We start from the raw sequence: 53,693 nt of genomic DNA on the forward strand, positions 1-53,693 counted from the left end.
GTCAAGTCTATAGAGTTGGTATTTGAAAAAAAAGAGTCAAATCTACAGAGTTTGCTTTACCCACATGGTGTGTGAGGATTTTTCACATGTCGTAAAAAATAGCCAAGTTCTGTTCTATGGCCGATACCGAGCCGAACTGCCCGATTTTTGATCAGATCACCGATTGGTATGTAAGGAATGTACTTGATTATGAATTGTGATTGGTATGAATGAATTTGAAGTGATGGTGATTGTGACATAGATGATACATCTATTCGTGATAGATATGAATGAATTTGAAGTGATAGGTGATGTGACATAAATGATACATTCATAAATGGAAACAGATTTATATACAACTACTTTCATTCGACATCCAATAATACAAATAATAAATCAGTAAAAATAAGAATAAAACAAATAATGATCAATAGGATTTTGATGATTAATTCCCCCTTCCCCCTCTCTCTCTCTCATTTTCATTTTGCATGCGATTTTGGTTTTTCATTGTTCAATTTCAATATTCTACATGTTGATTCCTATGTCCTTAACTGCATTTGTTTATATTCTACATGCTGATTTCTCTGTCCTTAACTGTATTTCCATGGTCCCCCTTCTGATATCAGTGAAGCGTAGAGGAACAACGGTCCAGGGAAAATTTCCAGAGAACTTATGGGCCTTTCCTACTCTCTCTTGTGACAAACTAAAGGACCCAAATCTTGGACCTCCTTCTATGTCCCTTGGTGTCAGGTAGGTGATTTCAACATCAATAGATGGAGCCACATGAAGAATAGCCACGATCGGATTATAGCAAGCATGTTATGCTTTTCAAAATTTGTATACCGTATAATCTAATCGAACTGCCCATTATGAGGCCTTTTTTACTTGGTCGAATAATGTGATATCTCCCATCCTATCTAAGATAGACATATTCCTCACTTCCACGAATTAAAAAAAATTGTTCCCTGGGGTTCATTCTAGAACCCTGCCTAAAGGAATACCGGATCATATGCCAATGCTGCTAGACGCTATCCCCATCCAAGTGGTAGTAGTACCTTTAGATTTGAGAGAAGATGGTGGGAAGAGTACCAACTTGTATGGGATGTTACCTTGTGGTCATCCTTTCAAGTCTATGGATAGGCTTACTTCAAATTGCACAAATATGACATCTTGAGTTTCATTCTTACCACAGGTAGATAGCTTTTTTTTTGCTAAACTGTCCAAAAAAAAGTTGCACAAAAAGTTATAAATGCTTAGCGCCAAATTGAAAGAATGGAGAACTGATCCTTGTGATCAACTCTCAAGACCTCTAGGAGGAAATTAGTGACATAACAGAAGCTGAAAAAGCTAGGAGATAAAGAATCAAAAGGGTAGTTCCATGAAATCCTCATGCAAAAAGATATTAAGGTCACAAGTTAAGTGGCTTAAATATTATGATAACAGTACTACTAACTTCTTGTACAAAATAGCAAATAGTAGAGAAAGGGTAAAGAAAAAAGTAATCAGATTTTTATGGAACCTGCCCAAGTGGAAGCACTCATGCCAATCATTTTAGTAGTAAGATTCAAGATCTACATAGTATTACAATGGTTAACACCTTAACCAATCAAGTCCAAGCCTGACTTCAATTAGCATGTAACTTTTATTTTTGATAAAAGTTAGAGAAGCTAACAAAAGTGGAACAAAAGTAAGAAAGAAACTAAAAATGCTAGAGAGTGTGATCTCTCTTAGGATATTTTGAATGAAAACAAGACAAATCAAGCATGACAGTTCAACAACGGTAAACACTCGGACACAACGGTCAATTTATTTAAACCAACGTACATGCCTGATATTGGAATGCTACACAAGCAGCATTCCAATGGTTAAGATTTCTCAAGGCCATATCTAACGTGCAAAAATTAATCTCATATTCTATATTTTGTTTATCTTTTTATTTGAATAAGATATTTATCTAAATTTTTTATGAAGGTGTGCTATTATAAATAGAACTAAATAAAAATGATTCAAAAATATTTTAAACATAATATAGCTGAAGTAACCCCAAAATTTATTTTGACTAATACTTCTTATTCAAAATATTTGTTATTATTTTTATACAATTCTACTTATAAAAATGAAGCACCCAAATTTCGTATTGATATCTGTTTTAATAAAAAATTAAAAATAGAAAACGAAATTCAATTGGATGAGGCTAGTTCAATCTAAACCATTACGAGGTACGTGTGTACTTTTTAGGCGTCCATCGCAGGTGGACACAATGCCAACCTTTTAAAGTCTATAGTAACACATAAATTAGAATGACAAACAATGTGTCGCTTTTTCAAAAATTAAAATAAATGAGGAATATAAACCTTTAACTGTGTTGTTTTTATTTTTCCTTTTTCAAAAAAACAAAGTTCTAAAAAAAATTTTATGGGCTTCATGATTCACCTTAAGTTATTTAATTTGAAATTTAATGAATGAGAATAATTGTGACCTCCTTGTATAAAAAGTAAACAGTGTCTTTGTAGATAATCCCTTGTCAAAATGTTACCATGGATATATACTTTTAGCTCATTATGTTTTGATACATTTCTTTTAGCTCATTATTTTTTTGATACATTTTTTATGAGTAAGATGACTCACATATATATATATATATATATATACAGATTCTCTTCATGCATAGACATGATTCAAGTGTTCATAGTTATGCTCAATCAACACTACTTTTGAATATTTATATTCTATAAATAAAGATGAAAATAAAATTTCAAAGCATCACAAAAATTTCTCATATTGAATAATATATTTTATGTTAACTTCATCAAAAATATATATTTCGATAATATTTGAAGGTGCACTTTACTTTTAGGGCCTCAGCCTTATACATCCACTCCAAAAAATAAATGGTATCTTTGTAGAGAATCCCATATATTATACTCTAAACAGTGATCGCTGCGCAGCTGGTCCGGTCTCCAGGCTGTTGTTCTTTATCCTTCAAGCGATGAAGGCTTGGTTTTTTAACAAGATTTATTAGGGTTTTTAGTGATCTCACTAGAGAGAGTTGTATCTCTGTCATATTGTCTGAGGCAATTGGGTTAGAGAGAGAGGCCTAGCTGTGTTATAAGGCTGTGCGGTGATTGGGGTTGTGAGAAGTAGGGCTTTGCATTAATGGCGGAAAACGAGTCAAACAAGGACGAACTTGCAGAGTCTGTGAACGAGCTCTTTGTGAATGTCTCCACCATGATAAAAGGCGAGCTTCAGGTTCATTTCTCTCTACACATGCAATTCTTTGCAATTACGACTTTTGGATCTTAGCATTTTTATGTTTAGTTTTAGGGTTTTGATCTGGTGTGCAATTCTTCCGTTTTGAAAATTCCTTGCTTTATGTGTCTTCTTTGAATTGTATCTTTAATTTATCGATAGAAGATGATATGTGTTTATCAAACAGAACAAGGTTGTGACGTTAGAGTTGGGATTCGGCTTTCATGGTTTCCGCTTGATTTCTTCTCATGTAATTCAAAGTTTGCTCTTGTTTTCCTTGTCTTTTTCGGTTTGATCCCCTCTTCTTGTTGCTTCAGTATCAGCGACAAAAGTTCTTAGAAATGGCAGGAAAAAAAGTGGCCAATTCAATTTCTTATCCGGATAAAACAAATAAAACAAATAAAAAAAGAGAGAGAAAAGGTGGAAAGCACAACAAGTGGCTACTGTCAAGGAGAAGAGATAGAGTCAGGCTTTTCCCTAAGCCGCACACTTCAAAATTTAGTGAGATATGCATTCTACCTCAAATGCCACTATCTGTAAGGGCGATATCAACCTTGTTCTGTTCAATGGATCCATTCTTAGGCCAATTACATTCCATTTAAAGAGCTTGATTTAGATGGAGAGAATGATATAATGTTTGTAGCACAACATTGTAATGCATAAAAGCTGTGATGTATAAAAGCATATTCTTATTGGTAAATAAATTTAGGGAAGAGTTTTTGGATAAAAGTTCAAATAGAGGAGAAATAAAAGCTAAAAAAACATTTTACTCAGTTTTTTTATAGAAGAAAACAAGAATGCGGGAGATTGCAAATAAGGTACTTGTTAAAAAAATTTAATCACCATAAAGTAATAAATAGAGAGCATTTTAGTAAAAAAGAAATGATGGAAAGTTATCAAAGTTGGAAAAGTTTGCTTAGTGTCTGTTGTTGATGGAAGTTAATTGTACCAAGATTATATTACTCAGTCTACAACGAGCATATTCTGTATAATACTATTTTATTAGTTGTTTGGCAGGTATCACTATATACACAAGCCTATCTGCATATTGTGCTATATGTTGTTTGGATGAGTCAACTTGACACCAAATTGGCATCAATTCTTATTCCTGTAATTAGATATGTAGACTCCTAAGATTTCGTCTTCACACCCCTCCCCCCCTCCCTCCCTCCTTCCCTCCTCTTAAACCTTCAAAAATTGATATGAATGGATCATTTGGTCCCATAAACACCAACAACAAAATCACAGAAACCAAAATTCTTGAATTCCCTCAGAAAACTCTGTATAATTTGTGAAATTCCCCTTATCGTTCTGGTTCTAAATGGCATGGGTTATAGAATCATCTCGATATATGAAAACATCATCAATGTTTATTCCATTGTGTCCTGATTCTTCACCTCTAGATGAAATCCTCAGCTCGTAATACATCCATACCAAAACGAACTTCAAATTACAGAGAAACACCACAATATAGATGACTTAGTTAGAGAAACAGAGAGCACTGCAACTCAAAATCCATTGTCACATGATTCTGTCTTTTATGAAACCGGCAATATAGGCATATAGATGCTGTTTCTTCTGGGATTAGCATACCCAACTACATCACAACTACATCAAATTAGACTAAAGCCAGTTAAACAAGTGAACAAATACAGGTTTTTCATCGACTTAGAGACAATCACATACTTAAGCAGAGATCCATATTTAAGCCAAAATGCTGGTTAGGTGCAACATATGGAAATAGACCACCTTGATATCAGCTGCCTAACAAGAAGATAAAAGAATGATCACAAAGTAAATATGCAAATACCAAAAGAGAACAAAGTGAGAAAGAATGAGAAGGAGCTCTATGGCCATCCCCCCCCCACAAAAAAAAAGAAAACCATCCTCCTTCTCTTAAAAAAAGTTACACCCAAAGGAAGCAATCCTTTGGTGCCAAGTTTCCTGTTATCCAGATGTTACATGCTGGCCAAATAGAGAAGGCAAATGAAATTGCATTATGAGGCGAAATGTGTCATAACAAGTATATAAAAAACGGATGCAGGAATCAGTTTCCAAAAAAAAAAAAGGACAAAAAAAGGGAGATGGATTGTCAAAATTTCATCTACATCTAGTGTTTCAGAACCCTGTAAAACCATTCATTACATAGGGCACAGGCATTGTCAAAATTGATATTTTTCCTATGAGAAATTCTACCGCTTTTAGTCCCTTCCCTTATCTGAGAGCTTAATTAAGCCATTAATGGAGGAGAGCTCAATTAAGCTATTAATGGCGACTTAGGTGAAGTTGCAGGCATTTGTAATAGTGGATATTAGGTTGTAATGGTGGTTTCCAGGGTTTCCATGGGTGGCGAGAGCTTGGATCATTAGGGAGGATAGTTCTAAGAGAGAAGGAGGAGGGGGGGTGGGGGGGGAACAGAGAGAGAGATCTTCTCTGCCTTAGCATACACTATAATCCCAGATCTATAGACAGATAAAGAACTCACTCTGCCCTGATACATGAGAGAGAGAGAGAGAGCACGTGAGAGGTTTTTTCAGTTGAATGAAAGAGGACCTTTTCTTTTCACTCCACTTGAAAAATTAGTGTGTCATTATTTAGTCTGAAGATCAAATGCATTTTTCAATGATATAGCCTTATATGACAAATGGTGCAGAAGCCTATGTCAAATATCTTCACGGACAAACCACTGAACAACATATAAGTGATTGGAAAAACTTAATCAAAGCTTAGTAGGATTATCTTGTGCATACAAACATGCCCTTATATGAGTTCCAATGTGAAAATGGCGATGATTTTAATGCAAATTGGTGGAGTTATTGTCAAAACTCTAAATACTCTGCTTTTGATATTCCCTTCAACCAGTATGACAATTTGATGTCAAGCAAAGCTTCAATCTTAGAAATCACTGGCTATTATGTTTGATACTTGAAAATGAATCTTAGTCATATTTTTCTGCTGTACTAGCTGGCGTTTGTATGAGAACCCCAATTGTTGTATTAATTTATATGAAAGTTTACAATGGGTTAGTTAGTCCTTGTGCATATAATTTTTACAATGGGCTATGTACATAAATACATTGCTATATTGTTCTTATTTCATTCAAGACCTATTGCAAATATTTATTTCCCATCTTTCATAAATGACTTTTTCAGTTTCATTCCTTGGTGAAATGTTTTTTGCTTTGGGTATTTCAATCTTTCCTTGACATCCTTCTTTGTGTCTTTTGAATTTGTTTTGATGATCTTCCGTTGCTATCGGTTTTTATCTTGTGACTCAAATTAGAGTGGTGAGAGAAGCACTATATGTCTTGTCTAGGATCTTGTTGTTGAACTTCTTTTGAAACCAAATTGTAAGGGGGATTTTGATGTTTGAGCACACTATGGCTCCAACCTGGAATCTATACATGATTTCTCTCAAATTGTCACCCACGATGGAACACGTAACGAAGGCATTATCGTGGTTTTCAATTTCAGCTTTATATAGAGGCATCTATTGCACTAATGATAAGCTCATTTCTGCATTCTATAGGCGGTTGATAGCCTCTTTTGATAAGCTACCATTGTGAACCATGAGGCTCTCTAGTGGCTTTTCTCATATAGTCTCAAGTGTTTTGTGCTTTTGTTTTTATCCAAATGCTCTCTAACAAATCCATAGGTGGTTTTTGAGGTTATTTCTCCATGTTTGTTAGGAACCATATGAGTTGATCTTTATCCCCACTTTTCTGATTGGAGGCCTTTTCTGGTCTTTACTTCCAAGCTTGCAGTCTCCTCCCACTTATAGGAAGGAGAAGTCACCTTGTAATTCCCTCCCAAAATTTGGAGATGTTACGGATCTTCCAAGGTTTAATCCCCTTACAATTTTTCCCCCATGCATCTCTCACAAGGACCCTTCATTGGTCATGGATCAACCAAAATTTTAGTTTTATACAATATATGAGTTCTTTTTAGACTTTTACCAGCCTAGGGGAATAGGCATCCAAACAAGTTCAAATGTACCCTGGCTAGATCTTCCAAGGTTGAATGACCTTATGATTTCTTCCTCATGCATCTCACATAAGGACACCCTTCATTGGTCATGGACCAAACAAAATTTTAGTTGTATCCAGTATATGAGTTCTTTTTAGATTTTTAGGAGCCTAGGGGAATAGGTAATCGAAACAAGTTTGAATGTACAAAGGTGGTTATATGGGATCCTATCCAAAATTGTCTTGAGGGTGGGAAAAAAAAGAGGAGGGAATATTTATGGACAAAGGTGGTTATATGGGATCCTATCCAAAATTGGTAAGATAAGTTCATCTAGGAGATTTGGATTGACTTCTATTTTGGAAAGGATAGCCACTTGGAGACCGAATCACGGAAGTGGGGACAACTATATAAAGATGTTATAAAGAGAGAAAAGCATAAAGATTTTCTTGGTGAGAAGATATTGCTACGTACCATTTAGAAAGGAACACAATAAAGATCTGAGCCTTGCTCTCTACTTACTCTCTCGGTAGAAACCTTGCAAAAGTAGAAACCCTTTTCTGAGGAAGTGAGGATTCTCATGCTATCTTCCAAGAGATAGACCTAAGGTTTTTGGGCATTGAACTCTCAATTGTCAAGGGAGCACCTTCGCACAAAAGAAAGGAGACCCACATTAAATGCAATCAAATCTACAAAAAGTGTGTAACCTTCTTCAGATCTTTTTATGTATTTTTGTTTTTCCTTCTGAGCTGGGACTCTTCCACGGGTTCCAACATTGGTAACATAGACCTTAATGGAGGTTCACCTCCTGGGTCTGGTTACTGTGTGGATTGCCCTCTTGATTGTTTCTCTTGCTTCGGTGGTTAGCTCCTTGCCACATTTGCTTCCAAGAATTAATGAGGATTGCATCAAGCATCCATGTTGACCACTCCTTGCCGCACGTCATGTGTTTTAGTGGCCATAGCGAGGAGTTGGGAGAATCTTGATCCCTGGATCTCGGAAATATCTTGGAAAGTCACATGAAAGTAGGTCACACCTAGATGACCAGGTGCAAGGGTTGTGCTGTCGTGGCATGTGGGGCTCATGTGAGTGCTGGGCAAACACACGAGCATTTTGGACAAGCTCTAGGCTTCTCTACTACGTGTGCATAAGTATGTTGGTCGTGCAGTGGATTCATAGTGCACCACACAACACATAGACCACCCGCCAATCCTGCATATGCACGTTGTATAGGCATAGTGGGCACGCGTGGTGGTCCTACCGATGCACTAGCGTGGTAGACACTTGCTCGCACACTGCACTCGCTCATGCGATGCTTAGCCCTTTCGGGATTATCGCATATGCATCATTGGAACCCATGGGAGTGCTCCAATGTCGTGAAAAAAGCAAGAAGTCGTACAAAGGCACAAATATCAGATGAAGGATTTAATTTTTATAGATCTTATTGTATTTAGTATGAATCTCCCTTCTCTGGCTTAGGTGACGGTTGAGGATTTGATACTTGCTTCCTTTTAAGTCTCCTTACTTTGATTATTAGAAACATGGTTGGCCCAAGAGTTTTTGCTTCACTGGAAGAGGGTTTTACTTTTCTAAGGTTTCTAGGGACAGAGAGCTAAAGGAGAGAGGGGCTTAGGTCCCTATTGGGTTCTTTAGAGAGAGAGAGAGAGAGAGAGAGAGAGAGAGAGAGAGAGAGAGAGTGCTGTGCATCATTTTCGGATGGTACATTTCTTTCTCTTTTTACCGACGAAAAATCAAATTTCTTCTTTCTCTATAACCCCTTATACAGAGGGACCCTACTTCATTGATTCTCTCTCTAACTGGTTATTCATTTCAGAATAACAGTCGATTCAAATAGCCCATATGGACTTATCTTCCAAATTTTAGATAGGATCCCAATAACAACCTTTATCCATAAAGATCCCCTACTCTTTCTTCCCACCCTAAACAAAATAGAGGTCCATGAACCTAAAAGCGGCTCACTGTATTTCCTTATAGGATTCATGTTGATGGTCACGTTTACATCTTGCTTGTCCAATTCGTACTGGAACTTGCAATGCCACGCTTGTAATTCTTGCCATCCACGTTCTTCCCTTGGAGAAGGTTAGCAATCACATTCTTTTGACATCATTGCAGCTTTGCCGATGAAACTAAGAAAACACTATCTTAAATTACATGGAAATATAGTTTGTTCATACATGGTTGGACACTCAAACTCTTTTAAGTCTTCAAGGGTCAAGACCAGGGTTCAAAAAAATGCCGATCTGATCCGGATTCGCCCGATCCAGATAGGGTATCGGTGGAACCGTCCCGGATTTGGATAAAAAGTGAGATTTGACAATTCTACACAGTGAATCGCCCTTGCTGACATCACGAATCACTGATTCTACATATAGATCACCGAGTTTCCCCACATGAATAGTGAAAGGTTAAAAAATCACGGGTTTCAACTTTTTTGATGAATTATTGAGCATTTTACAGGATTTATTAGTGCATTATTGAGCGTTTGCAGGCTTTTATTGCATTGTAAACAATTGTATGCAATGTTTTTATTTCACGAAATCGATTTTCAAGCAAGGTGTTTTGAAAAACAGTTGACGGCAAAAAAATTTTTGCCCTTGTGAATTTAGGTGATATTGGCAAAAACTTTATTGATATAAGAGGGCTTTTGTTCAAAAAAAATTCATAAAAAAAGGAAAAGCTCAAGAACACAATTTCGAACAAAACCCTACTTATATTAATAACTTTTTTATGCTAATATCGCCTGAATCATAAGAAGGGCAGAAATTTTTTTGCAGCCCTGTTTTTCAAAAAACCTTGCCTGAAAATCGACTCCTTACAATGCAAGAAAAGCCTGCAAATGCTCAATAATGTACTGATAAAGCCCGCAAAATGCTTATCAAAAAAGTTGAAACTTGTGATTTCTTAACGTTTCACTGTCCATTTGGGAGACTCGGTGATTCACTGTGTATAATCGATGATTTGTGATGTCAGCAGGGGCGATTCATTGTGTAGAATCGTCGAATTCTATTCTTAATGCAAATCCATGATAGTTCCACCGATACCTGATATGGATTGGGCGAATTCGGATCACATCTGCATTTTTTTGAACCTTGCTTTAAACAATAGATATAGCCTTAAGTTAGCACATCCTTAAAAAAAAAGTATATATAGTCTTGGGCTATATATTCTTTTAAATGGGGATTGAGATAAGCAAAAGGCTGGGATCGAGATCTCGAACTTTAAATCCCTAAGATATGCATTGTACATATGGTGCTTCCTGCCATAGGGATCTTCTGGGACAATGGCCCTATGCCTATCTTGCTCCCGATCTCAGCACCTATGCTTTGTATAGCCACATGTGCACAACCTTGAGGCTGTATAGGTGAGGCTACATAGTTACTAAAGCTGCACTTAAACATGTTTTTGTGCGGCCTCTCGAGCTTTCCCTAGCAGCCGCACTAAGCGGCCTTGGGCACATTTGGTGCCATACATGTGTGCACATAGCCATGGTCATACTCATACACGGTATCATGCAGCTTTGGGCTTGCTCACTCGCATGTGAAATGCATAAAATGCTACCAAATGTCTCCATGACGGTGAATTTGAGAAAAGGAATGGTCGAACATGCACACGATGTGGACTCTTGAAGGGTCCACAACCACCCTTCAACGGTTTAGATTGAACAGGTTCATATCCAACAACCAAAAATATTTTCTCTTTTATTTTTATTTAAAAATTATTTTTTAGACAAAATTTGGGGCATAGATTCATTTTTATATGGCACACCAAATAAAAATAATAAAAAATTATTGTGAATAAAAATTATTGACCATAGTACTAACAATTTGGGTTACCTTGGTCAATGTTTTCTGCTTAAAATAACTTTTATTATTTTTATTTGGTGCGCTTTATAAAAACATTCTAATTTTTAAGTAAAAATGGTTTTTAAATAAAAATTAAAGATAAAAAATAAAATTATTTTTGGTCGTTGGATATGACCTGGTTCAATCTGAACCATTGGAAGTGTTCTTATGCACCCATCTATTGCCGGACAAGAGACTTTCCCTTGAGAAAAGTGTCACAGACGATTTGTGACTTGCATAGAGCTGGTGATGTGTTAATTGCACCGAGTCGAAGCAGGTTCAAACCATTGATTCTATAGGGAGGTGCTAGTTGCTCATCTTTCTAATTGGATTGTGGATTCAGGAGCAATAAAACCAATAGCGAGCGATGCATAAGGGCTTTTGAAGCTTCACTAAGTTCTATTGGTAGGCGTGAAGATCGTCATGGGAAACAATGCCACTAAGGACGTGGTGGGCGCGGGAACTGACCATTTATGGTTTCAATCTGATCGGGACATGTTACTTATTGATGTACTTTTTGCTTTTAGGTTGAGGTGGAGCCCACTATCAGTCCCTATACTCTCTCAAGAAGGACATTTGACTTATTTTTATGTGATAGTGTGTAAATAAAACTTCAGAATGATCATATTTTTGGTAGACTTCTTGTTGATGGACTTTTTACTTTGATATCGAAGATGGTGTTTTTGTTCCATTTCCTCTCCTTTTATTGATAATGTTGCCCTTTTTCTATCTTCTTTTTCTTTCTCTATGTTATGGCATGCCAGACTGGGTCACACTAGTAAAGATAGGATGACTAGATTAGTTAAAGAAATTGGGAACTTGGGATCATCAACCAAATAGACCTTCACATGTGTAGATCCTGTGTAATGCATACATTCACTAGAAAACCATTTCATAAGGTTAAAAGACTAAATGAAGAAATCATTTACTTAAGACATTTGTGGTCCCTTTAATGCGAGGGCCCCTGACAAATCCAAATAGCAATACTTGAATGGTTTCATTGATGATTACTTGCACTATGGGTGTGTGTAGTTAATTTCACATAAGTTAGATGCAATGGATTGCTTTAAGAGATTTAACTTCGAGTTTGAGAACTAGGGAGGAGAATTAAGGTCCTCAAAACTGACAGGGGGCATGGGTAGACCTCTTAACTATTTAGGAAGTTCTGTTAGGATCATAGTTCTTCTGCAGGAAATGATGTCTTATTACTCCTCAACGCAATGATGTTGCAAAGAGAAGGAACCATACCCTAATGGACATGGTGATGGCCATGATGACATAAGCAAATCTCTCTGTGAGATTCTAGAAGATGCTCGGTTGACTGCTTTGTAAGTCTTGAATAGGATGCCTCCAAAATCCTTGCCTAGAACCCCTTGTGAGTTGTGGACTAGTAAGAAACTTGATTCAAACCCATTTGCATCCTGGGGAGTCAGTCGGTTTTGTCCATATCCCATGAACAGTAAACTAGTTAAGAGGTTCATAGAGTGCATATTGATTGGATATTTGAGAACTCTAAAGTGTATGTGGCTGTGTGCTTAGCCATGAGTCTGAGGAGGGTGGAGTGGTGGACTGAATCGGAATCGAAATCTCCATCTAGGATGAATCTAGACTACTATGAGATGTTTGAACCTCAAACACAAAGTGGTGAAGAGATTTCTCCACTAAAAAGGCAATGGTAGGAGTGCTCCCATGGTTGTCAAAGACATCTAAGAGTTAACCACCATCCATTACCGAACCTCATAGGGGTGCACATGGCGGAGTCCCCTCAGAGACATTTTGAAAGTGAAGGGGAAGGTCTGATGTGCATATCCATTGATGAGGATGAGCATGATTTGTATCAAGAAACATTGAGATCATCTGATGAAGGCAAATGAATTGCTACAAAGGATGAAGAGATTAGTTCCATGGGGGAACTTAGTTTGGCAACTCGTGGATCTTTCCTTGGAAAGAAAGGCTATTAGGAACAAGTCGGTCCTAAGAATTGAGAGGAAGGCTTATGGAACTATAGATAAGTTGAAAATCCGTTTAGTGTTGAAAGGGTTCATCCAAGTTGAGAGTGTGGATAATGTGGAGGCTTTCTCCCGGGTTGGAAGAATGACACCAATTTGTCTTATAGCATGCTGGAATTTGGAGCTTTTCCAAATTGATATTAAGATGACATTCCTTAATAAAAAACTTGGGGAGAAAATATACATAGAACTAGTGGTTTAAAAAACGGATTGGTGACCCAGATCGGGCATCTCAAAAACCCATCCAGATCGGTGAATCGGCTATTCGGATCGGGAATAGGCCGAATCGATCGGATTAAGCCTTAAAAAAAATCCAAAAAAATTATTAAAATTCATTATAAATGTTGTTTTTTAGGAATCCAATAAGAAATGGGGGTACTCCGTTAAGAATTTTCATGTTTTTGCATGAATATGCAAATATTGATATGTTCTTTCCCTACATGAACTACTATTTACCATTTAATTTACATCACACAAAAAGAGAAGCATATAATTATTATGGATTGAGTATATCATCATACATGGACTACAATAAAGCATACAATTCGTAGCATACGACTTAAAAATAAATGACTGACGGCGTCGTTCTTCATCTTGGTCACGCTGGTGCTATTGATTGAATTTGCGTGACAATTCATTGACTCGAACTAAAAACGAATTATCCAAATTATACCCAAATCCCTGAGTGTCAATGTTTTGTTGTGCTCTTAATCTAAAATCCCCGAAGCTTGTCCATCCTTCATACTCACCTACACTGTCGTGCTCGTTCCTACCCTCTTGCTATTGGGACTCGATATGTGAATAATTTGGCTGGGATTGGGTGGCCTCAGAATCATCATCTCTCCCATTTTCTTTTAAACTCTCGTCCCACTCTCCCTCATTAAGTGCAATATCATCGACATCTTCGACGAATTGTGGATATGTTGGCGGGCTGCTTCCTCTTTCATGCTGCTCATCACCTTCTTCAAGATCTTCCTCACTGATAGCCTTAAGAAACGCTCTCTTGTGTAACACTGGCCCCTCTTCCTCTACTACCCATTGTTCTGTTGTGTCTGTGACAAATATTGTGTCCAAGTCTATCAGCCCGTAGTCTTCAAGCTTCCTTCTTATTTGTCGCTCTCGGAGGTTTAAGTTGTAATGAACGTAGAGTAGTTTATGAAGCCTCTCTAAAACAAGTCGATTCCTCCTAATAGTGTGCAACTATTGGAACGTACTCCAGTTTTGCTCACACCCAGTAGCAGAACATGTCTGGGAGAGCACCTTGATTGTTATCCTCTTTAGGTGAGGTGCATCACTACCATATATCTCCCACCATTCAGCTGGATTAAAATACAAAAAGCATTGTACGGGCAAGAACAATTCATAAGATTAAATATATGAATGAACAAAATATTAGTTAGGGTTTAACCTGGATCCATCTTAGTTCAAGAATTCCTGGCAAGTCTACAAAATTTAACAACTCAATGAAGTTCTTACCCAAATATTAAATATTACCTCTTGTATTGCTGCTATTTGGTTTCGATAGCTTTTCTCCAGCCTGGCAATAATGTATATGACCCATTCCATAATCTTGTGGGGATGTTTAAGTGTCAAATAGAAAAATTTTGGGTTGAAGTAGTAATCCAGAAAATACATAGATAGAGAAAGGTCATTTAAAATGTCATAAAAAAATAATTTAGAATTAAACATTCTAATGATAGAAATATATATGTACCTGCATAATGAATTGGATGGCCAAATTTGGTGTTCAACCTTCTTTCTATAATCTCGATCACTTTACTATCAAAACTACACTTCTCCCCAATAGCTGATTGTCCCTGTCGATACCTTTGTAAAAGATGCCCAAGGTAGCTTTCTTGTCAGCATCCATCATTTTTAACACCGTGACCAAAGGAGCAGTGGCCTCTACGACAATGGAACATTGAGACTAGAACCTCCTATTTGAGACTATGCCGTCCACTTTTAGCCGGGTACTGGATTTCGAGAGACGGTCATTTAACCACTCTTCACTGGTAAACAATCTCATTAATGCACCTTCAGATTTCCGAATGGAGTCCACAACCAAGTAATCTGTTGCAAAGCCGGTTATGGCAGGCCTGATTATCTCTGTTTTTTTAGAATGTTCTCTGAACAAAATAAGATTTTAGAGTGGTTATATATAAATTTTGACACCAACCTCGCTTCCTTTAGAGTATCCTTCACAATTTTGATCTCGCCGATCTCCTCTAACATAAGATCGATGTTGTGTGCAGCACACGGGATCTATACTAGATGCTTCCTCTTATCCATCAACTTGCTACCCGCAGAAACACATGCGCGCGCATTGTCCGTAATAAACTGGACTACATGCTTATCTCCCACCTCATCCACTATCTGATCATATAGTTGTACGAAGAAGTTTGCATCTTTCTTTATCCCTGATACGCCTTTGCTAGACAAAAAGGTTGTACTTTTTGGGGAATAGGCTAAAAAGTTAAGAAACTCATTTTTGCTAACTTTATTCAATCAATCATCACTCATGAGAGTAATGTCTGTTCTTGACCAACTCTGTTTATATTCTTTAATCCACTTTCTAACTTCTTCCACCTCTGCAGTCAAGATCGGCCCGCTGAGCTCATATGCAGTCGGGGCTTTACCCCGGGCCTGGCTCTCTGGATTGCGTTGACCATAGGTGGGAAATATGGGCTATTGACTACATCAAAGGGGATCCCTTTATTGTAGAACCATTTATCACCATATCTGCCCAACATGTTCTACGTACTTTTCACCATGCCTTTGAGGGTCATCTACTGTGATTTAGGCTTTGAGAGAAATAGGTCTATACGACAATGACCTGCAATACTGGTATTCCTAGATAAGCCAGGAACAATTTCTTCTAAGTCCGGTTCCTCTTGATAAATATCGCCACCAACCCCTCAATACATATTCGAGTTGGGCTTGCCATACATGCTCGAGCTGGGCCCGTCATGCATGCTTAAGTTGAGCTAGGCCCACCATGCATGCGCATGTCATAACCACCAGGCATTCTAAACCCGCTTTCCCTCTGGTACGTTTCTTGTAAACGCATTCTTGTGGCCATCTCCAAGTCATTATTATATTGCTCTTCTGGATCATTCCCACTCGATGGCGTATTAAATCAGTTATCTCCTCATCCATCCTTTGCTTTGCAATTTTTTTACCTTTGGTAGCCTTGAGAAAGGCCGCCATCTACTTTATTACATTACTAGGGACACTATTGCACTTAGAAACATCTTCGTTAACCCTTGCCAAGTGTTGTTTGAACCTATGTACCCCACTACTTATCACTTTTGGACAGTAATTACCAATAATTCTGTCTTTTTTGTTAGGATCATATCTGACCCCATGTTGCCATGCAGGGTCTTCCCTAGATCTTGCCATTGTTCAACTGTTTTAATATGTAAATGGTTAAAAATTAACTCGACAATTCAACATGAAAAATAATCACCATATGTAGTAATAATATGTAGGGGCAGTTCATGAAGTTATCTTCGTTGTTAATGCAAAATACTTCTACAGGCAAAAATATTTTAGTTCCTACTGGCAAAAATAATTTATTTATGCAACATTATAGATAAAAATAGTTTATATCAGCTACTACATATAGAACAAAAAATTTACAATGATATAGTATCAATAAAAAATACATTTACAATGGTATAGTAATTCACAATGCCAGTACATATGGACTCGTCGCAAATCTTCATTTTGACAAGCATGAATTAGTTCCTACTGGGAAAAAAAAATAGAATCAACATTATAGATAAAAGAGTCTGTATAAGTCACACTTAGAATCAAGAAAAAAAATTACAATAATATAGTCATCCATAATGTCACTACATGTACATTTGGCACAAAAAATATTTACAATGATATAGTCATTCACAATGCCACAAATAATATTTACAATGATATAGTGGGCACAATCCCAACTCAATTAAAATGATCATAAATAGTCCTACATCTCAATTACAAAAATGCTAGATAATATAATAAAAAATGCAAGCTCCAAACGTGCCTACAACTCAATTATCAAGAATATATATACAATTTATGTATCAACATACATATTTTTGCATTAAAAATTTAATAATAAAATTGAAAAATGCAAGATAATATAATTATCATACATGCCACAATTATTTTACGATGATATTCATACAGTTAATACCAAGAATATACATACATGCCACAAATAATATTTACAATGATATAGTCATTCAAGATAATATAATGATAAAATATTTATCAATCATGTACATACATTTTATGCATTAAAATTAAAAAATGCAGTTTTGCATTAAAAATTTAACATGTATTTTTTTGCATCAATAATCTATCAACATGCAATTTTTTGCACTACAAATTTAACAATAAAAATTTAAAATACAATTTAATTCCTCATGATAATCAAAACCTGTTCATGAGTTTCACAATTTTTTAGAAAGTCAAGATTTTTCAAAAAAATCGATCATCAAAAAAAAAAAGTAAAAAAAAAACGCAGCCACAACTCCTCTTCATCCGAAATCGAGCAATAAAAATTGCTTAATCCGATAAATTACACCCAAATTTAATTGAATTACAGTACTACCTTAAAACACCCTCTAAAATAATTCATAATAGTACTTTAATTCGCATCATATTTGTAGTTTGGCGGAAAAAAAAAAAAATTAATTTGCCTCTTATTTTATACACAATAGTGATCTATTTCATCTGTAATTCGAAGAATGGTGGAAAAAAAAACCTGACATCAATCATTTGAACTCGAAAATCCACATCAAATCGAACAAATTATATCTAATTGAATACATTTTATGATAAATAACACTATAAGGAATCAAAACCCTATAATATTAACCAATTATTTGCAAAAACTTAAATACAATCGATTGAATGGCAGAAACCGAAGTTCTTACCTGTTTTTCTGCAACCGTGGCTTCAAACCCAAATCTGACTGTTAATCGTCCAAAATAATAGCAAATTCTGAATAAATTCTTCTCAATAACACTCTTAAGAGTAATAGCCCTCTGATTTTATCAAAAATAATACCCTATTTTGTTTGAAATCAAAGAAAAGGCGGAAACCTGAAAAAAACCCTTGTTCTTCACAAATCCGATGATTTGTGATCTAAATTGAAGCTGAAAGCTCCAATATATCGAACAATAAAACCTGCAAAAGCTGTAATATTCAAATCAAACCTGCAAAAGCAAAAAAAATGATAAAAAAACTCCAAAATTTGATGATTCAAATGCTTTTACTGTGTCACCGCGCCTGCTACAGTAACTCGGGCGATTCACTGTTCGGAATCGCCCAGTTCTGTCTAGACACGGGCGATTCCCTGTGTATTGCCGGAACCGGCACGGGTTGCCGGTTCCCGAGTCGAACCAGGCGAGTCCGGTTCTACTCGCCGAGTTTTGAAACACTGCATAGAACATTTGGAGGGCTATGAAGTCCATGGGCAAGAACAAAACGCCCGTAAGGTTGCCAAGTCTCTCTATGGACTTAGCTAATTATCCAAACCTTAGTTACTGGGATCTTCTAAGAAGGGGGTCGCTCCACCTCCAGAAGCTCGATCCCGCACTCCAAGACACAAAATCTTGATTTTGAGCGTTTCCATTATTTAGGAATCTCGATCCTGGAAATTGAGGAACTAGATCCCAAGTCAATGGAATCCATATCCCTATACCCAAATCATGGTTCCATGAGTAACTGGAACCGCGATTCTACCAACTTGGAATCGAGTATCTTCTACTTTGGGAGTTTCACCAACACATCTTTAGGTTAATATACAATGCCTCGTGGATCTTCAATTTTTCATGATCTACAAGCCTTCTAAAGGCCCGCCCTGATTGCCTAAATATTTTACAACTTTACGCACCTTGTGAATCATGACTTGCGACAAGTTTCAAAGAAAGGCAACAAGAGAGAGCAGGGAGAGAAGGAAGGAGATAGAAAATATACTTGAGTTGCGTTTCTAATTGAGGAATGAGGTTACGATCAATGGGCTTAATTTCCTCGAGTGTTGGTCACATGAATTGAGCCACTCATACGGTTGCCTTAGGGGGTGATGGAATAACATATATGCTTGGAAATGTGAGGGCGCTCTAGTTAACAATCCTTGAGCCCCTAGTAATGTTTGATGAAAGAGAACTATTGAGAATTATATACGGAATGTCTTTCCTTCCCCCCTCCCCCTGAGCAAAGATTATCTATCGCAGCATTTCTTTTTTGAAAACAATCTATTGCAACATTCTTAAATACAATCATCAATCAATAGTTGAGGGGAATTGTCCGATCCAAGTATCCAACTGATTGATGCCAAAAATGAGGTCATGTGCGTGTGAAGGCAGACAAGTGTAAGTAGGATTTTTGTAATGGCCCCAATGAGTAATTTTTTGTAGTGAAACTTGCTTAATTGTTCAACGGAATTCACTCCCAAATTAGAATACTGTGGATAAGTGATCTTTGGGAGCCTCAATCCTAAGCTCGATGGATCGCGATCCCATTCAGTTTAGCATTTGCTCTCGAGCGGTTATGGAACGCTCTTCCTTAATGTTAGGAATCTGGATTCCCTTATCTCACATCGTATGGAACTTGTTCCCTCAACTACAGATCTTTGAGCCTCCCTTGCTTCATGCTCCAGCTTCCGATCTCGGAACTCCTCTCGCTTCCATTCCTGGTCACTATGCTCGGACAGTGGTACATGAAATTTCATGGACATGAGCTCTTATGGATTTTTATTGATTTAGTAGGACCACTACGTTTATGTTAAATGCCATAAGTTTCTTAATCATGTTGTTCTATGTAAATGGCAATCTAATGGCAAATAACTACAGGGAGATAATGGTACCACTAAGGAGTGGTTGTCCTCTAACTTTAACCTGAAGGACATCAGAGAGGCCAATATTATTTTCTCATTGTTAAGATCAAGAGCGGCCATTCTAAGAGGCTCCATAGTTTGTCTTGGGAAATTGGCATTAGAAAAATCTTAAGAGAGATTTAGGATGCACAATCGTAAGCCCATAGATACCTTTGTTGCCAAGGGTCATGCTCCTCATCTAAATCTCACTAAAGGACGTAATAGAGAACTATGCCCCGCTCTCCTTTGTGCTCTCTCTCCCTAGAAACCTAGGAAAGTAACCTTCTTCTTGCAAAGTGAGAACTCTCGGGTGTGAATCGATCCTTGTGGTTCTAATAATCAAAAGAGAGATATCCTAGCTTGCAAGCATTGAACTCTCAACCCGCAAAACAGCACCCTCGTAAGAAAGAAGGGAGATCCGTACTACACGCAATTGGATCTGCAAAAGTTGAAACCTTCATTAAATCTTTGTGTTTTTGTAATGCATTTTTTTCCGCTGCGTTCGGACACTTTCATGGGACATCAAGAAATTTGCATAACTCAGTAAGTCAAAGCTTTGACTCCCCCATGTTTTCTCAAAAGAGAAATTCTTTCGATTTTCGCCATTGTTGAAACTTTCAAGTGGATCAATTTTTTCACTCAACTGTGCCAAGTGCCATGGCCTTTGGCTGGTTATAAGGTCCTACTTATCATTGGGATTGAGGTCATCAGCATGTCTTTGAGGGCTATATAGACCATGGATTGCATCTTTCTCCATTGTGCCTTTGATAGAGACGTGGGGCTTTCTTGGGCCTTACAAAGGGTTGTAACTAAGAAGTGACAGTCCTCTTAACTTGCTTATTATTAATTCTCTCTTTGGGTCATTGGTAGTAGAGGGAACTCCTTGGGCGTTATTAGGTAGGATGCAACAAGAATATGTCTACCAATGGTTTAAAAAATGGATTGGTGCCTTGGATCGGGAACTTCAAAAACCCATCTGGATCGGTGAATCGGCGATCCGGATCGGGAATCGATCGAATCGGTCGGATTAAACCTTAAATAAAATCCAAAAAAATTATTAAAATTTATTATAAATGTTTTTCTTTAAGAATCCAATAAGAAATGGGGGTACTACATTATTAACTTTCATTTTTTTCATCAATATGCGAATATTGAGATGTTCTTTCCATGTATGAACTTATGTTAATCTTTAAATTTACATCACATAAAAGAAAAGTCATAAAATTATCATGGATGAAATATATAATCATACATGGATTACAATAAAGAATAGATTAAATCGATAAAAAAAAGGCAACAAAAAATGGCCACCAAAATCGATGAAAAAATGGCCATGACTAACTAACTATAATCTTATATACAAAAATTGAAATTGTTGGTTTATATTTTATAATTATTTTACTATACAAATAATAACAAATCCAAAATATCTTATAATATCATCTAATTTAAAGTATATTATTGACAATTGTAAGAAAAAATAGTAAATTACATAATTTATAATGCAAATAAATTAATAAATAAAATAAAAGATAGTAAATTACATAATTTATAATACAACTAAATTAATAAATAAAGTATAAGATTTGGTTATCATGTAGAAATTATTAAAATCCATACCAATTTTTGAAATTGCACTTTAATTTTGACAAAATATTATTTTTTGTCAAGGTAGTTTTTATTTTTCTGTCGTAACTTTTATTTTTTTATCAAGGTAAATTTTATTTTTTTGTCATAACTTTTATTTTTTTTGTCAAGGTAACTTTTATTTTTATTGACAAAAAATTATTTTTTTGTCAAGGCAATTTTTATTTTTTTGTCATAACTTTTATTTTTTTGTCAAGGTAATGTTTATTTTTTTGTCATGACTTTTGTCTTTTCTGTCAAGGTAACTTTTATTTTTTTGACAAATATTTTTTTTTTGCCATAACTTTTATTTTTCTTTCAATGTAACGTTTTTTTGTTTTGTCATAACTTTTATTTTTTTGTTAAGGTAACTTTTATTTATTTTTTGACAAAAAAGTAAAACGATGGTGGGAAAACAATCAATGATTAAATGTCACTAGGATATTTTTTATTTGATTTTTAGGATCTAATTAATAATAACTAGATGATTATTTTGAGACAAAAAAAATTGGGTTCCCTAAAAATTAGATACTCAAGCACGTAGTGCATTGGACTTAAAAAACATCCTTTTTCATGTTTGCTCAAGAAGTTACATCGTCGAAGTCTTAAGAATATAGGCTTAAGATTTGCATGAGGGAGCAAATGGTCATTACGGAGGAATTTGCATGAACAAAATGCCATCTTGTTGCTACTAGCGGTGGTTTAAAAATTAAAACTAAAGTCCCACATCGAAGACTTTGGAGACTGAATGCCATTATAAAAGGCAATCCCAACGTCACTCTAACGTATTCTTCAGTCGAGCACGGTAAGGAAGTCGGTTGTGCGTGTACGATGGGGGGCCCACAGAGAGTATTTTGAATATTGTTGGGTTTTACTGTAGCGATTCGAGTTTACTGTAGCGACACGGGCGGTTTACTGTAGTGAATCGCCGGTTCTTATCTAGAATCGGGCGATACTGTGTATTTCATTGAAATCAACACGGGGTTTGGGCTAGTCCGTTGCGACATGCTGTTTTTCACAACTCTGATGTATGCTCACGAGATTAATTGGATATTAGAAGTGATCTCTCGTGTTAATATCATGAGTGAGTGAGATAACTTAAGGCCATATTCTCAAGCATGGTGGTGGTGTGGATTTGGGATCCCTTTTTGGCTTGGAGTTTCTCTCCCTCTTTGTGAAGCTTACCTCCACTCATGTTCCCTGTTTCCTGTTTTTCTTTCTTGATAATTTTCTCTTCCCTGTTAATACTCCTAGGGTGATGTATACTCATGTCACCTCATAATCAATGTTTTTTTACGGTTTTGAATAGGTACTTATCCAAACAGAAAAAGAGTTGTTTAGGGAATGATGAATGCATTCACAGGGTTGATCAGGGCAGCAGATTTGACTGATGCATTTTCAAGACTAGGTTATTATCCTTTAGGGCCGTTCCTCTACTAGTAATTTTTTTGTCATCTACGTCATCATCATCCAAGCCTTATATAAATTATTTGAGGTCGGGTACATGAATCTTGTTCCTTCGTTCTTCTCTATCAAGGGTTATACCCTCAGTAAGACCAAAAGTCATCATATTATTTTGCACTACTTCTATCTATGTCATTTTGGGCATATCCCTTGTCTTTTTAGATCCTTCCACTTGAACCAAATCGCACCTCCTAACTGGTGTTGTATTAGGTCTGCGTTGCACATGGCTAACCTACTTAAGTCTACTTTCCCTCTTCTTAACTCCTATTGAAGCCACACCTGGATTCCCTCAATGTATTCATTCTGAATTGTATCCTTTCTTGTCTAACCGCTCATTTATCTCAACATCCTCATCTCAGCTACACTCATCCTATAGATATGTTGTTTCTTGACGGCCCAACATTTTGTTTTGTAAAGCATACCTTGTCTTTTAGCCATCTTATAGAACTTCCCCTTCAGTCTCAATGGTATGCGACAATCACATAAAACTCCAGATGCACATCTCAATTTCACCCATTCAGCTCTAATTTTATATGCGACATCTTCCTCAATCACTCTATTCTCTTGGATTATCGACCTTAGATTTTGGAAACAATCTCTTTTGGGTATTTCTTAACCATCAATCTTGACTACATCCTCGTTTCTACTGCTATTGTTATTAAACTTGCATTCCATATATTATGTCTTAGTTCGATTTATTTTAAAACCTTTAGATTCTAAAGCATACCCCCAATGTTCTAACTTCGCGTTGATTCCGCCTCTAGTCTCATCGATCAAAACTATGTCATCCGTGAACAACAAACACTACAATACCTCATCTTGTACGTACGTTGTTATTTCGTCCATAACCAAGCAAAGCGATATGGGCTCAGCCTTGACCCCTGATGTAGGCCCATTATCCCCGAAACTCATTTGTCTCTCCACTAGTCAGCGTTCGCTTGTACATATCTGTCATTGTTAAAAAATAGTTGATGCATCTACATTGATAGCAAAATAGTTATTGGTATTGTCATCTACTTTGATAGAAAAACAGTTATTGGTACTAAAAGTAATAAGGCAAAGTAGTCTATACTGTTACTAAATCCTGGCTTTTCTTTTCTATTTTTACCAACAGTGGTCGTCTTCAGATAGAAGTTCCTGAATGCATTATGGTAGAGATATTAGGTACTCTATCACTTTCCAGAAAAAGAAACAATCAGTGGTATTATGAGGCTATAAGTTTGATTGGACATTTCTTCGGAAAGAAAGATCAAATATCCAAGCAGGATTGTTACTAGGAGAGATGTTTGGAATTTGGTGGCAGGTCAAATAGGAAGAGGCAACCCATAGAGATGAGATTACTTACTGATGGCAAGATTCTGGAGATAATATTTTAAAAATAACTAGTTACTCTGCCTCCATGGAATCTGTTAGTGGGTTTGAGTAGCTATTGAATTCTTGAGAAATTTTGCATAATGACTGCAAGTTGCACATGCCTTTTTATATGTTTTAGATGTACTTATGATGTTGAAGTGTACAGAATTCAATTAGTCCTGTGAGAAGCCTTGAAATTGAAAATGACTAGAGTCTCTGACTGTATGTTAGAACATAATCCAAACATAATCATCTAATGGATACTTCCTTGACTTGAGATTATGGAGGGTATTCCAGGTGTTCATATAGAAATGTGTTATCTCTCTTGACTTGAGATTATGGTGGGTATTCCGGGTGTTCATATAGAACTGTGTTCTCTCTCTCTCTCTCTCTCTTGTGCACACTCACATACACTATTTCTTTGTTGAAACTCATTGAAAGTCTTTTTCAAGGGAACAAATAACCTGCTAGAGCTTCTAGAGAAGATGAACCTCAGAGTAGCAGAGGAATACAACAGTTATGGTGATATAGCTTCAGGCCTGAGGGTTTTTGTGGAGCAATTGAAGGCCAAAAATGATAACTTCGATGAATATGTGCAACAAATAGATGCAATAGACCGGCAAGTGACTGAATTTGAAGCTCTTGTTTCTATGCTCGATAAGTATGTTTGCATGTTAGAGTCCAAAGTCCAGTCTGCTTATCGCAATTTACCTCCTTGATTATCATTGTTGTCTTATTTGAGGATAGTCCGTGTGTTAGTTTATGCTGTGCAGATGAGTTTCTTTTGGTTGATTGTTTTATCTGCCTCCTACTAATTTTCAGCTAATTTCAAGTCAAAAAAAATATTCTTGCCCCTTTCTGTCATATGCATTCCTTATATGAAACCAATGTGAGAGAATCAGAAGCAAATAGAATAAGATTAGCATGAGAAATAACATAATATGTGCTGGTTTGAGGTTGGTGCTTGAACCCCAATTACCAGCTTCCTTACCGAGAGAGAGAGAGAGAGAGAGAGAGAGAGAGGATGCATATTGTGTGTGTGAGAGTACGATTGAGGCTTGAACAATAGTGTTTTTGGTCAATAGCAAACTTTGCGAGAGAGAGAGAGATGATCAATTAGAGCATATCAGATGTACAAACACATGAATATCTTGAGAATGAACAGTCTAAATAATGTATAACAAGATGTACTATTTTTGAGCCTTTTAAACTATTTTTTTCACACGACATCGAGATGGTCAACTAGAGGGTTTTTCAACAATCGAGGCAACCTTTTTCAATAAATTTGTGAGGCATCCTTTTTCCTAGTGTATAAGGTTGCAGCCTTATATAAACCTTTTCTTGTTGGTGGCCTGGTGCCCTATGGTGGGCTTTTCAACTTAAAAGTTAAAAGCTAAAAGATATTCTACTCCTACGGGAGTAGAACTCCACCTAGAATTAATTTGAGAACCTCCAAATTAGATGTAACCTCTTCAATCCATAGATTAACTCCAACTAAAAAGTTCCCAATTGTATCCTGTGTGTTTGAAAAAAATAATGTTTCGAGATTGAAGGGAATATCCAATTTTTAGATCTCAAATTTCAATTTTTGTTTTTTGAGAATAATACCTACTAATTCCAAAGTTTCATATCAAAAAGGTCTTCCAAATAGGTCAGAGAATAGAGATAAACTTAGTGCTCAAAGTTAAAACTAAACTTATTTGCAATTTGACAACTACATTTATTTGCAATTTGACCAAGCAACGTGCATGTGTGAGATAATACATTCTTGGTCACTATTCTCCGTGGTTTCCTTTGGGAAAATGGAATGAGACCATTTACCTTTGGTACAAGTAATCCAGACTGTTGGGTGTGATATTGGGTGGTTGAAGTATTTTATTGACCAATTTTGAACTTCAAAGAAATTTTTTCGAATTTTATGACATCCAAACAATCAAATTTCACACTGGATGGCTGTAAATAAATGCGACCACTTTGTATGAAAGGTAAATGGTCTCGTTATATACAATCTTTGTTCTTTTTTGTTCTTTTAGATCCTTAAAACGCTTGGGATCATAAGGTTTCTTTTAACATATAAGCATGATATTGATGTATCATTGCTTATATCCATCCATCTTAAATTACATAGAAGGATGTTTGGGTGTCAGCAACATGTACCATACTAAATGCATCAACGCTAAATTTATCCTTTAACATAAAAAAATTTATATTTGGTGTCAATTTTATGATGTAGAAGAAAGGTGCATCTCAAAAACCTAGCAAAAAAAGGGTTGTTTTAAACTTGGAATAACCACCAATTGATCATCTTGTCTTTGAAATGTATGGATATAAAATAAGAACTGTCGAGCCTTAAAAATAATGTGTGGCACATTACTTTAGACCATCCATTTTCAAATTTTTATACACCTGTTTGATCACTATTTTTGGAATATTAAATTTCATATATTTTTTAAAAAATTAATAGTAAATTCAAAAATGAATTTCATCATTAGAGTCAGAAATTGAATTTCAAGTCATAGTAATGTGCCAACATTGAAATTATATCATTTGATGGAGTTTGGAGGAACGCCTTACTTCCAAACTCCGCCTTACTTCGATATTTAATGCGGATACCTTATATAGATCCTTTCTTAAGAGTGGTAGAGCTGGTATCCTCATGACATTATGGATGTATATAATCTCTTATTTAAAATAGAGATCATAAGATTAGAAAGAAAAAAGTATAAAAACTTCTTCGGATATGGCTTCATTGCAACACCCTATAATGTAGTTTGGGCTTATTTGGAATTTGTCAATTGTGACTCATAGGATTTTCAGAAATATGAGTTGATTCCCATATGTAATTGAACCTCAATTCCAAGGTGCGTGGCAGAAAATTCAATCTCTCTCCGTCTCCTGTCCCCATTGCTATCATCGCACGACCACTTGTTAGGATTTAATAGCCATTTTAGATGTGGAAACATGAATCCTCAAAGGTTAAATCCAACCATGAACATGTACTTATTCAGTTAGAAACAAAATAAACGAGCGTACGAGCTCTATACGAGAAATAAAGTATAAAATACAAATGTTATAAGAACACAAAGATTTACGAAGTTCACCTTAAAATGGTTACATCTATCAGCATAATAAGCAGAATCCACCATACCAATAGAAGTTACATTAGAGATTTTGGGTCACATAATTACCTCTTAAATCATCAACAAAACCCAATCGAGCAACCCTTTTAGACGTGCTCTTCGGACCGGCATCACCCATTGATCTCGTATCTCTATTCTACAGCCAAACCACTATCTTGGAAGAGACCCATCTCTCTTTTACAACTAAGCCATTGTCCAAGAAAAGAATCTTGAGGGCAACTAATATTTTCTTATACTAAAAAAAAAACACCCAAATCTTCATGGGAATTACTTCTCTATAATAAACCAGCCTCTTTGTCTACAGGAGGCAGTATCGCAACATTTCTCTCCATAAGAAGCTCTCTTCTCTCTAAAAGGTGTTGCCTCTCATGCACAGAGGCCATGCCTCTCTCTCTAGAAAAATCTACATCTCTCATATAGGGACCTAAATAAGACACACTTAATCTTTCCACTTATATCATATCCATGTGTGGAGGACCACAAATGATCACCATTAAATTTACCACAGATCTCTGTAAAAGTTATTACATAGGTGTGAGATTTGACTTTTCTAGAGATCTATGTCAAATTTAATGGTGATCCTTTGGGGTCCTCCACATATGGGTGTGGGAGGGTCTCATAGGATCATTAATCTTTGTCTCTCTCTCTCTCTCTATATATATATATATATTAAAAGCCAAGCGATATACCCAAAAGTCTTAATCTTTTTTTATTTCTATTTGTTTTAAGAAACTTAGCAATTTGAATCTCAATTACAATCTCAAATAATATGATATTTCCTTTTTTTGGGTGATTTTGGATATCATCATATCAACAATCTCTACCTTGATATCAAAAGCATCTGCTCACCATGTCATCTATTAGATAGCTTTATGAATTCTTCGTCTTTTGTCAAATAAATTCCGTCATCATTCTTGCTAGAAAGATTGTGTTTGTCATTATACCTCAAATAAAACATATGCATACTTTGTCATATTGTTCTTCAACCGAATGCATAAACACTAGTATTGAACTATGTACTCTGATGCCATTTATTAGGATTTAAGAGCCCTCTTAGATGCAAAAATATGAATCCTAAAAAGTTGGATCCTATATAAGAACATGTACTTATCCAGCTAGAAACAAAATAGGCGAGAGCACAATCCATAATACGATAAAGAAAACATAAAACATACACGTCATAATAACACAAAGATTTACATAGTTCACCCCAAAAGGACTACATCCATCGGCATGACAAGCAGAAATCCACTATACCAATAAAAATTACATTACAAATTTTGTGACACAGAGTTACCTCTTTAATCATCGATAAAACCCAGTTGAGCAACCCTTTTAGACCTGCTAACCTAACCGGCATCGCCCATTGATCTCGTATCTTTGTTCCACAATCAAACCGCTGTCTTGAAAGATACACATCTTTCCATCTCTCTTCCATAGCTAAACTACTGTCTAGGAGGAGAATTTGAGACCAACTGAGGCTTTCTCTCACTAAAAGGAAAAACACCTAAAATCTCAATTGGAATGGCTTCTTTACAAGAAACTGGGCATATCAATCTACAGGAGGTACCATCACAATATTTTTTCCATGGGAAGTTCTCTTCTTTTTACTTTCTTCTTTCTAAGGGGACGCCTTGCCTCTCATGCACAAGAAGCCCCTACCTCTCTCTTTCTAGAGAAGTTAGCTTTTCATATAGTGACCAAAATAGGGCACACATATTGTCTATACTTTCATTCTATATATAAAGTTAGGAATCCACACTAAATAGAAAACTTCGTATAGCTGTTACATATATCTCAAAACCAAGATATATATTCAAAAGTCCCAATCTTTTTTTATTTCTATTTTCCTTCATGAAAATTACCAATATCAATTTTAATATCAATCACAATCCCTTATATACGAGATTTCCTTATTTGGGGTGATTTTGGATATCACCGTATCCAACACCGATACCACAACAACACCACCAGCTCTACAAAGTTATGACATTAACAGAGTCTCCTTCAATGACAATTAGTTTGCGGTGCCTCCAACATGGCCACCCCAAATTTCATAGCCTATAATTCTGCTTCATTTGCCACTCATGGATGTAAGCATCCCTGGTAAGTCCATAGGGTATCCCCCATACTATCTCTCAGTAAGCCCCCATAACCTGCTATCTGGCCTCCCTCCTTCACACTCCCGTCAAAGTTGAGTTTTAAACAGTTTTCTAGAGGTGGAATCCATCTAGAGGGTCAGGGTCAGGGTCTGGGTTTGGGTATTCTCTTCTTCCAATATAGCAGAAGGTCCTTCAGGTTCTTGTCAAAGTGTCATAGTTTATGCACAAGTTGTGGCATAAAATTGCCTGGCATACTTGGTCCTTAGCTCTAGACCGTCCCTCAAAAGTCTGAGAGTTTCTTTCCTTCTAAACATTCCACAAGACTCAAGGGAACAGAAATCTCTAGAGATGCAAACCATAGGAAGAAATAGGGCAGTGGAAGAAGAAGTGGGTGTTGGTTTCCTTAATGAGATATTGGTTCAGGGAAATACTGATATCTCATGAGGTGAAACAATGTCTGAAAATATTCATTTCTTATGAAACCTGGACAAATAAGATTCCAGTATCTTCATTATATACTTTTCTTTAATATGAACTAATAATCTTGAATGATTATCTCAAACTGAAAAATTTTTGATTTTGAGTTTAGATCTTGCCTCAAAAAATTAGAAGGCCCCTATTCAATAATAGAACTTTTTTTTTCAAGCACATATTGTGTGACCAAAATTAGAAATTGGCCACAGTTAATTTGAAATTAGTGAAAAACGTTACAAGCAATATGTGTGTGTGTGTTTTTTTGGAACATTATAAGAGCAAGATATTCTCAAGTCTAAATTTTATAAAAGTGTGCATCCCTCAAAATGTTTCCATTAGATAACAGTTTTCTTGTGATGATCCATGGTATGAATATATACGTGAGGTTTGTATAAGTTGCCTATCTTATACTCTATAGTCTATACATAAGGTGCATCTCTAAATTTTGCAAGCTAGAAGTAGTTTCAGTATTTGAAACTTTGCGATAACTTGAAAATCTATGTTCAACTATAATTATGAATTTAAAATTTCAAAAAATAGTGCGGATCGAGCAATCTATAGCATTTAAAAATCTTGAAAATAAACCGTCTAGATAACATGTTACACAATGTACTATTTTTAAGGATTGAAATGTGTTTTATCCTTATGGAAATGTATACAATTAGACCATTTATTTTTTATACAAGGTCACAATTACCATTGGCCATTAGAATTGAAATAGGGTGATTGAGGATATGTCATTGTTTGAGGTCAAAGTTCAAAATAAAATTTTCAATATTGTGACACACGTTCATTTATTGGATTTCACATCTCATAGCTAAAAATAAATGTGATCACTTTGTACCATAAACCGTAGAGTTCAACTATGTCTCGGCAAAAAAAAAACAAACTCTTGTTTCTACTCAAACATAAGCTCCTCTCGCTCTCCAAGTCCTAGGCGAACTTTGAAAGCTTTCCTTTAGGTGTGCTTTGCTAGGGGCTCTTCACTTTCATAGCTTTTTCTTTTTGCTTTAACATAGTAAGCAATAGAGCTCAAAGACAGTATCAAAAGCTTTAGCAGTACCTAGATTCAAGCACATTTGCTAAAGCAGTTGCTAGGGCGGTTAGCCCAGTGGCTTAAGCAGTTGCCTAAGCATCAAGCACAATAGTTTTATGTGCTTAAGTTTAAGATAGCTTAAGGTGCTATAGGCAATCGAACTCTTTTGGACAGGAGTTGATGTCCCTCCCGGATTAGGAAGCATTAGGATCCGATAGAATGAACGTTGAGCCCCGCTTGCTTCTCTGCACGCACCATCAGCCTGCCTGTTTCGAAATAAGACAATCAGTTTGTATAGTAGCGGGATAGATCACTGGTTTTTCATGGCTGGTCTTCGAACCAACCTTGGATTATTAGGCGAATCACCTCTATTCAGTTCCTGCCGATTTGGAACAAGAAGAGGAAGAAGATGAGGAAAAAACAGTAGATGATCTTGGAATTTGTTCAAGAAAAGCCGAACATGTGGTAGTTTATGTTGATAATGAGGAGAAAACGAATACCTTTACTCGTACTGGTGCCGGGACTCCTCATGATCCAGATAACAATAGTTTCATAGTATATAAGCTTTGCTCTTTATATTTATTCATCCCAAGGCTGAGATGATTAATTCGGTTTTAAAAAAATTTGGTGATTTGGATTGGATCCAGCCAATTTGGATTGGAAACTGGCTGGTCAGTTTTGTCGAAGAACTAGCTAGAACCGGTCCCACTTTGTATTTTAATTTTTGTTATTTTTTTGTTTTTGAGTGTTTTATTTTTTATTTTTTGTTTTTTATTGGTCAGATGGTTGATTAGGACCGCCAATCCACTTATCCAAACTAGTTTTTTGGATAGGATATCCGGATCACTGCTACATTCTCTTAAACCTTGATGTAAACTTTTGGGGCAAGCTTTCTATGCTTCCTTATAACATAAAACTTGTATACTTCTCCTTATCCAACCATCCATTCTAAAGGGAGGGCTAAGATTGCCATTGCCCCAATCACAATGTCACATCTTTGAACTATTTTATTTTAAATTTTTTTAGTTAAAATATTTTTACACCAAATTTTAGGCCTCCAATTCTCTATTAAGCTACTTTTTAAAAATAAAAAAGTATTATTCTCAATAAAATAAAATAATCAAAATACCTTTTAAATATTTAAGGGGTATTTTAATAATTATATTTGATCAAAAAATTATTTTTAATATTTTTTTAGATGTGTTCAAATGAGAAGATAACATATACCAAATTTTATATTAGATGTTCCCCAATGAGAAGATAACACATACCAAATTTTATATTTATATAAGAGAAATGATACTATAGGACCCTCCCCTACCTATGTGTGTAGGATCCCAAAAGATCATTATTAAATTTGGCACGGATCCATAGAAAAGTCAAGTCTCATACCCGTGATAACTTTTATAGAGATTTGTGTTAATTTTAATGATGATCTGAGGTCCTACACACATAGGTGGAGAAGGGTCATGTAAGATCATTACTCTTTATATAATGAGTAATGATCCTATAGGACCCTTTCCCACCTATGTGTGTAGGACTTTAAAGGATCATCATTAAATTTAGTACGGATCTCTAAAAACATTATCACATGAGAGCATGACTTGATTTTTTTAGAAATACATATCAAATTTAATAGTGATCTTTAAAGATCCTAAACACATGGGTGAAGGAGGTCCAAGTAAGATCATTTCTCTTATATATTTTATATTAAAAATATTGAAAATAAAATGTCATGTGGCACCAGATCTAAGATCAACGGTAAGTGGCTCACTTAGTCAAAATTGGACGGCGGGATGGCAGGGGAAGCATAGATCTTCTATGCTACTTCTGGGGGAAGCGTAGAAACCTTTCCCTGTGTTTTAGAGCCTCGTTAAACTGTCTCCTTTCACCACTTTACAGCGCAGGCGAACCAGAGGCACAAACCAGTGCAAACTCTCTCTCTCTCTCTCTTACCATATATTCCTATACAACCATGAAGGTCCCAATGGGTCCTCCCCCTCCAAAATCCCCTAATCCTGAGAAGTTCAATGAAACCTCCCGCCATTCAAAAGACCCACAAAAATGCTATGAGGTGCATATATCAGAATCAGATGTTAAACCCTCTGAAAGCCCCAATTCAATGGAACCATGCTCGCATTTGGATCCTAAGCCCACTGAAACCCCTAATTCGATTGAGCCAATTCCAGAAACGGCATGTAAACCAATTGAGATCTCGAGTTCCATTGATACAGGCTCAGGAATGGCTGAGAAACCGTCTGAAGACTCTAATTCTATCAACCCAGTTCCAAAAATGGATGGGAAATCAGTAGAGAACTCTGATTCCGTGAAACCAACTTCAGTTTTAGATGAGAAACCTTCTGAACCCGCTAGTTCTATAAAACCAGTTCTAGAAATTGGTGTAAAGAGCTCTGAAATCACTAGGTCTACACAACTGTCTCAGGCCCAGGTTGCTCCATATGCAATTCCACCTTGGAGTGAACCTCCTGGGCAGCCTTACTTCCTGGAAGTGCTCAAAGATGGGTCAATCATCGACAACTTTGATGTGTAAGTTTTCTAATACTTTAACTTGTACTATTTTACTATTTGTTGAGAAGTACCTGTTCATTCTTTGAATTGGATTTTGTAGGATTAATCTTTTGTATATTTGGTGAGTGTGTTTGTATTTGTGTTGTTCTGCTATTGATTTTAAACTCGTATAACAGACATGTCTTAATTTGCAACTTATTGCGGCATTTTATTTCCTTCCATTTTTATGATAAATATGAATTTCTAGAACGTGACTTCTCATAGTTGGGATATTACAAATGTAACTTGTGTTAGATTGTAGTTCTGAAATTATTACCCGTTAGCATTTTTCTTTTTGTCAAAGGTGACTCTATTACATAATTTGCAAACAAGTGACTGCAAAATTGTTTCTTTCGAAGCGATCAGTGAAAGGATCATTACTTAACAGTGAAATATGAAAATGAACTTGACAATGTCTTATATGTTATTGTTTGTTAGTTTCTCAGCTTTTTTCAGATGAAATGTTCACTGAACCAGCATTACTTATCAGTGAAGTACTATTTCATTTGTTTTAATTGATTTTCCTCAATCGATGGAATTTTTGGACAGTATGTTTTTCAAAATAATTGTTCAATATGCAAGAAGGATGATTCTTCATTGATTGATTGTTACTTTGTTATAAACTTACAATTGGACTTACTTTGTTCAGGTCAGGAAAAGGGGCATACATGTTTGGGAGGGTAAATCAATGCGACTTCATTTTGGAGCACCCTACTATTTCCCGATTTCATGCTGGTAACATTTTCTACTGTTATGCTTTGTAATTATTTAAGATTTTGCATACAATTTTTATGCTTGTGCTTTAATTAGTTTGTATTGCACCACTTTGGAGGGAAACAAAAGAAATATGTTTTCATTTTCTGAATTATAGTGGAAACCATGAAGTAAAAGGAAGGAAGGAACAGAATACTAAGGCAAAAAGGGTCATGAGGGATTAGTTGTAGTAAATGAAAAAACTTTTGCGGTCCTATCATAATTTTGAAGAACTGACAAAACATGTGAAACATTGTAACTCCTCTACTGCATATTGGCATTAATCATATGAAGAAAATAGACAGACATTTTGTTCATCACTTATAAAAAGACCTAATAAATTTTGTTAATGACTTATAAAAAAAATTAAGAAATTTTGTTCATATTTGAATACGTTGGATTGCTGTTAGTTCCAATAAATATTGGGACAGCTTTAGAGTCCATCGGTGGTTATTCTGTTGCATTTGGGTTACATATTTTTAAGAAGTATGCTGCTGCAACTACAAAACTAAGAATAATGAGAGAAACCTCAAAATTATTAAACATTCATATCAGAGTAACCTGGTACAAATTCATTTGTAGACCTTGCAGTACATGAAAAGTTTGATATTATCTATCCACACAAATGATGTTATTTGATCCTTATTAGCTTGCCTAGATATATGTAACTTGAAAATATTAGATTAAATATGTTTCTCAAAAAAAAATATTAGATTCAATATGAGTATTTATTTAGGGTTGATTTTATCTTACTACACAAGCTTCCAATTACTATTAAAGATTTGGATTAGTTTGTGAGTGTAGATAATCCTATGAACTGCTTCAACTTGCATCATTCACATGGAAAGTTTATTCTCAATTCCCCAAATTCCATTTGCGGATGTGTGTGTGTCGTCATCATCATCATCATCGTCATAGCTTTTTTTCAATTGATTGGGGTCGGCTACATGAATCCCTATCCGCCATTTTGCTGTATTTAGGGTCATACTCTCAGTGAAGCCATAAGTCCCCATATCTTTTCGAACGTGTGTGTGTGTGGGAAGGGGGGAGGGGGTCATCCTTAATGTTTTGATGAACTCGAATTTATTGTAGAGAAGTGTGTTAGGGAGGTATCATTGGCTTCTAACTGCTCGTATCAAAACCTTTATTGGGGGAGATTAGTTATATATATATATATATATATATATATATATATATATATATATATATATGTGTGTGTGTGTGTGTGTGTGTGTGTGTGTGTGTTTTTTTTTTTTGGGGGTGGGGGTTGGGGGCGCTTGTCCATAATGTATATATATATATATATATATGTGTGTGTGTGTGTGTGTGTGTTTTTTTTTTTGGGGGTGGGGGTTGGGGGCGCTTGTCCATAATGTACCCATGAACTCGAATTTTATTGTAAACAAGTGCGTTAAGGAGGTATCATTGGCTTCTAGCTGCTTGTATCAAAAGGCTTTATTGGGGGTGATTAGTGAAATCCAGGATATGGTTACTGGTATCAGTATCTAATCTGACATGTTCAAACCATAGGATACGACATGATAGGAACACGATGAATATCAATTTAGACAATTAAAACTTATGAAGATCTAGTTAGAAAAGGATTGATGATAACCTTACATCCAAAGGTTAAAGAGTTATGACATTGAATGTGTAACTCAAAGGGATCAAGTTCTATGCTCTACATTCTAACTTCAATGAATTTCAAAGCTACAAAATGTCGAACTCATACACCAGTACTTAGAGAATTACAAATGTGTATCACATGGTGCTGGTTCTACCTGATTTGATCTAGCTAGTAAAAAAGAGGCATGCAAATTAGGGACTTATCCCCTTAATAAGTATTATAATATTATATTACACACCATTCTTAATGTTATCTATAATTATTTAAAGTAGGGACTGAAGAACTTCTTCAAGTAACAAGCAGGATATGGCTGAACCATATCACACGGTTGCCGTTTAGCTGCACCTAGTCCACCACTCAATCCCACCTGGTGTCCCACTATGCTCCAAAGCTATTGCACTGGGCTGGGAGTTTATTTTAAGTTTTTTACCATTCTATTGAGCCATGTCTAGATGAAATCGGCAAGATTGGACCGGGACCCTCCTGGCCCAGCCACTGCCACGGGACAACCAAACAAACGAACCTTGCATGGTTTATCTCCTTATCATAGCCCTGCATTATACCGTAGCAATACTGGTACTGGACCTTATTGACATTGGTACCTTGGGCAAATAGACCTATCCATGCAGCATAGTATCTTACCTTGATGGGTCTGAGATAGCAACTTGCCTTTCTTTGGCTCCACAGCTTAAGTGGGCATTCATTAGATAGTAGATACTTCCTCCAACTAAATGTGAAGATTCTGTCTCAGTGTTGCTGATGCATTTATAGGTGGAAGCTATTGTTTGAAATTTTATTTATTTAGTTTCTGGTTCCAATACCTCACTTAAAGATGTAGGAAATCAAAGGAGTAGGAAAATGGTAACCAAGTACAATGTAGATATAGTTTACATTTAGTTGAAGCATTTGGGCAAGGCGATTCTCTCCCTGCTTACTTGGAATGGTGATGCAGGAAAATTTGAGGGAAGCAGTAAAATCAGCGAGAAATAAAGCTAGACACAACCATAGGTTTCTTCTCCATACCCCAAGCTAGGGTTCCAAAAGCCTAAGCTTTTCTCTCTTTCAATTTCTGAAAATCATGTGGATATGACCCCCTCAAAGCCCCACGCACTTCTTATATATTATAATTTAATGTTTCAAGTGCAAAAAGTGTCCAAACAAATAATACATTGACCCATATATCCTAACTTAACTTGAAATTCGTAATGATAGTTTTACTCTTGTAAACAGTACCCATGAATAGTACTCATGAATAGTACTTATGAATAATACTCATGAAATAAAAATAAAAAATAAAAATTCTAGAAAGTCCTAAAAATGAAAAACCCGTAGAAATTAACCCTAAAACTAAAACTATAATATACATCCGATGAAATTGAATAAAAATAAAAAATAAGGACAATTTGCCCTCCATCATTCTCCCTTGGTTGGAGAAAACTCATCCTCGAGTTTTGAAGTGTGCTAAGATGAATTCAACCTCATAAACACCTTCTTCAACCTTCTTTTTTGTTGTTGGCTTAAATATTACTCGTGGTAAAAATAATTCTTCAAGAAACGGATCCTGATATGCATATTGAGGAATCAATGGAAATTTATCAAATACAGCTATCCTTACACTCCTATTGAAAATTGTGTAGGAAACTACAAACCCAATTTTCTGGTCTTTAAATGATTTCTTCTCATCTACTTCATTACTCTCTGAAATCATGGCCACAATTTGCAGATTCTGAATCGACCATACTTCTATTGCACTGCTTTGATTCCAATCCCCTAAATCTCCTAAATTTTCCGCCTCTTTAATATCCTTAAGATCTTCATCTTTTTCTTCGTCAAAGATTGATTCACTCACAAAAAAATTTTCTTTACCATAAAAATGATCTCCTAAGAGATCTTGTTGTTTATCAGAGCATGCATCAAAGATTGGTGGTGAATCCCATTCTACAACTTACTGATTTATGATGCAATCTGTGTCAAAATCAATAATCTCATCGTTCATATCGATAACCCTAGAGTGATGTTCCCCACATCCAGGTCTTCTGCCACTTGACTCCCTATGCGGAGTGTGAAAGTGAAAAGGCTTGTGCTCAAAATATGACCCCCTCAAGGTGCCACACACCTCTTATATATTATAATTTAATATTCCAAGTGCAAGAAGTGTCCAAACAAATAACACATTGACCCATATATCCTAATTGAAGTTAAAATTTTTAATGACAGTTTTACCCCTATGAACAATACTCATGAATAGTATTCATGAAATAAAAATTAAAAAATAAAAACTTTAGAATCCCTAAAAAACAAATAACCCCTAGAAATAAACCCTAAAATTAAAACTATAATATACATCATTTGAAATTGAATAAAAAAAAAGGATAATTTGCTCCAACTTATCAGGAGTAAGAACAAAAAGGGCACTCAAACCTTTTTGTCCTTTTTATATTGGGCAGAGCAATGGAATTTTCTGAAGTAATCCGTTAAAACTGGTCCTCGCTAGGTTAGGTGGATCATGTCATAGAAATCTTAAGCCAATGAAAATTTAATTCGTATTAGAGGCAGGCATTAATCCGTTTTGTGGCAAAATACAAAATGCCATATAATTGTGTTTATGTGAAGTGATAAATGCGATCAATGTATAATGTTTTACTAATTATATTTTTCCATTTTCACTTTTTCCAGTTCTTCAGTATAGGGAGAATGGCGAAGCATTTGTTTATGATCTTGGCAGTACTCATGGCACTTTCATCAATAAGATTCAGGTAAAGTTTCTTTTTCTTGTGCCTCATGCTTTTTTGTTTAATGAGTAGCTGCTTCTAATACTTCTAATATTTAAGCATGCTAAACAAGGGCATGAAGTAAATCAAAATGTTGCTTATCAATGCTTTGATGGTAGTATTTTAAAAAGAAAACTCTTTGGCAAGGGTAATGCATCCACCAAAAGAGAGTTCCTTGGTTTTCCACCTTGGAAATCTTTTTGGTTGCCTGCTCGATTATTAGGTACCATATGCACTTTCTAAATGCTTCCATACATAAAGGTGAACCTTCTTAGGGAATGTATATTTTCAATTTTCTGCGGAGGCTCAAATATATTCTTTCTGGGAAGTTCTCGCATAATTATCAGAAGCGAAAGATAAGCTTGTCATTTCACTCACATTGTATGTTACTTGGAACTAAGATCTGATTTCTATGTATATAGTTAAAGCCGAAGGTATATAAAGAACTGCATGTTGGTGATGTACTTCGATTTGGGCTGTAAGTATTCCCACTTCCATAAGTGTTTTCCATTATTGTAGTTGATCTTTTGTAGTGAGTAGCGTTTCTATTTTTTTATACTTTGTGAATGATAACTAATAATGATTATTATTCTTTTTGAGAGGTAACAAAGAACCCAGGAAAAACATATCTAATTCCACATGATGAGTACTGTAGAGAACTGTGATTCATCATGGTTCTCATTTATTTGCTTCTTTTTTCTCTTTTTCTGATTAGTTGTTCCTCTTGAATGTGGAACAGTTCTTCTCGTCTCTACATCTTTCAAGGACCAATAGAGTTGATGCCCCTGGTAAGAATAAACAGTTTAAACTACAAGGTTCTTTTTTTTTTTTAATAAGCACTTTAGTCCTGAACTTTCCCTGTTTAAGTACCTTTTTTAACTTCAAAAGTAATTCGTATAGACATAATAATGATGAATGTTACAGCTTATTTTCATAATAATGATTGAGACTTGCAATATCAATACGCTGTTACCCATCCAAGCAAAATGATTGGCAACTTCCAAAAGCCTTCACACACATACCTTACTGGAAATGGTGACGTTGACCTCAAGATCAATACCATGTTTTTAGTCTGGAAATTGTGGATGTTAGTAATGAATTTTAGCAACATTAAATTTCAATTTATATGTTAACTTCACGCATGAAATTTTTGGATCCTATGTGGAAGAGATGTCCTTAAACATGGATATTTTATAAAAAAGTTGGAGTATTAACTGTCTGTCCAAAAAAGTTGGAATATGACTACCCAAAAGAGATGGAAGGTTGAGACTAAGGCCATCTTTCATACTATGAAAATTTTGTATATTCAGAAATTTAGCTCTTTCTTGATTTTCTAATGGGACATTTGACTGCACAATTCATAGCCTATAATTATGGAATGGGCCTCAAATCAGGATGCACAATTCATAACCTATAATTATGGAATGGGCCTCAAATTTGTGGGCTTCTGTTTTTCACATGGTTACCGGGATCTCCCAAGTTGGTGGCAATCCTGGTGATCCCACGCTCCTAGAGTTGGACCTTGAGTGGGTCTTACTCTGTATGGGGGAACACGATCGCATCGGTCGATACAAATCACACTCTTGTTAGATTGATCTTTTATAAAGAAACAAGTCCTAAATGGATATCCATTAAAAAAAGAAAGTAATCATGTTCTGTGTATTTTCCAAAGAGAAGAGATGCTTTTATCATATGGATCTCAGACCTTCAGAATTTATCATGTGATTCCGAAAAGTTGGGATCCAGTTCCCCAATATATTGGGATCGAGATCCCTAAAATTCAAGGTGTACAAACAACGATCCCGGTGATAGGGAGTTTCTAGCCTAAATTTGTGGGCTTCTGTCTTTCACATAGTTACCAGGATCTCCCAATTTGGTGGCAATCCTAGCGATCCTACGCTCCTAGAGTTGGATCTTGGGTGGATCTCGCTTCTGTATGGGGGAATCTGATGGCAATCTCTTGGGATCGGTTGATATAAATCACACTCTTGTTAGAGTGATCTTTTATAAAGAAACAAGTCCTAAATGGATATCCATAAAAAAAGAAAGTAATCATGTTCTGTGCATTTTTCAAAGAGAAGAGATGCTTTTATCATATGGATCTCGGACCTTCAGAATTTACATGTGATTCCAAAAGGTTGGGATCCAGTTCCCCAATATGTTGGGATTGAGATCCATAAAATTCAGTGTACAAACAATGATCCCGACGATAGGGAGCTTCTAGCCTATCATGATTCCATGCTCTCAGTCCCCCTCCTGTTCTCAATCCCAACAACTATCATGACTTCTCTCTTCTTCTACTTGTTATTTCGAACTCCTATTTTCTGTAACTGAGTTTGCAAGTACTAAACAAGGGTCTTAATAGAGTATGAAGCCTATTCCCAATATCTAAAAATAAGAGAACTATGATGGAGGTTAGCAAGCATCCCAAAATATTATGTGAAAAGATATCTATGAATAAAGCAACTATTGGGGAGAATTAGAAGTATCCCCATTATCTCAAGGATTCTCACAAAAACTTCTGAATCCTCCTTCTAGGATAAGCTGACATCCACTTTGGCCTTGGCCTTTCTGTATGTCACCTAGCTGTCGGTCAATATCTAAACCCCTCCGGACTGAGGTTTGCAGCTGCTTTTGATGTTGTCTAGACAGCCAATTAACTAAAGATCACTATCTAAACCCCTTCTAGCAAAGAAATTACCTTTGATAGACCCAAATGAATAATCAACTCTCAACCACATTTCTTTTGTCCTCCCTCAATTTGGAACCCCTCACCAGTCACTGCAACTCCTACTGAGAGACCAATGAGAATCGCTCTTCATCTCATGACAATCACTAGTCCCTGGCTCCCTATCCCACCAGCCCATAAAGTCATGGGATGGATCAAGCCTAGACACATATCCTTGCTTTTCATTTTTCTCTTCGTAATGAAATTTTTCCGTAGTGCTATTTAAGGGCCTCTCTTGACTATTTGTGATTTATCTTTATTAGTATTGTGCCTTAAATATGTTAAGTTCTTTTACACTTCTTCCTTTTGTGCTGATTATTTATTTTCGTCATCCAACTGCCATTTGTTAAGGATGAACAGAGAATGAATCCATTGCCGTAGTCTATAACATCTTTGTGATTACTTTTAAAGAAGCTTAGAATATTGCTCGTCTATCATCTCTTAAGAATTCATAGGTTTTTCTCAAAAGAAACTGGGTGCAATATTTTGAATGGGTTTAATTATGCTGATTCACTCTTCAATGCCACTTATTAACACACTCATACTGTTGTTATAGGAAAGTGACCTACATAGGTTGAGAGAGAGTAAGATGCAGCGGGATTTGCAAGATCGTGAGGCCTCAATCTTACGTGCTAAAGCAGATGCTGCCATGGCTGATGGTATCCAATGGGGTATGATGGAGGATGCAATTGAAGAAGCTTCAGAGGTATATATGAATTTGTATCTCCTCATCATGTATGCATGTGCTTGCTTTGAGGAATCATCCAATTATTTTTCTACCTCCATATCATTGGTGCTTCTCCTTTTGTATTGAAAGGAATTTAAATTTTATTACCATCTTAATGAATTATTCTCTATTCTATGTTTTAGTTTATCCCATGGTTTGCATTTTTCTTCTGTCTTGCATTATTTTGTATTCACCTGTTTCTTTTTTTTAATGGCCCTTACATATTTTGGTCATAAGGATAATGCTGATGAAATAACATGGCAAACATACAAAGGACAACTTACAGAGAAGCAGGCAAAGACACGTGACAAAGTCGTCAAGAGATATGAAAAGGTACGTGTCTTTTCTCTTCCATAAATCTTTTAAGGAAAACTCAATTATCTTGTAAACTTGTTAATGGCATGTTGCCTTTTCCCAAATATGTTGATCGATAGTGGTACCATAATTTGAGATTCATCTAGTAGCTTTCTATCTTGTTTTTTGAAACTGTTTTCAAGCAACCAATATACAAGCATGCCTTTTTCCTCTTTCCCTTTTTCTTTTAAATTAAACTTTTCTTTTCTCATTTCACTTTTACATGCTAAGTTAGCCGCACTGCTAAGTTAGCTGCACTGGAAAATTTTTCAAATCCCCAACATTTTAGGCATAAAGCTTCTTGCATGACAGTTGGGAAAAGTGAATGTTTGTTTTCAATGATCGTTTTGGGTGCTCTTTTGTCCTCTTTTCACTGAGTGATGGATAAAAGTGAATGTTGGTTTTGAAGCAAAATTATGAAAATACAAAATACTTCAAAAGGACAAATCATCCTTGAGGTATGTTATTGAGCAACAAACTGGGAATTGTTGTTGAATGGGGAATTATTGTTGCTGGGTTGCTTTCTCTTTTCACCACGTACTTCTGCATTAGTAATATTAGAAACAACAATTTTTTTTATTTTTTTATTTGAGAATGTTAACGGTTTGTATTAAAAGACTACAACAGTTAGAAACCACATTTGTGTTGACCAATTTAGTTTGTAATTGCTCTCGGCTTTGAAAAAGATTAGTAAGTAATCTGGTTGATTTAGATTTTCTATAGATAACAGTATATGTTCTTGAAGTATATGGGTGTCAAGTTGCATCAACCTTATAATCAAGGAGATATACAAAACCATATCATATTCCCTTATTCCCTTAGGGGTTGGGGAATACATGCCGACATGGATTTATATTCTATCTAACAGTTTGCAACTTACATGATTTTAATCCATCGATACAAAACTCTCTCAGAAAAATTTGTGGATATGAAAAAACCAAGCTGTGGGTCCAAAAATATATTTATTATTGTGAATCTTTTTCTACAAGAGCACCATGTCTTTGTAATTTCTGGAAATTATTTGAGGATCCTTGCATATTTAGAATGTTTAGACAGATGGCTATGTTAATGGAATGGACAGAAAATATATCTCAAAAATCAAATGGCTGTACTATTACTACCACTGAACACATTATATTATTGTGGGCCTGTGGCTTCTCTAATAGTGTACAAATCTGTTCCTTGGTTTTCTACTTTTTTCTAAATAAAAAGAAAGAAAGTTTCTATATTAACTATGCTCCTGTTTCTCTTTCCAAAGGCCTTTGTTTCGATGTAGTTGTACTGATTTTCTTTTCTTGTAACTACTTGTGGGATGAAGATTGCTCATATGAAGAAGGAGATAGACTCCATTCAGGCGAAGGAGATTGCTCAAGGTGGGTTGACACAGGGCCAACAAACTCAGATTGCTCGCAATGAGCAAAGAATATCACAGGTATAACAATTTTCTTGTCAATATTTATAAATCCAATCATCATTGATACCCTTGATATGACTAATTAAGTATTTCATAGATTTAATAGATTATGGAGGAAATCGAGAGTCTAGAAGAGACTCTCAATGAGAGTATCCAAGAAAGCATAGGTGCTCATGCTGGGAAAACTCCCTACCACAAAAAGAAAGGGACTAATGAAGATGAAGAAGAAGTGGAGAGGTAACTGATAATAGCTTGTCTCCTTTCGTTTGTGTTATATATTTGTGTTATATATAAAGGAATGTGCTTGTTAGGAACTCCTCCTTTTTTTCTCCATATCTCTCCTCAAAGCTCCTATAGATAAATTTCTAACCTTTTTCGATGACATGATATAAAACTTATCTATCACAGGAATAAGTTTAAAGGATCATTTTCTCCCAACCTACCTCAAATGCAGAGTTGCCCTCAGCTGATCCACTAAATGAGCTCCTGCCCCTGAATATTCAAGTGGATTCGTTCTCTCCACCTTGCTTTTAACGTTGCCTTTTCCAAGAAAGGATTATGAGGACAGAGAAAATTCTACCTCCCTTTCTATACTTGTGATTGGCATCATTTCCCATATTTGAATAACTCATGGGGGAGGAAGTTGCATCCAGTACCACCGAAGGGTAATGGGATCCATTGTGTTTGTAGGGTGGCTCATTGCCTCTCTTTATGAGAGACATGGAATCCCACATGAGTTTTATATGTGTGTTTTGTTAAAACTCTTTCCTATTCTGAGTAGTTGGTATTATTTTGAAGATCCGATGTTACCCAGTGGCACCCCTCCCTCATTACTTATCAATCCCCATCCCTCCCTTGACGCTCAAACCTTATTCTTTCCTCATATCACAAAACTGTTAAACATATTAGTGTAGTTGGTCATTTGGACCCTCCTGTTAGATGATTGGCATTCAAAATCTACAGGCAGCGTAAGTTTCCATTTCAGTTCGGTTCTGTAACTGTAATTTTGGACAGGAGTGCTGCTGTAATTGATGCAGCGAGGTAGATGCTGAAAATTTCACAAAAAGGAGAGAGCGCAACAACTATAAAAGGAGTTCAATAGCTCAAGGCCCACGAGTTCGAACACAAATTTAACAATTATTTGATACCCTCTTTACAATAGTCCCATTACAACTGTTTATAAGCAAAGAAAACCATAAAAAAATTTATAGTAATACAATATTAACATTGTTAAAAAAAAGGAAACCATAGAAAACTGAAGGATTTGGTTTCTATAAGGTTGCAACCTTAAACAATCCCATTAAGGCACACCTCCAAATTGTATAATAACATGTAATTTTGGTGAAAATTTTTATTAGGATTCTCTCAATATCTATTTTCATATCTAATTATAAAATTTTGAACTTCAAAAATGGTGAAAATCAAGTAGATCTATAAACATATGAAAATCTTGAAAATGGACGGTCTAGATAATGTATTGCAAGATGTACTATTTTTGGGACTCAAAACCTTTTTTCTTTTTCTTTTTTATATTCATACATCTCGATGTCAAGATGACCAATTAGAGGTTTTTTTCTATATTAAAACAACCTTTTCCGATGGATTTTTGAGGTGCATCTGTAATTTTACATTTTAAGGTTGCAACCTTATATAAACTTTTACCAAAACTAAATAGACACTCGGCAACCTAAAACTTAATGCTGGCCATTGATTTTGCTTGGCCTACAATACATTCTAAAGATGCCTTTCTGATAAGGGTAAACTCCTCTATCATCCTATTTCCTAAACTTCCCATATTTTGCACATGATTAGAGAGACTACAACACCCTACTTCTTTACAAGAATTTGAATACTGAAATAAGAGCACTCTATGGCACCTGGTCTAGAAATTGGAAAATCACAGGCAACTTAGTAGTTAGACATTCCTACCCCCTAGCTCTAGCCTGTTAGAGAAAAAGAGTATAGATCTTTATGGTAGCTGATTTGTTGTTATTATGTCTTCAAATTTTAAATTTCAAATTTCAAATTCCAAATTCTTTATGCTAGTGCCTTTGTTATTCCAGTGGTTACTTACAGTATAATTTTATTAAGCTTGGCTGATACAATCAATGTAAATCCATTGGCCAGGATTCGGTTCCTTGTTTTGTATATTGGATGACTTTTGACCCATGAAATATTTTTTTTTGAAAAAGATTGAATCATTGAAAATTTGTTCAATTTAGAAACTATTAAATGTAATAAGGAAAAAGTTTATATAGAGCCGCGGCTCTAAACAATCATATTAGAGCCCACCTCAAAAACTTCACTAGAAGAGGTTATTTTGATGTCCAAATATCCTCAAATTGATCATCTCGACATCTAGATGCATGGACATGAGAAAAAATTAGATTTCAAGTTTTGGAAATAGTTCATCTTGTAACCCATTTTTGGACTGTCAATTTTCAAGATTTTCAAGTTTTCTTAGATCTGCTTGATCTACACTATTTTTGAAGCTTTAAATTTTATAATTAAAGATGAAAATGTATTTTAAGGCTATCACAAAGATTTCCAGTATTGAAACCACATTTCTCTATACTATTTAAAGGTGTGCTTTACTTTGATTTTTAGAGCCTCAGCTCTATACAAACTGCACCCATGTAATACTGCCCTTTTGTAGTTGTGGATGGACCATTGAAACTGAGTTCCTATGTTGGTTGCAAGTGAACTTATTTTTCTTTGAAATGGAAGTGAGCTTATTTAATTTGCATCTTACATTGTGTTTCATTTGTTAATAAATATTGATTCATTATCCAGTGATGATGATGAATTCTACGATCGAACAAAGAAGCCTTCGATTCATAATACAGGTTGTGAGAAGTCATCAGTTGAAACAGCTGATACATTGCTTGATAAGAAAGAGACCATCACCAGCAAGATAGAGAACTTGAAGAATTTGATTCTCAAAGAGGAGAAGAAAGAGGTGGCAAAGAATGAAGGTGACACTGAAGGGGGAGACGCCCTTGATGCATACATGACTGGAGTATCAAGCCAATTAGGTGAAAATTTGGAATGGTTATTCAGATTTGATGGTTCTTCATTCACGGTTCAATAGAAATTTTTCATACTTTAAAACTACTGTTTTTGTTTTATGCTGTTAATTAAAACTAAGGAAGTTACATTTCAATTTACTCTTCCAAACTAGTAACTTGTCATACTATGTTTCCCTTTGCAGTATTAGATAAAACCACTCAGCTTCAAAAGGAACTGAGCATCCTCCAATCTGAACTCGACAGGGTTCTCTACTTGTTGAAGATTGCAGATCCCACGGGTGAGGCCACCAAGAAACGACAATCCAAACCACAACCAACAAAGTCTGCCCAACTAAATATTAACAAGCGACTAAATGTTAACAAAAAACTTCAACCAGAACCAAATAGACAATCGGCATTGGAGAAACCCATGAATGGGTCCCTCAAGGAAGAAAAAATGAGCAAGGAAGAAATGCCTCTTGAAACCCAAATCACAGAACCCAACGAAAATAATCCAAAACTCAGTAAAGAGCCAGAAACTGAAGGATCTCAACACATAAAACCAAAACATCAATGGTTGGGTGCTGCCCTAGAAACCAAACCAGAAATCAGCTTAGCACAGGATCCATCCTTAAGTGCAGAAGAGTCAAGCCAGTTTGTTGATTATAAGGACAGGAAAAAAGCACTTGTCGCTCTAGAAAAAGCAAAGATAAAAGGTGATTCCACTATTGAAGATGCAGCTCCTGGTCTAATAATAAGGAAAAGGAAGCCGGATGATGAACAAGGTTGTGAGGTGGGGGCCTCACCTGAAGTCTCGAAGGCAGAGGTTAATGCCGCAGATGCAGTGGCTCTACTATTGAAACACACACGAGGGTATTTTGCTTCAGAGGATGCCATAGAAACAAGGGAAGAAGGAAGTAAGGTAAGGAGCCAATCTCTCAAAGAAGATCAGAGGAAGTCCAGGAGGAAGATGGGGCCTGAGAAACCAGCATTTCTTGAGGATAATGGTGTGGATTCTGAAGCATGGGTACCTCCTCAAGGTAATTACTTGCTCACAACATTTCAATATGGAAAGATGGGTTTTGCATTTCGAGTGCACATTTCTTTGAACATAGGCTGAATCTGAGTGGTGCAATTTTGTGTCTCTGGGCAAAATTAAAATGGATTTAGTGTTTTTCTTTTTACCTCCAGTTTCAGCAGGAAACAACTGAAATTCAGCAATATATAACTTTTATTCATAGGCTCATGTTTGAAACTTTGCCAAAATTCAGGAGTGGCTCTGACATTTGGCTACTAATTCCATCTGCAATTGGTTCTGCCTCTAGGCCAACTCTGTCGTAGGAATATGCACTTAACTAGCTGTGGTTAACAAACAAATGATATTGGATTTGTGCAGGGCAAACAGGTGATGGTCGCACCTCTCTGAATGATCGTTATGGTTACTGAAAGCGTTTTGCTCTTTATGGCTAATACCGTTATATGCTAACCCCCACATGGTCTCTTCAGAAGACTGAAAAGGTTCCAGTCATATGTCTGGTCAATTTTAGGCCATACACACTAATGTTCTATTTAGAAGGCCTAATCTGTAATATAGTTTGTACTTGTAGCCTCGTCTTGGTTTGAAAGCTTGCAACCTGTTTGGTTCTAATGATGCCAAAGGTTTGTATGGTCCAGTCCTGTGCCTTCATACATCTTTCGTGCTTCTACTCAGGTAAGCAAGTCCCTCAAATCAGGAATCATCTTGAATCCAATAGGAGCTATGCAGCCCATTCTAGTCTGATCTGGTTCTGATATACTATCGATTAGTAAAAGGAATATCTTTTGTTGAGCAATCATCATAGTGAAATTTCTTGACTTGTGCAGGGAAATGTGCTTTTCCTTGTGCCAGAAAATGAGCAACTAAGAGACTTTTCTATAATAAGTGAAAAATTACAAGTTCAACATGCAGAATTGTCACAAAAATGTGTACTGGCAAATTTTTGAGGAGTTGTTATAAGCCACTTGTTGTTAAGGTTGTTCTTAAAGGATGTGATCCTTTCTTTCATGGATTTCTTGACTTCCTTTAGGAAATTCAACCAAATATTCACTTTAGTTCTTTAAATGAATAAATGCTTACTCAAAACTGCCAGTCCTCAATTGATCTACTTTCCATAAAAGAAAACATATTTTTTGTTACTTGTTTTTGTATTATTGAATAAGGGCCTTTCAATCATTTATCCATCAATAACGTGCTTGCGTGCATACAAAACATGAAAAGATTTATATAAAGTTAGGTCCTACTTCCAAAAGTAAGGTTGCATAATTTATGCCATCTCATTTGGACGGACAGTGTATATTTGATATTACCTTAAAACAAGTTTCTTTTTTATAGTTGTAAATGACGTTTCAAATCTGAACTATCCAATTGAAATATGAACGATGTAGAATATTGCAACCTACTTCCGGAAGTAAAAAGTTGTCACCTTATATACACTGTATCCTTATATACCCTACACCTGTAAAACATGCATGCAAGCAATTATAAATCGTAAGCATCTATTGGGTGTGAGCCGTTTTTGGTGATATCTAACGGGTGGTCTTCAATGATATCATTTCCTCAACAGTGTGCCTAATCTTTCAAATGTATATTATATCTTACATTAGGAAAAGGTTTACATAAGGTTGTAACCTTAAAATGCAGAATTAAAGATGCACCTCAAAAATCCCTCGGAAAAGATTGTTTTAATGTTGAATCATCTCGACATCGAGATGTATGAATATAAAGAAAAAAAAAGATTTAAATCCCATAAATAATGCATCTTATGATACACCATCTAGATAGTCTCTTTTCAAGATTTTCATATGTTTATAGATCTATTTAATTTTAACCATTTTTTGGAGTTTAAAATTTTATAATTATATATGAAATTAGATTTTCAAATAATTCTAAGATTTTGATAAACCAAAATTACATGTTATAATAAAATTTGAAAGTGCACTTTGAGTTGGATTGCTTAAGGGTGTAACCTTATAAAAACCATGCCTTCTATATAATCTGTTAAAGAAAAAGTTTATAGAAAATACCGACCTTATACCATAGAAGTACGGCACTCTTAAAAATTGAACTGGAGAAGTTTGTTCTAATCAATGGTTTAAAAAAAGGATCGGTGACCCGGATCGGGCTTCCAAAAAACCAATCCGGATCGGCGAATCGGCGATCCGGATCGGGAATCTGGTGAATCGGTCAGATTAAAGCTTAAAAAAAATCTGAAAAAATTATTAAAATTCATTATAAATATTGTTTTTTAGAAATTCAATAAGAAATGAGGGTACTCCATTAAGAATTTTCATGTTTTTGAATGAATATGCGAATATTGATATGTTCTTTCTCTGCATGAACCGTCATTCAGCATTTAATTTACATCACACAAAAGGATAAACATATAATTATCATGGAATAAGTATATCAACATAGATGGACTACAATAAAGCATAAAATTAGTAACATATGATCTAAAAATAAAATGATAGACGACGTTATTGTTCTTCTTCGTCACGCTGGTGCCATTGATTGAATTCGTTTAACAATTCATTGATTCGATCTAAAAACGAATCATCGATATTAGCAGGCGTCTGACTATTCCCAAATCCTTGAGTGTTAGTGTTTTGTTGTGTTCCCAATCTAAAATCCTCGAAGATTGCCCATCCTTCATGCTCACTTGCACTGTCGTGCTCATCCCTACACTATTGCTGTTGGGACTTGATATGTGAATACTATGGCTGGGATAGGGTGGCCACAGAATCATCATCTCTCTCATTTTCTCTTTGAATAATATGGATTAAAAAAAATAATAACAAATTTTAAAAAAAATCGATCATGGATTAAAAAAAAAAATCACAAATTTTCAAAAAATTCTATCATGGATTACAAAAAAAAATTCGATTATGGATTAAAAAAAAAAATCACAAATTTTCAAAAAATTCTATCATGGATTACAAAAAAAATTCGATCATGGATTAAAAAAAAAAAATCACAAATTTTCAAAAAATTCAATAATGGATTACAAAAAATTCGATCATGGATTACATAAAATTCGATCATGGATTACATAAAATTCGATCATGGATTACAATAAAAAACAAACAAAGAAAAACAAAAAATTCAATCATGGATTACAAAAAAAGAAAAAAACAATTCGATCATGGATTACAAAAAATTCAATCATGGATTACAAAAAACTCTATCATGGGTTACAAAAAAAGCAAAAAACAAAAAATTTGATCATGGATTACAAAAAAAAAACAAACATTTTGATCATGGATTACAAAAAAAAAACAAACATTTCGATCATGTATTACAAAACATTCGATCATGGATTACAAAAAATTCTATCATGGGTTACAAAAACAAAAAAAAAAAACAAAAAATTCGATCATGGATTACAAGAAAAAAAAACAAACATTTCGATCATGGATTACAAAAAATTCGATCATGGATTACAAAAAATTCTATCATGGGTTACAAAAAACAAAAAAAAACAAAAAATTCGATCATGGATTACAATAAAAAATAAAAAATTCGATCATGGATTACAAAAAAATCGTTCAAGTATTACAAAAAAATCTATCATGGATTACAAAAAAAAATAATAATAATAATAATAATAATAAAATAAATAAAAATAAATAAAAAAATTCCGTACGGGACTAGCCGATTCACTGTTCGGACTCGTCGATCCCGTACAGTGAATCGGCGAGTCACTGTATAGAATCGTCCAGTTCTCTCTAGAACCGGACGATTCCCGTTTTTTTCGCCGGATCGATCCGTCTATGGCGATTCCCTAGTCGAACCGGGCGAGTCCGATTCGACTCGACGTTTTTTTAAACACTGGTTCTAATGTTGAAAGACCCTCAAACTGCTCCATCTCAATCATTACCATTTTTGGAACTTTAAATTTTATAATTAGGGAAAAACAATTGATTTTCACGAGGCTTTCCAGCACCAAAAGTGCATTTTTTGACATATTTGATTTTCATGCCATCGCAAGGCTTTTCAGCACCAAAACTACATTTTTTTGACATATTTGAGGCACTCCTTTCAATAATATAAGATGTACACTTCACACAAACCTCACCCATCTTTCAAGTGCTAATCAATTAAGGAAAATGTTTACATAAGGTGCTAGCCATAAACAACCAAATTAACTAGCATTTCTAAAATGCTTGTTTTTATGTCGATAAATGCTTAAATTAATCACTAGACCTCAAGATATAAAACCTGAAAAAAATTGGATTTCTACTGCAAATATTGCATCTTGCAATACATTATTTGAGCTATCAATTTTCAATATTTTGAAATGTTTATAGATCTATTTGAATAAAATTATTTTCGAAACTTTAAATTTTATAATTAAAAATGAAAATAAATTCTCATTGCTATCATATCGCAAAGATTTTTACTACTGAAGCATCATCTTTTAGCGCTATTTAGAGGCACGCCTTACTTTCTTTGTTTAGAGCCTCAACTATACACAAACCACACCCCTCAATTAATTCCAATCAAATATGTATTAAGTGAATTATTCGAAGTTAACGAATCCAAGCTCAATTTTTTTCTTGCGTATGAGAGAGAGAGAAAGGGAGAGGCTATTATTTAAATAAAGAAATAGGTTTTTTTTTTTTCTAATATAATAAACTATGAGAAGACTAACAAGTCGACTATCATTGCAATTGCTATTACAACACTTATTCTCGGGTCGCCTCTCTTATCTCTCCGCAGCTGAACTAAGCTTCCCTCTTCATGTTTCTCAACTAAACTGACAAAACCAGTCGATCCAAAGATCAACGAGCTACTCGTAAAAGATTTGGGTTAAAGCCCAAGTAGATATACACTGCCAATATGGCAGGCCTTTATCCACCAGCTCAAAGGCTTCTCTCATTTTGATAATATTTACATCACTCAGGCATCAGAGCTTTTTGCTCAGACGCTTCTTTGCAGAACTCATATGTCAATTGCCATGGCCTGAGCTTTGGGAGAAAGAATACAACTCTTGCCACACTGTGATTTCAACAGCAGAGATTGAAAGGGGCTAATAATTTTACGTAGCCAGCACCCCATCTTGGTTGGTTAAGCGAGAAATGGGGAGGTCTGCAATGTCAGTTGAAGAAATAAGGTGAATCCAATACCTCTTTGAGATCAAAGTCGCCTCTAGCTGGCAAAGGTGGAAAACTGAGCTTTGGGAACAACTCTTGGAAGTTCCTGAGCAACTGCACAAAGCACAGCGGCAAGCACATCTTCATGATCATTTCCTACTGAATAAATAATACAAGCGGAAAAATCAAAATGACAGTAACAAGACAATCGCTAAACCAAAATAGAGTCAACTATATTATATGCTGAAAAGTAGAAGATAACCCAAACTGGTGTTTCTCTTGCTTTCATAAGTGGTCCAAACAATATAATTCTAATTTTTTTCTAGATCAATAAAACGCTAGAAATTGATTTCAAAGGCAAGAACAAAAGAATTGACACTCACATTTGATTTGGGCAAGGCAATCAATTACTTCAACAGTTCCAAAGAACAATAGAGCACTCCTTTTCATTGGGTTAAGTTAAAAAAGGGACATTTT

General features: G+C 35.5%; 3 protein-coding genes across 6 annotated transcripts in view; 2 read left to right on the forward strand and 1 right to left on the reverse strand.

Moving 5' to 3' along the window:
* The first annotated feature begins 2,878 nt into the window (after positions 1–2,878).
* On the forward strand, positions 2,879–25,246 carry BLOS2 (biogenesis of lysosome organelles complex 1 subunit-like protein). The gene is made up of 2 exons (XM_006844042.4): positions 2,879–3,228; positions 24,835–25,246. Exons 1-2 carry the CDS (start codon positions 3,136–3,138, stop codon positions 25,099–25,101), a joined length of 360 nt encoding a protein of 119 aa, XP_006844105.1. The 5' UTR covers positions 2,879–3,135; the 3' UTR covers positions 25,102–25,246.
* Positions 25,247–32,991: 7,745 nt separating this feature from the next.
* LOC18433965 (SMAD/FHA domain-containing protein) lies at positions 32,992–48,916 on the forward strand. 3 transcript variants are annotated; one of them, XR_016042129.1, is made up of 12 exons: positions 32,992–33,681; positions 34,352–34,437; positions 38,759–38,838; positions 39,276–39,331; positions 39,593–39,641; positions 42,138–42,287; positions 42,546–42,641; positions 43,981–44,094; positions 44,174–44,313; positions 46,870–47,111; positions 47,288–48,124; positions 48,481–48,916. XR_016042129.1 is itself a non-coding variant. In XM_020666996.2 (12 exons), exons 1-12 carry the CDS (start codon positions 33,110–33,112, stop codon positions 48,528–48,530), a joined length of 2,463 nt encoding a protein of 820 aa, XP_020522655.2. In that variant the 5' UTR covers positions 32,992–33,109; the 3' UTR covers positions 48,531–48,916. The 3 variants fall into 3 exon arrangements, 2 of the variants coding, with proteins under 2 accessions (XP_020522655.2, XP_088705098.1); XM_020666996.2 differs by having other exon boundaries at positions 44,183–44,313; XM_088848972.1 differs by lacking the exons at positions 32,992–33,681; positions 34,352–34,437; positions 38,759–38,838; ... (2 more) ...; positions 42,138–42,287; positions 42,546–42,641 and having other exon boundaries at positions 43,978–44,094.
* Positions 48,917–52,880: 3,964 nt separating this feature from the next.
* Positions 52,881–53,693, reverse strand: part of LOC18433964 (DNA-directed RNA polymerase 1B, mitochondrial) — a 17,314-nt gene continuing 16,501 nt past the window's right edge. Inside the window, exon 19 of one of the 2 annotated variants that reach the window (XM_006844040.4) lies at positions 52,881–53,330. In XM_006844040.4, coding sequence (XP_006844103.1) covers positions 53,220–53,330 — 111 coding nt within the window. In that variant the 3' untranslated portion in view covers positions 52,881–53,219. Of the gene's footprint in view, positions 53,376–53,693 lie in introns of both variants that reach the window. The other variant, XM_088848973.1, reaches the window with a different exon arrangement.

This window comes from Amborella trichopoda, chromosome 10 (assembly GCF_054954075.1).
Source record: "Amborella trichopoda isolate Santa Cruz 75 chromosome 10, AtrichopodaSantaCruz75HAP2 v2.0, whole genome shotgun sequence".
NCBI classification, from domain to species: domain Eukaryota; kingdom Viridiplantae; phylum Streptophyta; class Magnoliopsida; order Amborellales; family Amborellaceae; genus Amborella; species Amborella trichopoda.

Bases quoted from the DNA above. Each gene is read 5' to 3' on its own strand.
- BLOS2 (XM_006844042.4), top strand. From the start codon at position 3,136: ATGGCGGAAAACGAGTCAAACAAGGACGAACTTGCAGAGTCTGTGAAC. The intron at 3,229-24,834 runs GTTCATTTCTCT...GTCTTTTTCAAG, and splicing joins TGATAAAAGGCGAGCTTCAG to GGAACAAATAACCTGCTAGA.
- LOC18433965 (XM_020666996.2), top strand. From the start codon at position 33,110: ATGAAGGTCCCAATGGGTCCTCCCCCTCCAAAATCCCCTAATCCTGAG. The intron at 42,288-42,545 runs GTATATATGAAT...TTTGGTCATAAG, and splicing joins CAATTGAAGAAGCTTCAGAG to GATAATGCTGATGAAATAAC. The intron at 48,125-48,480 runs GTAATTACTTGC...GGATTTGTGCAG, and splicing joins AGCATGGGTACCTCCTCAAG to GGCAAACAGGTGATGGTCGC.